Raw genomic sequence first — 70,215 nt, 5'->3', positions numbered from 1 at the left:
AGCACACAGAAACAGCACATTCTAGAATGGAGAGAAAGCACTGCCACCCAGCAGCACCAGAGCACCCCAACTCCAGGCCAGAGACGCTACACCCTACCAGCTTCGAGAAAACTTCAAGTAGAAATCCGGCAAGAGTGAAAATTCTTTTTTTTCCTCCTGTTCAATCTAGAAGCTGTGTTTTCTTGCTCTTCAGTACAACGCGGTGAATTCAGGTGGTTGTGAAATCAGCCAGCCTCTACTCAGACACTACCTCTGGTCTCATGCACACCCAAAGGGCCTTTTTCATTTTCTAATAGCCAGCGTTGATTCAGACTGTGCGCTGGACACTCAACAAAGACTTGTGGGTGGGGTGTGATTGTGGTAAAACACACATAAAATTTACTATTTTAGCCATCTGTAAGCATACAGGGCAGTGGCAGTAAGTACATTTTCCTGTAGTTGTGCAATCATCACCAGCATCTCCAGAACTCTTTTCATCTTCCCAAATTCAGCTTCCGTTAAACAACAGATCCCAAATTCCCCCTCCACCCAGCCCAGGCAACTGCCATTCTACTTTCTGTCTCTGTGTATCTGACCAGTCGAGGTGCTTCACATTAAGTAGAGTCACAGAGTACTTGTCCTTCTGTGCCTGGTATATTTCTCTTAGGATAAGTCTTCAAGCTTCATCCATGTCGAGCAATGTCAGAACCTCCTTCCTTTTCGAGACTGAATAGTATTCCATTGTGTGAACTGACCACATTCTGCTTATCCTTTCACCCACTGATGGACGCTTAGCTGCTTCCACCTTCTGGCTGCTGTGAACATAAGTGTACAAATGTGTCTTCAAGTCTCTGCTCCCAACTCTTTTGGGTGGATACCCAGAAATCAGTTTGCCAGACCACGTGATGATGCTAGATTTCATTTTTTGAGGAACGAACCATACTGTTTTTCGCAGAGGCTGCACATTGTCCATTCTACTAGTAGTGCACGAGGGCTCCAACTTCTCCGCATCCTCATCAACACTTGTTATTTTCTGGGTCTTTTATAATTGCCATTCTACGGGGTGCGCAGCAGCATCGCACTGCGGTCAGAGAGATTTTAATTGCAACAGACAGCACGGCAGGCATCTGTGGAAGAGGGCTGCTGCTCCCCCAGTAACAGCTCAGACTTTAGAGCTCAATTTGTTTAAAAAAGACTGGGGAATAGGGCAGGGGTTGGGGGGAGGGCTGTAGTTATAAAATGCACTCCCTGAAATAAAAGTCCTTGTGGATCAGAAAGACTACTAGATTATTGAGTCCCATGAGAGTCTAACACTACAGAATGATACTCCCGTAGACCATAAACAAACAAATGAATGAATGAATGAATGAATGAATGGAATTTATTTTTGGCTTTGTTGGTCAAAGATCACCTTCAAAACATATATACTCTGGGAATGCAAGCTGGTGCAGCCACTCTGGAAAACAGTACAGAGGTTCCTCAAAAAACTAAAAATAGAACCACCCGACGCAATTGCACTACTAGGCATTTATCCACGGGATACAGGTGTGCTGTTTCGAAGGGACACATGCACCCCCATGTTTATAGCAGCACTATCGACAATAGCCAAAGTATGGAAAGAGCCAAAAATGTCCATCGATGGATGAATGGATAAAGAAGATGTGGTATCTATATACAATGGAGTATTACTCGGCAATCAAAAAGAATGAAATCTTGCCATTTGCAACTACGTGGATGGAACTGGAGGGCATTATTATGCTAAGTGAAATTAGCCAGTCATAGAAAGTCAAAGATCATATGATTTCACTCATATGAGGACTTTAAGAGACAAAAGAGATGAACATAAGGGAAAAGAAACAAAACTAATATAAAAACAGGGAGGGGGACAAAGCATAAGAGACTACAAATATGGAGAGCAAACTGAGGGTTACTAGAGGGGAGGCGGGAGAGGGGATGGGCTAAATGGGTAAGGGGCATTAAGGAATCTACTCCTGAAATCATTGTTGCACTATACGCTAACTAATTTGGATGTAAATTAAAAAAATAAAATAAAAAAACAAAAACAAAGAGCGTATACATTCAATCTAATAGCCAGTGTAACATAATATTATCATTATCATATATTATGTAACAAATTAGCATATATAGCAAATATAGTTCTCACTATATTTCAGGCACTAGGCTAGGTAATTTTCCTACGTTTTCATTTCATTCTCCTAACGACCACCTTTGCGGATGAGGCAGCTGAAGCCTGGGACCTAGGAAACTTACCCAGGATCACACAGCTAGTCATTTGCAAAGCCAGGATTTGAGTCACAGGCAGTCTGTTTAGAGTTTCCGAGTCCGTAAGTCATAAGACTTCAAGATCTTTTTCTACTGTTCCAATTTTCTCTCTTGTAAAATTTAAGTTGAAGCTCTGCTTTGCTCACCAAGTTAGCTCCCACGCACTTCAGAAAACGGGAGCTCCTCTGAGGAGGAAGGACTTCGATCCGCCACACTGCAGTTCTCACGTGACCTTGCTGTGCTTCCCAGTTATTGACAACGCTCTTTCCTCAGTGGAGACTATGGATAGCAGGCACCCAACCGCTTCCCTTTGGATTGTGGCACACGTTAAACGCTGAAGGCTCAGGACTGGACTACCTTACAAACTCACAGGACAGCTGGATAGGGTCTGAAGCTCCAAAAATAAAGCTCTCAATTTTGAAACGTAATAGCAGACATCTGGCAATCAATAGTCAACCGATTCATAACTACACTGCAGGACAGGAAAAAAGGCCTACATGTGGCCTGTGGAACTTCATCCCAGAGACCCCAACAAGAAAACCAAGAAATGCAACAGCAGACACAGCCTAGATGCCACTGCAAAAAAATACACCTAGACCCAATGTCTCAACGGAAGCCAGATCTCCATTTCTCAGGGGCTCCATGGTTCTGCTCCTCAACGTACATCTCTGCCTCTTTCTCCCCAACTCACTTGCCCGCTTGCACGTGCACCAGAAGGGGCTTTTTCCCAGCCATCAAACGAACAAGAGGCTCCAGCCAGCTTCAGAGCCCACCACCAACTGGCCCGGTCTGGTTAGGGCCCCAGGAATGAATTCCAGTTGACCGGACTCCTCTTCCCTGAGCAGGACAATGGAAGTCTACGGTCGCCACCCTATCTCCAATCAGAAAATCTGATGCTCTTAGGTCAAGTATCCTTCTCAAGCCCATTTACCTGTGCCAGGGAGGAGGGGGAGGCGGTGCATATAGTTCTGCGCCTTTAGACACCATCCTAAGGAAGGGGACTTGGTCCAGGACTGAAAGAGCAACTGTGCAGAAGATATGTTGGGGAGGTGATAATTTGGGAGACTTTTTCTTTTTTTTTTCAACGTTTTTATTTATTTTTGGGACAGAGAAAGACAGAGCATGAACGGGGGAGGGGCAGAGAGAGAGGGAGACACAGAATCGGAAACAGGCTCCAGGCTCCGAGCCATCAGCCCAGAGCCTGACGCAGGGCTCGAACTCACGGACCGCGAGATCGTGACCTGGCTGAAGTCGGACGCCCAACCGACTGCGCCACCCAGGCGCCCCCTGGGAGACTTTTTCTAACAATGATTATGACTATATATTTAAATTGGTACGTATCCCCATACTGCTTATCTACCTATACTTCCGATATCTCTAGGCTTAAGAAAAAAATACCTAATTCGTGCCTCCTTCCTCTTAGCCTCAGGCCACTTTGCTGGCTCACGTGTCTGCCCCTGCCCCACCCCAGTAAACTGTAAGCTCCTTGAAGACAATGATTATATGTGATCCATATAATTGACTAATAATAGTTACATATCAATAAGGCTGGAAAAAATAACAGCAGTTGACAACGTGTACTATCAATATGCCATATACGGGTGCGAATCACTTTACACCCATTAGCTCATCTAATCCCTAGGCTGTTATCACCACATAGATTAAGGACACACAACTCAAGTTATTTAGCAACCATAGTTACTCATAGTTAGTGAGTCCTAGCATCTGCATTCAAACCTGACAGGTCTACTGCACAGCCCATCCTTCTAAACCCAATGCTATGTCCAAGGCAGGTCATTCAGCAGTGTGAAGATCGGGGATGGATGGATAGACGGATGAATGCATGCATGGATGGATAGATGGATGGATGAATAAGCAGGAGGGTGGGTGGATGAAAATGTTAGGAAAACAAAAACAGCGACCCACAAAGGGAATACTTTGGTGGCCAGTGGGCTTAGCAGCATTAAGGCATGTTCCCGAGTGAGGTTAAGGCCATGGGTTTGCTGTATTCCTAGTCTTGCTAAAACCTAAAATCCCCAAAATCCCCACCACTGGTCCTAAAAGCGTAAGAGGTCATATGAGAAGGAAAGGATGAAGGATAGACATAAACATGTGAGTGTCTATTCTCTTTTATGAGCTTTCACAAATCCAAGCTTGTCTGGATCAGCATGAACCCACCTTCACAAATGGTAGGGAGTCAGAAGGGTCATCTTCATATAAAAAAGGACATCTCATTATGTCCCAGAGACCATGGAAGCAAGGCAAAAAGGTTTTAGCACTTTTGTCCACCACTAAACACTTGCCCTTAACAACTTTAAAAGCAAGAGGCTTTGAAAGAATGAGAGCCCTTTCGAAAAAAAGATTTCACACTTGCTTCTAATTCTCTTACTTCTTGTGTTAGTCAGGGTTCAGGCGGAGAGCAGAGACCCCACGAGAAAATGGAACGGGACTTTCTTGTAGGAATCTGACTGCATACATACAGTTAGGAGAGGAGCTGGGAGAGGGGTATGGAGATCCAAATGGGTGCTGGAAGATCAGCAGTCACCTGTCAATCAGAGAGGGCAGGCATGTGCAGCTACAAAAGGACCATGAAGGGGAGCTGGACAAAGGCCTCTGTGTAGCTGCTGTCCTGTGGGTCTGCAGCCACACAACTGGCGGTGGGTCTTAGGCTCTAGCTGGGCATCAGGGCTTCGGGGCTTCGGGTCAAGAAGAAACGCTGGATGCAGACGAGAAGACGGCAAGGATAAGCAGGGCAGCCATCACACACTTCTGCAGCCATCCATCTCTGCACCTGGCAGCCAACAAACCTTGAAGAATAATGGCCATGTTTCTGGTCTGTGTACTTTCCTCTTTGGGCCAACTTTAACCCGGAACCATACAGGCAAGGGGATGCTGGGAAACGTAGTTCTCAGCTGAAGCAAGGCAACCCAGCCTAGTCCACCAGACTCCTTTAATTAAATATAGAATACTTAACGTTATTATTCATATCTTTGGGGAGACTGTACATTTTAATCGTAATTACGTGATAAATATTTCATGGTATATATCTTTGTCATATAATTAGGAATAGAAAATGTAATCTCAAAAAGATTCTAAATAATTCAACTGGCTGAGGATGTGATTAAAGCCATGATTGAAATATGGTCAGAGGTAACTCAAGGTCTTCAAGCACGATCTCCCAAGAAACATGTCACAACTAGGTGTTTTACAAAGGGCACTGAAATGGAAATGACGCAAAAGGAAAAAATCCGGGTGCTTGTAAGTGTGGGGTAAAAACCTAAAGAACATATCCAGCTCATGTTATAATCTGGCAAGAAATAATCTAGTCAGTTTTATGAAATCAATATCCATTCTTCTCTGGCCATTGTTGAGGCAGGGGCATTCATTTTACTCATTCATTTTGAAGATTATCTTCTTTTTTTTTCAAACCCCTTGAGGTTAGGGGCTGTGCTGTTACTTCTAAAGGCCCTCACAGCACCTAGTACCAGGACGACTGGCATTTAGAAGACATGTCTTGACGAATTTCAATCTAATTCGGTATTTACTGCGTCCTACTTCATGCAAAGCACTAGGTTTGGTGATGGGGAGCTGTGAACCAGTGGGGTTCCTGACCTCTAGGGGCTCATTAGCCAGTACAAGAGACAAGAGACTACTCGTGCACAAAATATACTCTGAAACAGAAATAAACTGGACTTTGAAAAGTACAATGAAACATGCTTTGGGGAATACGGGAAGAGGTGAGATCAATGTGATGTGAGAAATCTGGGAAGGCTTCTTACAGGAGGTGGCAGGAGCAAGGCCTTGAAGATTAAAACTTCAAAAAAAGGTTATACATGTGTATGAGAGACAGACTGGCAGAGAGACGAGAGGGAGAGGAGGTAAGGAGGGAGGAGGGAGACTGAAGAACCTGTTTGGGGGTAATTTGGGGCCTGACTTATCAGTGGATCACCTAAAACATTCTCCATGTGTCTCCCTTAACCTACAGCCAAATGAGTGCCCATGGCTTCCCCCACTAGATCCCAAACATAGTAATAAACACTTCTATCAAGTGTTACACCCTGGGTTTAAAGAACTCATGCCCTATGGAGGAAACTAGAAACTCTTAGATGGGTCAAGCAAACTCTTGTACCATTCAACGACACCCACCCTTTCGGGCAGTCATTCATGCAGCATACATGTATTTACTGAGCACCTACTCTAGTCCAGGCACTATAGAAAAAATAAAAATCAAGACACAGTCCTCGTCCCAAAAGAACTCACTACCTAGCAATCTGGAACATATGGGTCAATAAATATATAGAAAATGAATGAGTGAATGAACAAATGAATGAAAGGGAAATAATACACGTCATCATCAACCATTTAGATACAGAGAAACAAAATGGTGTAGTGGGTTAAGTGCTCAGGCTCCAGAGTGAGGCCAGGTATGAATCCTGGTCCTACAGACAGTAGCTATATGACCCGGAGGATGTTAATTTCTTGTTGACTTGGGGGGTTATTAATATCACCCTCAGGGCGCTTGGGTGGCTAAGTCGGTTGAGCGTCCTACTTCAGCTCAGGTCATGATGTCTCGATTCATGAGTTCAAGCCCCATGTCAGGCTCTGTGCTGTCAGTGCAGAGCCCACTTTGGATCCTCTGTGCCCCTCTCTCTCAAAAATAAACATTTAAAAATATATATTTGTTTTTCAACTTTTTTTTTGGGGGGGGACAGAGAGAGACAGAGCATGAACGGGGGAGGGGCAGAGAGAGAGGGAGACACAGAATCGGACGCAGGCTCCAGGCTCCAAGCCATCAGCCCAGAGCCCAACGCGGGGCTCGAACTCACGGACCGCGAGATCGTGACCTGGCTGAAGTCGGACGCTTAACCGACTGCGCCACCCAGGCGCCCCATAAAAATATATATTTGTTAAAAAAAATAGTAATAACAACATCATCCTCATTGATTTGAGAGGTAACACTATGCAAGGAAAAAAATGATCCAGTGTCATTTAGGAAAGATGGATAAAATCATTTAAGGGCTCTGAGCAGGTAGAGGTAAATCATTTCGGTTTTTAACTTTCAAGCTACTCAAACATTTAAGAAACATTACAAGTCCGTATTTGTAGAAGCTGAGAACGCCTGCCTTCCAAAGGCAAAGGGACAGCGTGTTAGGCCATGCCAGCATGGAGAGGAGCCTGAGAGAGCAAGAGAAAAAGCTACAGCCTCAGGTGCCCCCGGCACCCCAGGGCACCCAGCTGAGTGGGCCAGAAGCATGTTCTGTTCTATGTGAGCCATGCAGAGAAGCAGGGATGAGAGTACCTCCTAAGCGACTGCCTGGAAGAATCCTTCCACGATGCATGTTGTTTTTTGTGTTTTTGTGCACTGAAGATAAAATGTGCTATTTCACGGTTCCCTCAAATAGCCCAGTTATTTCATGGCATCACATATGCCAGACTGGATCCAACACTTGGTCTCATGGGCATACACTGGGCTGACTGTCCATTGCCACCCACCAGCGCCTGGACCAAATGGCACAGTGGGGTCTTGAGCACCTATTTCAGAAATCCACCAATGGCCTTACTTTCCTAAGCCAACTTTTACACAACTGCCGCTTTTTGTTTTTAATCTTATTTTGGGAGAGAGCACGAACGAGCAGGGGAGGGGCAGAGAGAGGGGGAGAGAAATCCCAAGCAGGCCACGCTGTCAGCGCAGACCGTGACATGGGGCTCAATCTCATGAACCGTGAGATCGTGACCTGAGCTGAAATCAAGAGTCACATAACCGACTGAGCCACCCAGGTGCCCCACAAATGCGTTTTATGATCTGCCCGTGGATTGAAGGGAAGGGAAAAAGAGAAGAGAGGAACAGAGGGAGAAAAAAAGAAAAGTGAAGGACTGTGACCCCTGAATTACAGATCTGCAAGATTAGCCCTAAGCAGTAGCCGAGACCTTGAATCCTGTGCTATGAATCATTCAGCCTGGCACAGGCTTCTGATCTCTGAGGATGAGGAGGCTCTTGTGAAAGACCCCTGTTATTCTTTGCAGCAAGCACTTGGCAGTAATGGATAGTTCCATGAGAAAAATGGCCACGACTTCATGTTTTCTGTAAGGCCCTCAACAATCAGTAAGAGGCCAGGCCTTCAGAAGCTTTTCAGATCTCTGTTCTCCAGATGTCCAAGGCTTTGGGTACCCCTCGCTCAGCAAGTTCTGACAGAGGTTGAAGGCGGCTTGTTTCAAACTGATTTCTTCAGTTTCTAGTTCCTGACCTTTGTATTTCTGGAGGGCTAAGAAAAACAAAGAGGAATCCCCTTCTGCCAAAAGTAATGACAATCCCACCCACAAATATTATAGGCATAGGCTCTGGTACATGGTCGCCCCTTCCAACGCGTCCACTTCTCTCTCTTCCCAGGTTCGTCTCCCAAGTTGCCAAAACAGAACCTTTTACAGGCATTTTTGTCTCTTTAACTCCAAATCTACAATTAGGTGCTCAAGGCAACAAGAATTAAAAATAACTTTCCCTAATTTTATTTTTTCTTCTCCGCTAAGAAGCTCTAGTCAAGGAAAAACCCTTAAAAAGATGAAGTCAACCAAGAAATTTGCTGAGAGAGATCTAAACACTGTCCAAAAGGAAATAGAAATCATCTTCCCTTCTGGTTTTTACCTTTTCTAAAATAGTCACTTGGTGGCCAAATTAAAATTTTGCTTACAGAGCCCAATTTAAATTTCAGGTTAGTCCTACTGTTTCCCAATGAATCCCAAGAAGTTAGTCTCTGCAAGTTTCCCAAGGTTAGTCCCCACTCACCAGCTGAGAGGTCTGGGGTAAATCAAACTGTTTCACTATTTTCACCCAAAAAGTGTTTCTTTAGAAATATTAAACATGCCCAGCCTCAGTAACAGAGATGGCTACCAAGTGTTTCCAGGCAGTAGCCCTGTTTGATGCACGGATCAAATTATTACTACTATTACCAATAATGTGTTAATCGCCATGAAGAATCCACCTTTCAAGAGTTCAGTATATTTCCTCTGATCTCATTTGCTTTTTCTCCTGTTGACTTACCACAAATTCTCTGTGAGTCCAACTGAGTGATATTTCTCTTCCTCTTCAACAGCTTCAGATCTGAGTCAAAAGTAAACCTCCGGGGGTGCCTGGGTGGCCCAGTTGGTTAAGCGTCCCACTAGTGATCTCGGCTCAGGTCATTTCACGGTTTGTGAGTTCGAGTCCCACATCCAGCTCTGCATTGAGAGCACAGAGCCTGCTTGGGATTCTCTCTTCCTCTCTGCCCCTCCCTCGCTCGCATGCACACGTGTGTGTATTCTAAGTAAATAGACATTTTTTTTAAAAATAAAAGTAAGAGCACCTGGGTGGCTCAGTTGGGCAGCCAACTTCAACTTCGGCTCAGGTCACGATCTCACGATTCAGGAGTTTGAGCCCCACATCTGGCTGGTTGCTGTCAACGCCAAGCCTGCTTCAGATCCTCTGCCCCCCCTCTCTCTTTACCCCTCCCCCATGTGCGCTCTCTCTCCCTCTCCCTCTCTCTCAAAATTAAATAAACCTTTAGCAGCGCCTGAGTGGTTCAGTCGGTCAAGCCTCCAACTTTGGCTCAGGACATGATCTTGCAGTTTGTGAGTTCAAACCCTGTTTTGGGCTCTGTGCTAACATCTCAGAGCCTGGAGCCACTTCAGATTCTGCATCTCCCTCTCTCTCTGCCCCTTCCCCGCTCGCTCTCTCTCAAAAATAAACAAAAAAGGGCGCCTGGGTGGCGCAGTCGGTTAAGCGTCCGACTTCAACCAGGTCACGATCTCACGGTCCGTGAGTTCGAGCCCCGCGTCGGGCTCTGGGCTGATGGCTCAGAGCCTGGAGCCTGTTTCCGATTCTGTGTCTCCCTCTCTCTCTGCCCCTCGCCCGTTCATGCTCTGTCTCTCTCTGTCCCAAAAATAAATAAACGTTGAAAAAAAAAAAAATTAAAAAAAAAAAATAATAAAATAAAATAAAATAAACAAAAAAAACATTCAAAACAATTTTTAATAAAATTTTTTTTAAATAATAAACCTTTAAAAAAATGAAATAAAAATAAAGCAAATCCTGGATAATGATGGACAGCACAAGCACAGGATGTTTTGAAATAGTACATATTACTGCAAAGATGAAGTCCAGCATTGACCAGTACGCGTGCTTGTGACAAGCAGAAAGCCGAGCCGCCAAGGAAGGACCGAGCTCTCAACGAACAGTACCCATTCTAGGCTTCCGCTAGGAGCTGAGGTCAACGTTCACCTGCCAGACTAGAGCAACAAAGGGCAACGTGCTGAGAGCCTACATGTTAACACACTTGTCCTCCACGTGTAGGACCAGCTACGTCAGTCACATCCGGGAGGCTGTGCTTCTCCATGATATCACCAGCAATCTGGGTGAACTAAGAGTGAACCCGGCCACAGAGCTGCTTCCACATCCGAAGCCTGAAGGTGCACACTGCCATTATTCTGACCAAGGGTATTTCTGTAAATGGAGAATGCTAATAACTGACTGCCATGTTAAGCTGTGAAATAATGAAAGAATTGAGTGATTTTTGTCAGGTGATTCAATAAGAATGTTAGGCCTTACCGGCTGAGGGGATATGGCTAATAAAACACCAAAGACAAATCGTCTGGGCTCTTTAAGAATACATGGCTGGTACTAAGAAAATCTTCGAGAGCCAAGTATTTTGAGAATTATAAAGTGATGTTATAACAAGGTCAGGAGTCTAGGTACATAGGTTTTAAATTACTGCAATAGCCTGTAACAGAGTCCTATAAACGGGATGAAAGGTACTTCATTACAACATTGGAAAAGCAAAGTTCGGTGCTTCTGAGACCAGTAGGTATAATTTGTACGGCGTCTTCGGGTGTGTTGGCTAGGATGGTCAGAGGTCAAAGAATACTTCTTGGGAAATCAGCTAATGAAATAAACCACTGGAAATGAGCCTTCACGTACTCTGGTCCAACGCCCTGCTACATTAAAGCGAAGGAAGGCAAAACATCTCTCTTGCCACGTCTCTATTCAAGTCAGGGGATTCAGAAAGTCATTCCCCCAGCGGTGTATTCAAGGAAAGCAAACAACAAAATAAAACCAATTGCTTTTCATTGAAAATAAGTTCTGAAAGCCAGCTGCCAAACCCTGAGTTACACTAAACGGCCAAGCTAACTTGTGTTGTATTCTCTCAATGACCACTCTCTGCCCAGTCAGTCACAGCACAGTCTAGTCTTTACCTGCAGATTTCTTTCCATCGGGATACAAAATTCTTCCCAGCTAAGAAGCCAACGCCCCACAACCCCACAAGTTCTGTGGGTATCCTTCGAAAACGAAAGCATTGTTGCAACGCGCCTCTTCTCAGGGGAAAAGTGCCCTTGTGCTACCAGTCCGACGGGCGTTTGGGGACAGCGGGCTAAGCAGCTTTCGTCCCTCCTTGCGCTAGTTCCAAAGCAATATGGCCAGTCAGGTGCCATTGCTTTAAGGAAAGTGCTAGAAATAGGCCTAACAGCTTAAATAAGTTCTTTCCCAGGTGAGAGATGGTGGCTGATCTCACTCATAGGAGAAAGTGGGCACTTAGCTCAGGCACGCCACTGTATAACCTGGCTCAGCTGTTTCCCTACGAATGATCCTGTCTTTGTCCCTTTCCTTCTACATAGTAACCACTTGATGTAGAATAGGGTTGGGCCCATTCCGGGATAGAAACAGTATACCATCTCTGCACCTTTTATTTATTTTTTTTTTTTAATTTTTTTTCAACATTTTTTATTTATTTTTGGGACAGAGAGAGACAGAGCATGAACGGGGGAGGGGCAGAGAGAGAGGGAGACACAGAATCGGAAACAGGCTCCAGGCTCCGAGCCATCAGCCCAGAGCCTGACGCGGGGCTCAAACTCACGGACCGCGAGATCGTGACCTGGCTGAAGTCGGCCGCTTAACCGACTGCGCCACCCAGGCGCCCCTCTGCACCTTTTAAAAACAGGAGCATTGGGGCGCCTGGGTGGCGCAGTCGGTTAAGCATCCGACTTCAGCCAGGTCACGATCTCGCGGTCCGTGAGTTCGAGCCCCGCGTCAGGCTCTGGGCTGGTGGCTCGGAGCCTGGAGCCTGTTTCCGATTCTGTGTCTCCCCCTCTCTCTGCCCCTCCCCCGTTCATGCTCTGTCTCTCTCTGTCCCAAAAATAAATAAAAACGTTGAAAAAAAAAATTTAAAAAAAATAAAAACAGGAGCATTACCACAGGAGCATGAAGGCATAAGTGAGTACACTTCGGAAAAATGGAAAATGGGAATGCAGTGAGAGAGAGCTACACATGAGGCCTCAAGTGTGTGCAAAGCTTTATTTTAAAGATAAGCAATTAAGCAAATATGGCAATATTAACATGGCAAAATCTGGATGGTTCTGAGTATTTCTGAAGGCTTGAAAAAGCTTGTCAATGTTTTTAAAAAGATACATATACTGACAAACTTAAGAACTAGGAATCTTGCTCAACGTCACTCATCATCAGGGAAATACAAATCAAGGCCACACTGAGATACCACCTCACGCCGGTCAGAATGACTAAAATGAACAACTCAGGAGACTACAGATGCTGGAGAGGATGTGGAGAAACAGGAACCCTCTTGCACTGTTGGTGGGAATGCAAACTGGTGCATCCGCTCTGGAAAACAGTGTGGGGGGTCTTCAAAAAATTAAAAATAGAATCACCCTATGACCCAGCAATAGCACTGCTAGGAATTTACCCAAGGGATACAGGAGTGCTGATGCATAGGGGCACGTGTACCCCAATGTTTACAGCAGCACTTTCAACAATCGCCAAATTATGGAAAGAGCCTAAATGTCCATCAACTGACGAATGGGTAAAGAAGATGTGGTTTATATATACAATGGAATACTCCTTGGCAGTGGGAAAGAATGAAATCTGGCCATTTGCAGCAACGTGGATGGAACTGGAAAGTATTATGCTAAGTAAAATAAGTCATCAGAGAAAGACAGATATCATATGTTTTCACTCATATGTGGATCTTGAGAAACTTAACAGAAGACCATGGGGGGGGGGGAGGGAAGGGGAGAAAATAGTTACAAACAGAGAGGGAGGGAGGCAAACCATAAGAGACTCTTAAATACAGAGAACTGAGGGTTGATGGGGGGGGTGGGGGAGAGGGGAAACTGAGGGATGGGTATTGAGGGGGGCACTTGTTGGGATGAGCACTGGGTGCTGTATGTAACCGATGAACCACGGGAATCTACCCCCAAAACCAAGAGCACGCTGTACACACTGTATGTTACCCAATTTGACAATAAACTATATTTTTAAAAATAATAAAAAATAAAAAACTAAAAGCAAAACCAATATAAAATCCTTACTATGCACGCACACACACACACACACACACACACACAAACACAAACTAGGAATCTTATAGATAACCTGAGAACTACATTAGTATATTAAAATGAAAAAACAAAAACTTAAAAGTCAATTATTAAGACGTGAGAGCCATGAATTGAGTATTTTTTATCCAAGGAGAGCAAGGATTTACTATTCATGGACACTGTCAGGCAAACTTTCTGCTATATACTCACTTGTAACTCCATGAATTAGGTGTTTTCTCCATTTTCTGGCTCAGAGATTACCTGACCACAGGGGCACCTGGGTGGCTCAGTCCGCTGAGGGTCCGACTTTGGCTCAGGTCATGATCTCACAGTTCGTGAGCCCAGCCCAGAGCCTGGAGCCTGCTTCAGATTCTGTGTGTCTCTCTCTGCCCCTCCCCACCTCATGCTCGCTCTCTCTCAAAAATGAACAAACAAACAAAAAAAAAGGAAAAGAAAGGAAGAAATTGACCTGACCACTGTTACTCAAGGGGTCACGCAGAAAAGTGAGGATTCAGTCAGGTTCGAAGGCTGGACTCAAGCTGTCTCATCACACTTCCCAAAAAAAAACAAGCAGGCACAATTCTGGAGGAATAACAGGCCAAACAGGTGAGGGGGCTCTAAGACTACAGGAGCTCGCAACACTCTTTCCTCTTTAAAGTACTAACCAGAAAGTTCTTGAACAGGGGCTCTCTGTCCACACTGCTCTTCCTGGTGCCCAGGCTGTTACAGTGTCTGCGTTATTAATGAGTTCAGGTTTAAGAGCAATCACCAAACCTAACTGCCCTCTTCACTAACAGGATAGATGTGAGGACCAAAGGTCAGCCAAGTGCTTGAAAGCAAAACTTGGTCACACTATGGTGTCACAGCACTTGCCAGCCAGAATTGCCTGCGTGCTCATCACTGCCCGCCACAATCCCTGCCCCAGACTGGAAACCCAGCAAGAGCAGGTACTTTATCCTACTTCCCACCGGAGCCTCGACACATAGCAGTGCCTGGCATACAGCAGGCATTAAATATTTGTCCGATATTCCTACTAGGTGGCAATTAAAAATAAGGCAAGAAACAAAATATGAGAAAATTTCCCCCATTTAAGTGTATAAAGCAGGGTTCTTCTATATGACCCAAGTTTTATCAAATGATATATACCAAAGCCCCCCCCCCACCCCTCCCCCACCGTATCGCTCAGGAGCATCTTAGATGTAGGTAAAGTAGGCACCTGCAGCCTCTCTGGAAAAGCCGAAAGAGTGAGGCCATGTGAGAAGCAGCTCATTTACCAACTGTCACCAGCCATTTGGAACACCTGCCCAATATGACACTTGGGGGTGCAGATTTGAAATCTGTGTCTTGAGTTCACCAGGGCCAGACTCCTCTCGGCCACCACCGTAAGATCGCTCGCACCCAGGCTTCAAATGCTCTAGGGGCTGACCAGCCACCGACGACTTCATAGCACGCCTAGGACGCCTCCTCAAAGTAAATGTCACAAAGACGCATGGCACGTACCGTAAATCAAACCATCTCAAAGAAAATCTCCAAACACGTTCACCCAGGCATTTTCATTTGATGTGGTTAACAAAAACGCTTATTTACAGGAAGATGTGCACAGAAAATTCTGAAGGATGGATATTCTGAGTAACCAAACTGTCATCTCCTATTGTAGGACCAAGTGATAGTACAATTCGTTTTTTGCATGCAGTTATCCAAATTTGTCTACCATAAACGTTAATTCTGTACCAGTTGTCAAGTGCTTATTGAATTAACAAAGCTAAAGATCACACGTCCAGCGCACTGGACACTGAAGGGCTATTCCAAAATTACACTGAAAATTATTCTGAAAAAAGAGATCACCCCGATCATTCAACAACACCGAAGTGGTGCAGTGCTCATGTGCCAGAGCATACAAAACCGTGTGCTCCCCACTTCTGATGGAACGTAACAGGTGAGGTAAGGTGCAGACATACAAAACAGGTACAATGCCAGGCAGCATATGCTAAAGGTATAGAGACAGGAGGTGCTTCCCGCAAGCTTCGAGGAATATACTCTCGCGAGCTGCAGTGACGAGGGTTTCATGGAAAAAGGGATCTCGAACAGGACCTTACAGAAGGATTCAAATGAAAACTCAAAGAGCAATTCAGAAAAGGGAAAAGTCTGAGCAACACTGTGAAATCTGGCAGTCAGCACGTGTATCTGAGTAACAGTAAAGCAAACAGCCCAGCACTGAGTACAAAATCCTGTTCTTTTTTCTGGGGAACGGTAAAATGTACAGTGTTGGGGGGACGGGGAAGGGGGTGTGGGAACAAGGGACGAGGGGAAAGAATAGAGGCTCAGGGGCAAAGAAATTTGGGAAAACTAGGTTTAACAAAGTTAACAGGCACGTCTTCGTTGCTGGAGTTCTCCAAGCTCTTAACAAGAGCTTCCGCCCCTGGAGAAGAAATCTAGTCGTATTTGACCACACAATCCTTTTTCACTGAAGAGATTAATGGACAGCAAAACGCCTTGGGAAACACATTTAACAGATAACAAACGCAAAACAATAAAGGGCTTGAATGCCAAAGGCCAAGTGTGTAGTCTGGCCTCGGTCCTTCCAACAGGGCCAGGATTTTCCCCAGAACAGAGGAGGAACTGATGTACCCCTAAGTTTCTACACAGAACTCAGAAGCAGGTGTCGCTGCCACCACATCTCCATCCACTTGTCAGAGTCCCCAGCGGTCAGCCCCCTTCTTCTGCGAGCACCGGGACAGTCAGCAGTGGCTTCCTGGTGATCTGCGGGCCTCGGACACACACCTTCCCATAAAGTGACGCAGGGACGTCTATGAGCAACGGGGAGCACTTGACAAACCCAAGCACAGCATGAGAAAAAAAGCAAGTGTGTTTAAAGTCTTGAGTGGTATAGAGCAGCTTTTTCAAATTAGAGGTGGCAAGGCATTTGTTACACACACAGTTCAAGGGGCCGTAACCAGCATTTCTTTAGAAAAAGAAAAAAGACAAGCAGATGCGTCCCAGGCACAAAGGGCAAGTTTATGAAACGTGTGTCTGTTACACATACTGTATCGACCTCTGTGTTCCGGACTGCGGTTCAAATAGATTTCCTCCTGGGATCACAGCTAAAAGGTCTGAAAGTCACTGCTCCACAAGACGGGAGAACTTAGGACAGAGACCGAAGGCTGCTGCATGCCCCCAGATGGGCGGAAGACCCTTTTAAGACAGTGGGAGAGCAGCAGCACAAAGAATCATCGGAACTGGGGCACCTGGGTGGCTCAGTCGGTTGAGCGCCCGACACCTGACTGCGTGCGGCTCAGGCCACAATCTCCCGGTTCGTGGGATCGAGCCCCAGGTCAAGCTCTGTGCAGAGCCTGCTGGGGATTCTCTCGCTCCTTCTCTCTCTGCCCCTCCCCAGCTTGTGCACACACACTCTCCTTTCTCAAAATAAACAAATACACTTAAAAAAAAAAAAAAAGAAGAGAAACGTAAAAACCATGACGAGACCGTGGAGAAGGGAAATCACTGAAAACACTAAGGAATTACACTGGTCATTTGGGGGGGGGAAGCAGCTGTCATCATAAGCAGGCAAACCACGAAGTGGCTAACGGTCCACAGGGGAGGCAAGGAGACACATTCAGGCTGAGACGAGTTTCAGGAGAGAGGAGAGGACATCCACACAGAAGTACCAAAAAAAGCTCTCCCACACCACCTACTTGAAACAGGTCCCAAACGTTGCTTTAATTTCAGTCACCTCTGACAATACCGTATTAATTCTCTTTCAGTTAAACAATGGTTTAAATTTCTGCTCTGTCCGCGACCAAGTGGTTATGACTCTAAAAAGCACATAATCACACTAAAGAACCAATACTGTCAGTTAGTCTCTGGCTGTTACATTATTGACCATCCCAAGGGCTTCACTTTGATTTAGCATCTGATGGAGAAGTACAGCCGGGTCTGTCATCTGGCTCTGCGTGCGCGCGTACGGGGACCGCGCCAGCCCAGGGATGTATGGGCCACATGTGCCCTCCCGCACCAGCACCAGGAGAGCGCCAGGCCAAAGGGCGCCCGTCAGCCGTGCACGGTCCGTGCCCCCCCCCTGTGATGCAGCCCAGTCGGCTCAGGGGCCCCGCCGATCCAGAAGAGGGCACCAGGGAAATGGCACAACTCCAACAGATCACTTTAGCCAGGACTGAATCCCCAACGTACACCAGAATAGGCATAATTAAACGAGGCAGTGTGGACTTAAAGGTACAATGTCATCCCCACCAGGCCCTTGATGGAGGGAGTTTTGCTTTACAGAAGCCTTTTTATGAAGTAAATTACATTAATTACCAACGTTTAAAAACATCCAACATTTAAGGGTTCTGAATCTCTGATTTATTAGGCAGCACGGAAATAACAGGTTTAGATTATTTTACAAAAAAGAGCTCAAGCTGCTCATAAACAACCACGGGGCTTGCTGGGGTGGGGACAATTCTTCAGACCACCGCACAAGGACACAAAGACTCCTCACCCTACACAAAGTCAGCATGAAAGGGCACACAGACAAGTTGTTTTAAGACAGAAAACTGGGAAATCCACATACTAAATAAGGTGTCCACAATGACTATAACGCATCCCTTAGGGGATAAGTATGCATTTGTAGGAAGCAAAACAAAGCTTTCCACAGAGAAACCACTTTCACGAGATGATTACGTGGACCTGCAATGAAGAAAATACATTTCAAAAGATGGGTTCAGACTTGCACTAAGTTTCCACTGAAACACTTAAAAATAAGACGTTTCTCTGTTATCAAAAGAATTTTTTTAAAAACACGTCATGGATCAATTTCAGTAGACGTCCAAGTCCCATTCAAAAACGTACATGTGCAAAGAATACATATGAAACACCAAAAGTTTGACAACAGAAATACTATCTGGAACCAGCTAGAACAGGCCAAGCCAAGTTCGTGTTCTGCTTCAGGGCATTACATTAAAGTGAATCTCATTCTCACTATAATTTTTTTTCTTTTTAACCTTAATCACCAGCGGCTGGGCAACTGAAATGGACATGAGAACTATATAAATGTCAGAGAAATATGTAAACCTCATTAATGTTTCCAAAAATTCATTTAGAGATAGAAACAGGTCCAAATAGATGCCTGTCTAAATGTACTGCAATTACGTTACAATTATTTTTCCAAATACACAGATATGCTCTGTCTTTTCTCAGCTCATTACTGACTCAAACAATTTGCCCTTCTGGGATCAATTGTTTGCTAATAAATAATTGTTTACAGTCACAAAATGAAGTTAGGAGGTTTTCTTATTAGTTTTCCTTCTGCACCCTAATAAGATTGAAAACTAGCTGATTCCCAGGAGTCTAACCTTAACCTCGCTTTGTTGAACAGCCCAGGAAACGATGAACCATCTGCTTCGGAAAATAATGGACGGCCAAGAGGAAATACTGTTTAATTGTAGATTAACCTCCTCATGAGGCAGTCTGAAGCAGCTTTAGAATTAGCAACTACAACCAGCAAAAGAAACAAATGGCTCAAGAGCCTTTTCCTCCACCATTTAAGGTCCAGAAAGAATGCAAAGGGGTTTTTATTACCTGTGTTTATTTACAAACATGTTATTTCCACAGTGGAAACAAAAATTATCAAGGTCAAAACTGACTCTCAAAAGTGCAATCACTGCCCTCCAATTTTGTTTGCCCGAATACCTTTAATGCAGCAAACCATCAACCGTCTCATGCACTTAAGAGTGTTCGGTTTAAAAGAAAAAAAAAAAAAAAAAAAATCAATAAAAACCACTTTTCCATTATTTTCAGGTTCTTATAATATTAAGATTAATATATTTCCCTGGTTTCTTTGTTATTAGTAATAAATCCACCATTAGGCAGTACGAATTGTTTTATTATCATCAACATGGCACTTAAGTAAATGAAATCTTGTCAAGTACATGGTGACCTACAAGTTCAAAAGAAAAAAAGAACAGCATGAGATCAAAATGGCCGGCCAGGACAAGAAACACAAAAGTGAGAGATTAAATGCAAACACAGCCCTTTATCCAACAGGCTTCACATACTAAGTCTTTTCTAAAGTCAAATCTGTAAAAATATGCATCATATGAAATATTTAACACTCTGCCCCTTCTCTGGGACTCAACCAATTTAGCAAGGGTGTTAAACCATTTTAACTCAGAAAAGTAGAAGAATCTTGAAAACATTCAGTCATTCTATATTTACTGAGGCCTGGGTAGAGAGGGACAGAGAACAGGGACAAAGACCCGCGGGGGCAGGTATTTTACGGTTTAACAAGCGCCTAAGTATCAGTTTTCCCTTAGGCCTGGTACAGGTGATTAAGTAAAGAGCTCTGCCCTGTTGGTACCAAAAAAAATGTCAATTGTTCCTCTCTGTCAACAGTTACAACCAAGAGCCAAAGACAGCTATGAAAATTTCAAAACTACGGAAATCTGCTATTCCAGGCAAGGCCATATTATTCTGGGTTTCCAGTAAGACCTGAAGGTCATTCACTTTGTGTAAATATTAAAGGAACAACCTCGGTGGAGAGGAAAGATTTTTGGTGGTTCAAATTCTCAAATATCTTAAACAGATTTGCTAAAATTAATTATTCTTGAATTCCTCAACTTAATTTTGAAGCAGTGTGCTAGTAATAACTCCAGAGATTCAAATAATAGTGCCTATTCAAGAAGAATGAGAGTTTGACATTCTTCTCTACCAAACAACTGGGCACAATTTTATCCATCAGACGTCTATCAACCTACGGATATTGAAAGCTTGGGAGAACAAGATAAAATCAACTCCAACCCTACAGTCAGCTGTAATATCGAGCAGGCATCAACAATGCTATTCGTGAATTTAGAAAAATTAATAAATCCTGGGTTGAATGCAAGAAAAGGCTCAAATACAGGTGAAGCATACTCACTTGGGTTTTGTTTCGGCATCTGTCACTTGGCGAATGAAGATACCATCTTCAGGATGTTCCGTGTCATCCATTTCATACATATACGATGATGCTATTGCGAGCGTGGTCCCATCATTACTGAAGGCAAGCGATGCGATGCTGGTGGGGTACCGATGGAACTGGCACAATCGCTTTTTGTTAAACGGATCCCAAATGTTGACAAATCCATCAGAGCCGCCTAGAAGTCATTTCAAAAGAGGTAAAAGGGTTCTTAAAAAGCAGACACAGGGAAAAAAAAAAACAAAAAAAAAAAAAAAAACCAGGACCTTTAACGGTTAATTTTTAAGATCACATGAGTTACATTTTCCCCACAGAGGATCACATAAAATTTCTGCTCCCTAAATATCAGAAAAAGCAAGCACAATTTTTTTTTAAACCCTGCCTAAGTATAAATGCCTCATGTTCAATTACAGCAAAATCTGTTATCTCAGTGATGCGATGCAGGTTCACCTGCCATCCCGTACCTGTAGCAAATGTATTATGGATGTTGTGAAAGGAAATGGCATTGACTGGGTAAATCTGCTCAATGTTATTCTCCTTTAGTCTGTGACACTTGAAGGCATACTTCTTCTTCTGCACTTCAGGGCTCGGGTCCAAGTACTCAACTGCCACTCGACCTTCGATGGAGCTTAATACATAACCCTGCCAAGAGGGAAGCAAAGAAGGACAAAACTGGTGACTCCACCTTCCCAAAACAAAGCACTGATTCCCAAATTCAACCTGTGCTAAAGACGGTTATTTCAGAAATGAAAGATAAGTACAGCCAGGTTTTAACCAGGTGTAGGTTTTAAGCTGTACTAACAAAGCTATGACCATTCCAGAACTTAGAGAACATGAATACCTGTTCTATAGAAAAAGAACAATAAAGCTATCACATCTAGTAACTTTTTAAAATATAGACAAGAATCCTAAAGGGCTTCAGTATCATTTATTCGTCCTGTCCAGAGGGGGCTCAAATGGGGCTCAAATGTGTTCCATCAGTTGGATATAATTTGCTATGCCCTGGGCCTCTCTACCTCCAACAACTGTAAGAAGGGGGATTCCTCCAGTGGGGGGATCAAAGATCTAAATGAGCTAGAATGCCAGCCTTCCATCTCAGTCATCCTGCCCCTTGCATTGAACTACAGCAAGCTGAGCTCACACATAAACGACACAGATTTTCAACAATGTTCAAAAGTGGGTTACCATTTCAAACCTTTTCTCACCTTTCCTTGAAATGACAGTATGTCAAAGAAACTGAAACATAAGATAAATAAGGAGTCTGTATTTTTTTTTTTTTAATTCTTCAAGGTATGAAAACAAATTATTCCTGAAGAACTACTTAGGGAGAAAAAAAAAAAAAATCAGTGAAATCTGAAACTTCCATGACCCACTAGAGATAGCCTAACAAAGTTTTAGATGTGACCTAAAAATGAGATTGATAAATGCAAGGATATTTTAATCACATGCTTAGATCTAGAAAAGTTTCACATAACTGCCATTCCTTATCTTCAATGGAAATTTACAATTTCCTGAGAAAAAGAACAGGGATCACCATTTAAGGCACTAGCCTTTTGAGATAAAGGGCCAAGAGAATAACCAGCATAACTGCATCCAGATCCTCAACCATGAAAGGACAGCAGAAGATTCCAAAGATAACTGCCGTTTTTAATGACTTTTCCTCTTATAAAATTCTTACAGCAGCTGACCACACCACCAACTCTCCTTCAAACTTTCAGGATCTGAGGGGAGAAGGGGCTCAGTAATAAAGAGAGCAGTCTTGTTTAGCAGTGATGACAAGGGAGGAGAACCTGTATATCAAGAGTAAGTCATTATGTAAAGAGCATGGCCTCTCTAACTTCAGTGGCTTTTTTTTTTTTTTTTTTTTTTTTTAAATCCAAGTGCTGCTGTCAGACCTGCTAAAGAACTCCATTCGTGTTAGGGTTACAAAGAGGCCAAAAAAAAAAAAAAAAAAAAAAGAGAAGAGCCAATTCCATAATCCTGAGTTTCCAGACCTAAGTCTGAATTCATGGGTTTGGTGAATGGAAATGTCTGCAAAACCCTCTTGGATTACCGTATACCTGTCAAGCATCCTGGACCAAGGAATCAGAAGACCTCTGTTCCAACCATGGTAGATGATTTGATTTCTCTGAACGTCAAGATCTTCTCTGAAACTGGGTTAACACACTACTCTGTAACACAAGGCTGCTGAAAACGTAACAGCAAATTCTAAACCACTACTGATTACAAACAAAAGAGAAGCGAAGCTTTAAAATGCAATGACCAGTGAGATCCTCTTATTTTCAAACTGAAGGAAGGTGGGGGGAGGGGGGGGACAGGTGCGCACCTGCTTGTTGGGAAAAGCCCGTATGCAGCGGGTCTGGTACTTGAGGCTGGACTCCCGGCGCTGCTGTACGTAGCCCATGTTCCGCAAGTCCCACACCAACACCCTGCGGCCTGCAGTGCCCACAATCAGCCGGTCTCCAGACACTGAGAGGGTATACACCTTTCAAGAAAGACCAAAACTCACTAAAATCCACCTATTTGCCAGAAAATGATATTTGGTCCCCCAAAAGTCCACTAATCATAAAACCATAAAAAAGTTAGCCGATCAGGTTCTCAAACACCGGAATTAAATTCTAAATATTACAGCTTTACAAACCAAGTAATTTGCACAAAATCTTCAACCCAATATATTCTTAGTACTTAGCGAAGTATTGTATTATGTACATTCTGCAAAAACACTTTGGAAGATTTAATTCTCTTGGTGATAAAACAAATTATTTAACAATTTTTCCAGTCTTCTTGTTTCATTTAGTGACAATATAAAACCGTAAAAACTACTCAAAAAGGAAACAATAAAGCCATAAAACAATTCAAGAAACCTCTCCACAGGCATCTAACTTTTCATAAGATAATCATTTTCAAAGTTATTTTTCTATGACCACCTTTTGAAAAAAGATTTCATGTTTGACTCTAAAAATCTTGATTTTTCTCAGCTGTCACACTGAATAAAATTAGGCCTTTCTAAGAAGAATGAAGAAGCCATCGTCAATTAGCTGCTTAGTTGCTTTTTGTGGCATATGAACTCAAAAGACGAGGACAGTGGTCTGGCATGTGACAAAGCACATTCTTGTGCCCTGATGTCATACTAAACACTCAAGACAAAGTTCATCATTAGTGAAAATTTAAAAAGCATTTTCTCCCCTAAAAGCATCTATCCCCCACCCCCATCATGCCCTTTTTGCAGTATTACAACGACTTTCGCAAAAAATTCCTTTATAACAAGTTACAGAATTTCCTGCAAGCAAGCATTTCAAGTGGTTTATTTTCAAACATGCTATTTGGGGACCAAACAGATAGCAAACTGATGAAAAAGGCGGCACAGTGTATTTTCCTGATCACGTTAAATAATTTTTTTAAATCTAGACTTTAGATATATAATTGTACTCTGGTTATTACTTTCAACTAATAAGCAACTCTAATTAAACCTGATTTAGTATTTTAAAACCTGAAGAAACACTAAAAAAATGAAGAGAACCCAGGCCCTGCAATGTAAGACACCTCTTTAACGTTCAGTGGTTAAAACACAAGGTTAGTAGCCACCAGTGTGTTAACTGCATACCACCAACCAAAAATACCAAGTTAGGTTTAACAATTAACAATCAAATCATCTCCACAATCTGGCCTTCAAATTCAACCAACTAATCTGACTAAGGGAAATTACGAGGAATTAGAAAGATTCCAAACAGTAGATTTAGTTAAGCACATTTAAATAAGAAAGATGTAAAGCTTTACCAGTTTCCTCACAAAACACATTTGCAGAAAACCAGAAATTAACCTAAGACATGTGAAACGCCAAACTTAAACAACACAGAATCCAGAAAGAGATCGATTTATACTAGCACGATCAGATTGGGAATTTTATCTTAAATCTTTACTATACAGGTGACACACAAGCTTCTAATAGGGCTTTCTATCCCCACTGATCGTAAATCAAGTGAAACCACTGTCAGGCCACTGACTAGGTCTATACATTTATCAAAGAAAGTATTAAAAAAAGTGACATAATGAACCTTGCTGAACCAATAAGCAGCTTGATTCAGTGTGGCTGTCCATTATACGATATTCTGTCTGCAATTTATCACAGCTCTTAACATGTTACATACAACCATAAATCAAAACTAGAAACAATGCAATTATTTTATTCTGAACAAAGGTCTTGCCAGGAGTAGATTCGACTGTGATGTGACGAAAATAATGGCTCTTTGGATGCACTACAGTATATAATGATGGCTAGCAGGAACTGAATAGTATATTTACACTAAGGAAATAGATTCAAGTGAAGGATACCTTTAAACTGCTAAAACAATCAATCTTTAAAATCAACTACCACCTGATAAAGGCTGATGAGGATACAGCAAGAATGCTCAATTACTTTCACTGTCCAGATGAAAAGGTTAGAATAATACACAGAGTTTCAGTTTTAAAAAGCTTCCCTCAGTACAGCCTTCAAACTACATCTATCAATAATAAAAATAAATACACAAATGGCAAAAACCAAGGAATGCAGGACACCTTTCTCACCTCAAGTGATAACCCATTTCACCCTCTTAACAGTCCGCTCAAATGAAACCTCGGGTCCTAAGTGAAAATGAGTGACACTCCATCCTACTCCCTGGTTTGGGCATGTCAAACCCAATTTAAGGCAATCCAACGGTCTCTGCTAAATGACTTCTCTGAAAAGGCACGGAGTTGCTTCTCAGTCCTGGGATTTAAAGCATTAATAATACACAGCAGTGGGTTTATTTACTAGTGCCATCTAGCACAAAGAGGACAACAGAAAAAAAAAAAAAAAGTTAACCCACACACCAAAATTCATTTCCTTTTGCTCAAAACATCTGTGTTGTAAAACAGACTCAATTAAGTATTCTATATGCCCAGCATGGGGTTTGAACTCACGACCCTGAGATTAAGAGTCGCCTGCTCTACTCACTGAGCCAGCCAGGCGCTCCTCATCAACTGGTAGTTAACCTTCAAATTCAACACCATCTTCAGCAAACGTGTACCAAGTCAAATCACCCGTGAGACTAAAATTCCTGTTATGAATGGAAAGAGCCTACCTTTTCAGGCTGAGAGAAGGTCCCTGCATTACAAGGAGTTCTGGGATCCCACAATTTAACCGTCTGATCCCAGCTTCCTGTAACCATCACATTCACTTCTGGACAGTATTCAACACATCTGATAGGGGCATCATGGGTTCCAACAAGATTTTCTACAGTGGAGGGGAGAAAGAGAAAAAAAAAAAAAAATCACCCACCTTTACTACCTCTCCTGAACAAAGATTCCTCAAGTGAATAGAAGGAAACATTCATTAAACTGTAATGAATCCGCTTCCACCAACTCGATGAAAACGTCCGCACACAGAAAAATGTCTCCATGACTACAGTCATCCATTCCTCTGTTCACCTTACAATGCATAGTTTGATTCACTGGCATGACACATACCAAAGGCTGACTTGAATTTCACATTGCATTAAATGGGTGGCATAGCTGTTATTTTCCTCACTTGATTCTAGATTCCTTAAAAATCAGAAACCTTGTCAAACTCTACAGTTCTGACTTTACTGCAGGTTCTGGTACGTGGAGATACTCAAATATCTGCTGAATGAATGAATGAATGAGTAGAAAACTCTGGTCTTCTGGAACTGGATAAAACTTGCTGCATTAGATTAATATTTGTAAGAAACTTATTTACGTGGTAACACTATCATCTGAAAGCTAAGGGATAAGGAAGGCAGAGAGTCTCAGGATGAGTCCCCTGGCTTTCAAATGGTGGATCAAGTTTCCACTACACAATTTCCTTCCTTTCAATTTCAACTCTTCACCCAATCTCATTCATTCATTCAACTAACATCTGCTAAATGTCTAGTATGTGCCAAAATCTATACCACATGCTAAGGACACAACAAAGATTATGTGGTCCTGATCCTCAAACAGAAAAACCACCTATTTAAAAACATATCACTGACACACACAAAAAAAATTCCTCATGAAGTTCGGCCTCCTGCAAATAAACAGCTAATTCCCTTAATTATAGTCTCCATATCAAAAATCTTTGTATTTCAGTGTGTTTTTTCTCCGAAGTTTTCCAACAGAGAGGACCCAAACCTGTAAGCTGACTTACTGTGTGGAATAAGCTGCTAACAAACAAAACCAAACATCTGCAGTTCTAAGTTACATGACAAGGGGACTTTCACGAAATATCCTCTTCTGAGTTGTTTGGGGTTTTTTGACTCAATATTGTGCCCATCCTCTTTCCATCCTCCCACTGTCCAGCTCACCCTCATGTAGTCATATCTTTGTACCTCGCCAACTGCTTCAAGTACAACTCTACCTAACAGATGCATATACAAAAAAGACATTTTTTTAATGCTCCAAGAGCTCTGTGCATTTAAGTTCCATTGCACTTCTGCTCTGCTCCGAAGTTACCATAAAAAATTGAGTAAGTCATTTCCTATCTGCACCTTAATTAATTTCTTAATTTATTCAGTTAATTTCTTAAATTAACTATAAGAAAATGTGTCATTTTATTACTCATTCACTAAATGCAACTCAGGCATATTCTAGGCTAAATAATCACACAAGTGGAATGAACGTAGAAGCTGGAAATGACTGGCTATTTTTACATCTAGTTTTTAAAAACTTATTTTCCTTCAGTCTGAACCAAAATAGCTTCAGAACAAAGAACACTCAAACATCACCACTTTCCTGGAAAATCCCAATGTACAGGAGACTACTGTGGAATCCAGTCCACTTCTGAGGACAGGTTAAAGTCATATCCTTAAGGGCAACTTCATGTAAAGACTTAGAATGGAGATCCTAATGGAACTCAATTTACTGAGAAAGTAAATGCATGGTATTTTGTGATCAGTAACTTACGGTTATCATTTTTTAAAAAGTCCTAAATTTAAGCCACTTTTACTTGTACCTAAACAACTTGGGAACTAAGCATTCAGAAGCCACTTTTCCTAAATAAACATTTACACTTTAGTACCCGAGCTGAGAAAACAATAAACTGGTAGAAATGTGGCCATATTACCTTGATCCGTGTTCAAATCATGCATTTTCAATTGATGGTCTAACCCCCCGCTCCAAGCATGCGTTGGATCCTACAAAATAAAAGTTTCAAGACGTTTAAAAGTTATAGACATTTACACAGTGTTTCAAAATTCCGGTTCCTACAGCCATCTGTTCACTTTATGTTCAGGATGTGAGCTCTCTCTCTCTCACATACACACACACACACAAAACCCCAAGCGCACAAAAGAAAGCAAAAACTACATCAGCAAACTAAGGAGAACTGTTTCAGCACATTGGCTGAGATGAAAACAGGCATTTCATTTCTATCTCCTAGTGGGGGAAAAAAAAAAAAACCTTCCTTTTTATAAGGCAACCAAATTTTACCGTCTGGTGGCAAATTTCAAATACAAGTGTCATGTATCCAAAAAGTTTGCAGGGTTACTCCACTGGAAAGGAGACCGAGTTTCCGACTTCTACATAACCCCAACGCCAAAAGTTAAAGTAAAAAACGGTATTTGGCTCAAGACGGGTGTTCAGGAAAACGTTAAGAGCTACCCGAATGCCTACGGACAAAAGCTTCTACCCAGTGCTGTTAGAAGGACGCTATGAACACAGGATCCCCGAAAACAAAGAGGGCAGGTGCGCGAACTGAGAACACGTACGTAGAAGGCACAGTCCAGGACGGCGCCGGTGTGCTGGTACTTGAGCCGCATGGAGTTGGCCGGCACATCGTAGAGGCGCACCGACGTGTCCCAGGAGGAGACCAGCAGGAACTGGGACGTGTTGGGGCTGAACTTCACCGAGGAGATGCCGTCCTCGGGTGGCTGGTTCAGTTTGAACTCGTTAGAACCGGTCATCTACGGAACAAGCGACCAGTCAGTCCCCAAAGGTCCAGGACGGGGTGCTGGGCTGGCCGAGCACTGGGGGGAGGGGGGCGGGGGGGGTCACGGTGAAGGGGTGCCTTCCCGGCAAGGGGCTGTCTCACCGGGTAGGGAACTAGCGAACGTAGGCTACCGGGCGTCGGCGTCTGCGCCTGCGCGGAGCGTGCGCGCCCACCGCGGTCGGGATTCACCCGCTCCTCCCCCGCCGCCCCCGCTCAGCGCCCCAACCCGCCCGACCCCTACCGGCGCACCCCTAACTCCAGCCCCCAGCATAGCCCGCCGCGGGCTCCCGCAAACCGGCCCCTCCGCCGGGCCTAGCGCCCCAGACGCTCCGAAAATAAAGAGCGATGGAAGCGAAACGAGCTCCCTGCGGACGGCTCTGGCAGCTCCGGACCTGGGGAGTCCCCGACGGGTCCGTCCCTGCGCCCAGTGGCCTCGCCCCGCTACCTTGGGCTCCCTTCAGAAGCAACTTGGCCGCCGCTCGCGGACGCGCCACCTCCTCGCTTCCCTCCGAGCACTCGCGGGCTGGGCGAAAGAGGCGGAGAGGAAGCTCCAGCGCATGGCTGCAATTGGCTAATTTCAAACGCCAACGTCTCATTCGAGGCCGCCAATTGGTCCGCTCCGAGGCCCGGCGTCGGTCAACCCAGTCATCTTGTTCCGGCTCAAAGGCAAACCACGGTTTTTCCGATCACGTGGTCTCCCTTTATCACAAGGCTGAGCCCCCGGCCCGTGAGGAAGGAGTGGAAACTACAATTCCCAAAGAGCATCGCGCCAAGGCTGAGCTCACGCTCTCTCCCGCCCTTGTGCGTCACGCTGGGAAATGTAGTTTCCCTGGGGCCGACGCCCTGCCGGTTTTCTGGATAGTAAGTGGGATAGATGCTCTTTCCAGTTTGACCCTTAGCCCCCCCCCCCCCCCCGACTCGGTCTCTCAGACAAAAAAAAAAAATCCCATTTTGGTCAATACATCTATAGAAATAAATTATTTTCCCTTTCACTGGACATGCATATAGCCATGAAGTTAACCAAGAATTGGAGTGGAGAAGGAAATATTTGCCCTAAGCATTTGCATTATTTTGCCCTGATTTGTTCTCATTTTCCTGGAGTTTCCACCTGTGAACGAGGGTCTCACATTTCCCATTGTCTTAAGATCTATCGATATCACAGAAATTCACCCTTATTTATACTAGGCTTTATCCCTCCATTCCATCTTTTTTGCAAACAATTATTGAGCAGGCCTGGTGAGGGACTCTGGGAAGATGCATCAGTCACACAGTTCTTGTTCTTGGGGGACTCTGTCCAGAAGGGTGGACAGACTGGAAAACAAACAATTACTCTGCAGTGCATTAAAGTTCAAAAGCCTCTTTTAGACATATGTTTCAGCAGAGTCCAAAAACGACAGCTACAATGACAGCTTCTCCCCATCCACCTCCACCCCAAAAACTCCCTAGAGTTTCTGTTTCTAGACTCCTCCAGAAATAGGAGAATCAAGAAGGTTGCTTCTGTAACTGACATAATATCCATGAAAGAAAAGTAATTCTTAATTTATACCTAGAATGCTGTGACTCGATTACTCTTGAATACAAAAACTCACTGGCAATATTTACTTTAATCCATACTGCAACCGCTTTTTCACTGCCTTTTATGACACACACAAAAAAACTTACTTTCTTGTGTGATTTTCTATGAAGTGGAAGGAAATTGTTGGAGTTAAAGTGTTTAACTTTTAAGGTACACTAATAGAGAAAAAAATGTTGTTGGCCTTTACACATTCACATACCCTATTCAGGTGCACTTCTTTTTATGATTCTCAGCACAATAAACACACTCACAGTAACCACCCTTCTGCCCACTGTGCTGATATTACTCCTAAAAGAACAGATTCTTGCCCTCCCTCCTCACCAGTCCTCATACTTGGTTCTCTTTCTGTTCTCTCTCAACAAGTTAATGGTGAGGTTAAGAATTTTAAAATGCAGTGCCTTGCCCCCATTCTAACTTTGGCTAAATAATTTTATCTCCAAATAATTCTATTTGGTTCCCTCTTCCAGTTGTTTATTTAATTCTATTAGAGTTTCGAGATTCTGAACATGAATTATCTGCTAATAAAATCTAAGTGTATTTCATTATACAGTGTGTGTATGATTCAGGTCCCTCTGGGCAGGCAGTTGCAGCTGAACTCTATTTGAGTTTTAAGAACCGTCAATCTTTTAAATCCAGTTTACAGCCTGAAAGGAGGCTGATGATTTTGCTGATTATTCAAATGAATTGATAGTCTCGAGATAGGAGATCTGGCCACAATGGAGTCTTGAACATTTTAAATCCAAATTCAAGTCGTGTGTGTGTGTGTGTGTGTGTGTGTGTGTGTGTGTGTGTGTATTAACAATCAGTTACCTGTAAGAGAGAGGAATTCCTAGAAACTAATTACACTGTTGGATCACCTTGGACTGCTAATTTCTGGATTAGTAAAAAGATTGAAATAGCCACTATACGACAAACTTGAAAAGTGTCATCCTTGATATTTTAAGGGCAAAATCACTGCCATTAAGAGCCTAGAGTGGCTAGAGAAAGCCACTTCCTGTAACAGTAGTAAGCATAAGGAGGATTTAGTGAGCCAATGCTGTTAAAACCATCATTGCTTGACGAACACATAATCTATCGAAATGCAGACAATGATGATATGGATGGAATATTCCTATACAAGTAGTTCCTGGAGAAAATGGGTTATTTCTCCATGGAATATTCAAATAACAACTTTAAAGGAAAAGAAGAATTTAAAGGGGGTCATCTGGAAAGAAAAACTTCATGGAAATAAAATATGTGGACCAAATAAATTAGAAGAAAACGGATCCAGTGTGTCTTTTGTTTTCCCTCTCTGACTATACAACAGTCAGCAGAGTTCTCAGCAAGTTCTAGGGCTCAGTAAATATTTACTGTATTTAACTAAGCTGAAATGAAATAAGCGGACTAGAACAAACTTAGAATAGGCGGATGTATTCTTGGATAACATCCTTCTGACGTCATCTTGAAAGAGATTGTAATTTTCATGAGAGCTTAGGTGAGAGGAAAACAATGACCTCAAAATGTGGACAAGAGACCCAGCACTTCAGGCAGAATACTGCGGGTCACATAGACGGTTAATAGGTATCCTATATTTTCATAAAACGCTGATGAATTTCGATGCCTCTCGGCTCAGAGACCAGTCTATCACGCAAATGTTTTCCTTCCAGAGGGTGAGGTCCTACTTCCGCGTTGCGCACTTCCAGCACCCTTGCACCGACTAAGAGGACCTCAGGACCAGAGGCTGGAGGGCCGGGGAGTTCTCCCCACGTGACACCGAGCCACCCTCCTCCTCTAAGGTCCAGCCATCTTTTCCGACGTTTTACAAGGAGCAGGCGGCTGCGGTCAAACATTGCAAAACTCTGCTATTTACATGCCGCTCGCGCTGCTATTCTCTGGGCGCCTCGCCCTCCCATCCCGTGGCGCAAAAGCCTGTGGGCGTGCAGGCGGCGCGCCGCGATCCCTTTCAGCGCGACCGGCCAAGTGCTTGCCCTTGGCCCCGCCGTTCAGCCACGCACAATGAAAACTATAAACAACAACAATTTTTGAAAGTGCGGGGAAGCGCCTCTGCCTCCCGCGCTTTCTTTGCCGAGTCTCCAGCCTCAGATCCCTGCTCAGCCGAATCGTCTCTTTTCGGCGCCCGGTTCCCGCGCCGCGAGGGACGCTCAAGTGTGCCACCGGCTTCGGAACTGTGAGCGGCTGCAAGCCTGTCGCGCCAGGCTAAGGGACGAGCAAAGCGGGCTCTTTACCTGGTTCAGGCAGCGCCACCCCACCTGACCTTCGCCCTCGGAAGGAGCCTCGCGGCACGGGTTGCACGACGTCGCAGGGCGCCCTGTTGCGGACCAGCCCAAGGCGCTCCTAGTGCTGGGTAGATACCGAGTCCCGGGAGGCAGCGCTTCAGCAGTGAGGCTCCCGGCCTTTGTCCCTCTCCGCGCGGGCTCCGGAGCTGGATTCCCGTCCAGGTGCACCGTGGCCTGAGCCAGGACTCTGGGCATCAAGGGAGTGGAAGGGGGTGCAGCTCCAGCCCACGTGCCGCCTCGGCGGCGCCAAGGTCGCCACCTTTAACCCCTGACCCCGGTCCCACCCTCCACGTGGGGAGAGCCGGCCTCTGCTGTCGCACGCTTCCACCAAAAACGAAGAAAAGCCGCGCGTCAGCACGCTGGGCAATCAATCTCACCAAAGTTGGCAACGATGCTTAAAATGTTTTATTTTTTTTTTCCTCTTTAAAAATATTTACAGATCTGAAATCTCCCCCTTTCGCCCCTACCCATCCTCGGGACGAGGGAAACGAAAAGGGGCGTTGAGCTCATTGTCCAAAGCCCCCCGCTGGCTTGGCCGGCTGCGTGTGCATGTACCTACATACAGGTGTCTATATGGGGTGAGGAGTGTACCTGGCTTGGTTGGCGTTTTTCTGATATTTCTTTTCTACCGGTCACTGTCGATCTGGCCGAAACCCCCTTTCCCACCACCACCCGAGGACATCCCCTCCGACTTGGTTTTCAAAGAGTACTGGTTTTGGGGGGCGGGGGGGAGGGAGGCGAGAGCAGGCGATGTGGCTGGAGAAAAGGCCGATAAATACCCGAAACGCTCGAAACGAAAAGTAGGGCAGAGGCCATAAATAAGAGATAACGAATACACATGGTGTATTTCTTAATATTTCCGGCCGCAGCCCGCCCCGCGCCGGGGCCCCGGGGAGCGCGGCGCGGGGCTGGCGGCCGCTCAGTAGTCGAGCTTGTTGTAGAGGTTGTAGAGAGGTAAGGCCGAGAGGTTGCCGCCGGGGTAGTAGAGCGGCGCCGGGAAGGCGAGCGAGCGCGGCACCGGCACCCGCAGCAGCGAGCTGTCCCGGAACACCAGCGGCATCCCCACCAGAGTCTGCGCCGACGCGTGCGCCATGTTGGCCGCCTCCAGCTCGGCCGAGAGCTGCCGCTTCCACTTGTTGCGGCGGTTCTGGAACCAAGTCTTGACCTGGGTCTCGGTGAGCTGCAGGCTGGAGGCGAGGCAGGCGCGCTCCGAGCTGCTCAGGTAGCGCTTCATGTCGAAGGTGGACTCGAGCTGGTACACCTGGCTGCGCGAGAAGACCGTGCGCGTCTTCTTCTTGGCGGCGCCCGCCTGCCGCTCGGCGCCGCCGTCCCGCGGCCGCTCGGGCCCTGGCGACGGCGAGCCCGCGGGCAGGAGCCTCTCTTTCTCTTCCTTAAAGTCCGGGTGCGAAGGAGAGAGGAAAGGCGTGCGCTCCGAGCTCGCCGGCCCCGCGCCTCCGCTGCCCTTGGGGGTACCTGGGGAGTGAGAACAGACAGGAGGGCATGGAGTTGGGGAGCCTCAGAAAGCCCCAGCTCTGGCCAGGACCCGGGGTGGGAGGGCGGGGGTGGTGATGGGGGCGGGGGGGAGTGCGGCCGGCGGCTGCAGCCTTGGTCCCAACCCCTTTCTCTTCTCCCTCTCGCCGGAACCCGAAGCCCAGCACCCTGGCCTTGGAAAGCAGCGGGAGAGGGATCCAGCCGCTTCGAGTCTGGGGTCTCGGTGCCCCCAGCTTCATGAAAGGACGTGTGGCAATAGGGGGAGGAGGTCTGGACGGTGGGGGGGGGGGGGGAGGGGGACATTAGCATCATTTTAAAAGGTGATTTTGCCTTGTAATAACTGAGCTGGCAGAGTTCCCCGAGCTTTATAGTATGGCATCATTTCACAGGCCGTTTGTTCGGAAATCACGCTAAGGACTAACGCGGGGCTCCCCTCCGTCAGATGTTGTAAAGAGGAACCGTCTCTGAAAGGCACCATTGTCAATCATCTTGGAGTGGTAATCAGGCCCAGGGTGGGGGGCGGGGAGGGAGGGAGAGGAGAAAAAAGACGCTGGAAGAGATTGCGGTAGAGACAGACGGACCGCTGGCACCCGACTTCCAGACCTCTTGCTCGGAGAGTATCCGACCGATGTACGAGGGGGATATTGAGGGCAGAGCCGTGTGTGCGGCCGGCCCTGTACCCAGCCCGCTGTGCTACACTCTCCCTCCAACCCAACCTTCTCCAAGACCGCGCCGCGCGAGGTCTGTGTTCCCAGTCACCTCCCGGGCCCCCTCCGGGAGGAGGAGACAACAACGCGCGCGTCCCCTCCCCTCCTCCCTCGACCCTGGGCGGCCGGGGCTCTGGCCAGAGGGGGCCTGGACCCCGGCACAGCTTCCCGCCCCTAGAGCTTGCTCGCGGCCGACGCGGCGGCGTGAGATCCTTACCCAGGCAAGGAAAGGGGATGGGGGGGTGATGCTTGGAGCCCGGCTCCTTGGGGCCGTGCGGGTCTGGGCAGAAGCAGGCAGGTGCCTTCCAGCCGTCGTCCGGCTCCTCCTCCTCCGAGGACACGGACAGGCTGCGCTTCCTGGCCGGCCAGCCGGCGGGCTCCCGTGGCACCTCGGAGGGGCCCCCGCCCAGGATGGACTGAATGGTGAAGCTGGAGACGCCGCCGGCCGCCGGACACCCCTTGCCTGCATCTTCCTTGCTGCCCATCCTGGGTTCATAAGAAATCGGAGGAAACCAAGAACTCCCTTTAGAGACGATCTGGGTGGAAGGTGGTGCAGGCAGGCAGGCGGGGGGAGGGGCGGGGAGGGGAGCCAGGGGGAGGGGGCGGCGAAGCTGGTGAGGCGTCCCCTTTGCGCGGGGGACACGCGGGCACAGGATGGCTGCGCGGGGATCCTTGCCCGCCCGACTCTGGGTGCGCCCGCCCAGCCCCGGCGCGAATGCCCCTTCCTTGCCCGCCAGCTCGCGGGGTCTCCGCCGGCGCGGAGGTGGCGCGGCCTCATTTGCATAGAGGTTACCCCGACGCGGCCAATCGCAGCGCCGCCGAGCGGCCCCGGAAATTTTCAAAAAGCCCAGGCCAGGCACGCAGCGACTGTGCGCCCCGGAGCGCGCCGAGAACCCGGCGGGCATCAGCTGTGTGCATCCAGGGACAGCCGGGCGGAGAGCAGCATAGATTCCAGCCCCAGGTTCCTGGCCGCTGTGGCGACTCTGACCGCTCGGACTCCGGCCCTCTTGAGGGGCAGGGGCAGCGCGGGGCTCCGAGCTGGAGCGGCCCGACGCCTCCCTCAGGCGACGGTCCTCGCACCGCCGGAGGAGCTGGTACAGGCTGCTCCAAGATCCTCCCTACCCTCCCACCCCTCCGGCCCCGGACCGGCAGGCAGAGCCGGCGCCCCGCAGAGCATGCGCTTCCGAACTGATGCCCTCCCTGGGACCCTAACTGGCAGGCCCGGGGCAGACAACTGCTGACCATCCCAGCCTACAGGTCCCACCCCTGTCGCAGGCCCAACAGGGCTGCAAGATCCTTGGGGGTGTGAAAGAGAGACCTAGATCTTGTGGCGACACATCCTGGTTCACGTCCCAGCCCCACCATGTACGGACTGCGAACCAGGACGAGTCAGAGCCTCACTGCCCTCCCTGGCGGAATGAACTTCTCATCAGCATCTCCCCCTTTCTCCTGTTTTGAGGATGTCCTTAGATAGGGATGGAAAGCTGCAGAAAGCCCAGGAGACCTAGGAGCTCATAGTAGGGACTCAGTAAACTTTTGCTGAATAGCCCACAGCCCACTCTCTATTTCACAAGTTTCTGGGTTTGTTTGTTTGTTTGTTTGTTTGTTTGGCAAATATTGCAGGTCACAGAATTGCTGCAGAGATAGAGGCGCTTTGATGCTGGGAAAAGGAGAAAGAGGTGAGAACGGGTCATGATTTTAGAATTCAGCAAACTCCATTCAAATCTCATCTGGGTGACCTTGAACATGACACTAAAACCTTCTGAGCCTGGATTTCCTCCTTTCCTAAACTTGGGGGAAGAAATGCCTACCTGGACGAAGTTATAGTTAGGTCTGCATGGCCAACTCCGAGGCGGCGAGGGGTAAGTGCTCAATAAACCGTGGTTCCTTCCCTCCTCCTGGCGACCTCTGAGCCCTGGTTCTTGCCCCTTTAATTCCCTATCAGCTGTTATTGGACCTCGAAGCAGCCAGGCGCAGGCAAAACATTACAGGGGCACAGTTGTCTACACAAGCTGAGAGGAAAGGAAGGTGAAGTAAGGCCCCGAGGCACTCAGGCAACACCAGCTCGGTTTGCGACCCCAGGACCGCTCCACCAAGAGCTCTTGGGAGCCCCCTGCCCCTAAGATATTCCCCCAAATGCCACCAAGGTGATAGGAGACTCTGGAATCAGTCCCCACAAATGTCCAGACGCTGCACCATGACGGTGCAGTTCCCTCCTCGCCCGCGCCGCGCGGGGTTATTGAGTAAAGCGCTTATAATATCATTAGCCTCGGTGAGTTACCGACTGCAGCCCTACCCGTGGCAGAACCTCTCGCTACTTAACTCCTCGAAGGGCTCGTTAATGGGCTAATTGATTAGGAGTCGGCGGAGCAGCCGATCAGGGGCAGACGAGGGGGTGGAGGCTAGGGGCTGTGCGCCACGGCCCGGGAGGCCGGCGAGGGGCAGGTGCCGGCCTCCGTCACCGCATTAACCTCTTCAGGGCTCGGCGGCGGGGTCGAGACACATTACAAATGGTCAGCTTTAATCATGGTGTCAGCTCATTAACCCGGAAGGACCCGGCGCTGAAATACAATTTGTGCGTCCTCTGCGCGGCCGCGGCACAAGCTCCAGGGCCACGTCGCGGCCTGTCCCGCGCGCTCCCGCATGGCTGAGGGACAGAGGGGAGGTTCCTGGAAAGATACAGCCGACTCTCAGCCGCCTGCGGCCTTTCTGCCTCCTCAAACACCCTGAGTGGGCGTTATCTCCTGGCCTTAGCCAAGGCTACCCTAAGGGAAATTGGCCAGCCCGGGGAGTAGAACCCACGACTCTCTGGTGAAGAAAGCAGAGTTGGGGGGGGGGGGGGGCGGGTGTTGACTGGACCCTTCCAAATTAGTAAATACCTGGTGCCAGCAACCTGGAACATGCCGGGAGCCTCCCATCATTCTTCACGTTAATCCTCATAGCCAACCTGTGGTGCAGATCTTTAACCCCATTGTACAGGCGGTGAAACTGAGGCTCCCGGGGGGAAAAAGTGACCAGCCCAGGCAGAGTAACCAAGATTGAAGCTCAAGGTTGTTCCACTGCCAATACCAGGCCCTTGGGAGGGGGCGAGGGGTGGAGCAGACGCCGGTATGGAGTCCGTGAGGACCTCAGCTATCTTCCGAGCACGGGGTCAAGGGCCCACGGGGTTGGCCTCTGCCTGGGCGGGGACCCTAAGAGGTGGCGGCAGGGCTCTGGGGTAGGCTTCAGAGATGCAACTCCAAGACCGGAAGCAGCGAGGGACTGAGCTCAGGTGGGGAGGGGTGTGAGCTGACCCATGCAGCCTGGTTTGAGGACTCAAAACTAGGAAACCACGCAGCCCCACGACCCCACAACTTTGCCCCCACCTCCACCCCCACCCCAGGCTAATTTGGGAGGTCAAAAGGAGCCATCTGGCCTCGTACTCTGCTTGCACCCTACTTTCTCTCGCATTGACCGTCTGGTCTACACAGAGGTGCGCTACAACTGAGTCCTGCGTAGCTTCTATCACCTGCACACCCCGCACTTCTTCACGCGCACGCACTGAGCTGTATGCACGCGCTTGCATAAACGGTTACGCGTTCACACGCATTGAGGCAGCAAACGTTCTCTGAGCTCTGACTAGTGCGCGCGCACACACGCGCGCGCGCACACTCACACTCTCCACTTAGCCAAGGAAGTGATGGTGGCAGCAGGACGGAGGCCGGGAGGCCGTGGCGGAGACCAGCGGACTCCCAGCTCTGCTACCCGAAGGACTCTCCTCTGGGCTCTCCTCTGCTATTCTGAACGGGTCACCTGCGTTGTCTTCCGCCCCCCCACCCCGTGCACTGACCGCAGTCACACCGTAGGGGCCGGAAGGCCAAGACTAGATCTTCCCACCATCCCTTTGGGGCATCCGGGGGTCCCCAAGACATCACCCAGAGCTCAAAGACCCAGACGCCCCCTCCTGGGCCCAGCACAGCTGTAAAACACACTCCCAGGAACCCTTAGCTCCAGGAACCAGCACCCACAGACACCCATTCTCTCTGCCCTCGAGTGTAGCAATCATTCAACTCCGCACCACCTCCCACCCCACCCCTCGGAGTCTCGGGGATAGCTCCGCCCCTCCCTGCTCCATTCAGATTAACCGCGGAAACTCTGGGCTCTGGCCCCTCCTCATTTTGGGGATCGCTCCCTCCCTAGGAATTAGATACAACCGGGTTCCAAGGAATGATAAACTTTCTGAGATTGAAAGGACGCTTAAAGTTTAGGTCTCGAGATTATGCCACTGCTCAATATTAAAGCGGCCCAGAGCAAACTTGCCGAGCCTAATAAAAATTGATCCTCTCTGCTCTGCAGCAGTTGGGAAATAGGCTGGCTGAGCCGAGTAATAGTGGAAGAAGGCTCCCTCCGAAATGACAGATGAAGTCATAAACAAGTTTGATCTTGGAATCAAGCTTCGATAAATATTAAACACAGTCTGCCCCCCCACCTTTACGGGACTGGATTATGATATATGGCGCGTCCAAACTTTAAAATAAGGAAATACCAGAGAAAATGATCTCAATAAATTTTCTAAGTATAAACGTTGATTATGTTTCGATTTTCATTCAAGGACCTCTGCTGTTCGTTCTTTGGTGCAAATGACATCTCGCAATAGGCTTTTGGGGAAAAGGGCTCCCTATTTGAAAAAGAGAGCCCCAGAGGTGTACAATTTATGTAATCTGCGGCTGGAAAATGAATTGTGTAATTTATTGGAAAACAGAAAGTCATGAAGATTGGATCAGCATAGCCGAGCCCCGACACCGCCCCCCCCCCACATCCATCAAGTTCCAATTAACAGCCTAACCAGAGAGCTTTAATGGGTTTCCAATCTAGTGGCCTGATAGACTCATCAATTCCTCTGGGAGAAATTAAGAAAATCGACCGCCCCTTGGCGACGCAGTGTCATTCCTTTCTGCAACTATATGTCAAATTAAAAACACAATTAAAATTTAAACTGTTTCAATCAAAGGGTGCCCTGCAACCTATGTTTCACTTAATAGAACTTTGATGAAAATCTGATGCGTGCACTCCATCACCACGGGGGGCGAGGGCGGCGAAGGAGCTCAGGAGAGAAGGGCATTCTTTCTATTTCTTTAAGACATTTGCGCTCGGGTGAGGCACACCAGGTGACTCCACCTGACCGCTCCTAAGTGATGGGCACAACACGCTCTCCGGGGCGCTCGCTCGGTCGCTCTACACCTCAACCCCAGCTCTTTTTCCTCTTCTTCCACCGCAGCCAGAAGGAATCCTTCTGGAACCCCGGTGACCCAGATTTGGGGCAGTTTCTCCCGGCAGATTCGTCTGGAGCAGCAGCCAAGGAAGGGTTTGGGCAAGTACAACCCGTGTGCACCTCCTGGGAACTCTCCAACGAGGCACGCAGCCTCCAGCTATCCCTTGCCTCAGGTCTCCGAAACTGCCCAACGCTTGCATGAAGGTCTACCGGATCGTTGAGGCACGACAAGGGTGGGAAGAAATCCCAGGCGGTTAAATGGACCCCGGGGAGAGCTAGGACTGCGCTGCCGTCTGAGACCAGATTCTCCAGAAGCTGCCGCTCCCCACCCGAGCAGCCTTTTAGGGTACTTCCACAGGAGGGGCTCACACTCCGGGACAAGCGCACCCAAATCCCAACTCGAGATCCGGGTCCGAGAACCAGGCAGGGCTCCAAAGTACAGCCGGCCTAGCTATCTTTTGCGACCTTTTCCTCTCTTTCGTCACCCATCCAACCCCCAGCTGTTTATAGATCAAAGGGTCAACATCCGCCCGGCACACCTCGACCGGGGCACTTGCACCCTGGCGCGCACACTTCCAGAGGCGTACGCCGGGAAGCACGCATCGCTCGCACCCAGGAGCCTGGGAGAGCGGGCGGGCAGGGCGAGGTGGTGGGCAGACAGTGGGGGGCGGGAAGCCTGGAGGAGGAGCCTGGCGGATTGCCTCCTCGGGGCCACGTGTCCGCGCCCTGGCAGGAGTAGTCCCCCGAGCTTGAGCTTGCCCAGCTGCGCTCCGGATCCCAAGAGGGGATTTCTATGGAGCTCAGGGTTCTTGCACCCTGACTCCATCTTGGCGACCCACTGGAGGCATCTTTTCCTAGCTGCTTTGCAGAGTCTGGTTTCAGATAGCTAAGGGGAGAGGCCCTCTGGATGGGTCACTGGGCCGCGGGGCGTGGAAAACCGAGAGAGGTGGGGCAAAATGGAGTCTCGGAGGCGGGCAGTTAAGTCTGCACCCCGCAGCGCCCCTCGAGGGAAGTTGAGGTACCCCGCGCACACGCAAGGGCGCGTCGCGCCGGCTTGGGAAGCCCAACGACGCGAGGCCTCGCCAAAGCTCCCAAAGGCCAAAGGCTGCGCAGCCCTCGGACCCCGCTCCCATCGCCCAGGCCCTAGCTGGCCCAGCGTGCGCCCGCCCGCAGAAGAGAAAGCACATCTCACCGACCTTGCCTTCTCTTCCTTTCTTCGGGCTCTACCCTCCAGACGCGCGCTCTGGGAGCGAGGAGAGGACAGCGCTCTGGGGTTCTCGCGGCGGGGCCTCCGGCTCTGGCGTGCCGGGAGCCTGCCAGGAGGACGTCCCGGCTCAGAATGAGCGCCCAGTGGCGGGTGGGGGGGCAGTTTATATCTGTCCCGCTATTGTTTGATGTACACACACCCGCTCTATTTACTACCAAATAAAAGAAATACATCTGTGTTGCCAACAGAAACAGCTCGCGCGCTGGCTGTGCCGTCTCCCAGGGCCCGGAGGCGATCGAGGGCGCTCAGAGTGGCAGAGCCCCACATTGTGGGGACCTCGGCTCCGAGTTCGGTCCCAGCCCATAGGAGTATGGGAGTCCGTGGTGGGTGTTGGCAGCCTCCGCTAGTTTGTCCCAGATGGGAGAGGAGGAATGCACGAGGCATTCCTGCTGGAAGGATTTCAGGCTTGCCTTACTTAGCAAGGGATTCTACCCAGCTTGCCTTACTTAGCCTGAGGCCGTAGAGAAAACCAGCTGCCCAGGGTCCCCTCAAACAAGGTGTGCCTGACTTTGTGTGTTAGCGATAGCTGTGATGATGAACACATATGTGGGTGGGCGTACCGCAAGCACCTGGGTATGGTGTTCATTAGGGTCTATCTAATGTGTTCATGTGTGGGGCGAGTGTTTATATCACACGGGAGTGTCCCCTATGTGTGGTTTGCTGGTGTGTCTATTTGGGTGATGCAGAAAGACAGTGTCTTTTGCACTGATTTGAGGACTGACAGGGAGTGCAGGTAGGGAAGGGTCTGAAGTTAGGGTAGGTGGAGAGAAGGCTAGGTTCTGCAATGGGGGGGGGGGGGAGGGATCGAATGGATAAAATCCAGAGTGTTGGTTCAGTGTCCTAGGGTAGGGGACAGGGGCTGCCCTGGCATCCTGCAATGGAATGTCCTGGAGGAATTGGGTAGATGCACGGTGGCTCCTTCAGACACCCCCCCCCACCCCCCCCACCCCCGCTGAGGAGTTCCAGCAACTCCCGGCAATCCCTGCGGAGGCAGGGGTGGGGAGGGGCATTCTTTGTAGGGGAAGATGACCCCAACAAGCTCTTGGGGTGTGACAGTCCCACCAAGAGCTTTCTTGGACTCTGGGGACACTAAGGCCTCAGAAAGCCCTGCAGTAGAGCCGAGGATGCTTCCTGTGTAGAGTGATGCATGGTGCCCCCACACTCTGGCACAATTCTTTCTCTTGCATTGTGAGAAATACCACCACTCCGACTTGACAGGAGGGAGGTGGAAGTTTCCCGCTTGGGCCAGCTTCAGGCTCACACAGCGGCCAGTCCCTGGAGGTGGCCAGATGACCCTTCTCCCTTAGGGCAGGCACGGTGGCTGAGGGGGGGGGGGTAGGGGGCGGGAACACGTGGGTGCAGGGCAGCAGAGCTCCCCCGATAGGAAGGAGAGAGAGAGACGGGGAGAGCAGGACAAAGGATAAACGCTGCATGTGGGGAACCAGTTATTTCTCGACTTTGTAAAGACTGGGTCAGTCAAGAACCGTTTTCTAGAATCCAAACACAAATAAAGAAGTATATTCTTGGCATTCGATAGCATCGTGTTCTGGCTGTAAAAATCTAAGGATGTGTTTGCTATTGCAACATTATTTTTAATGAGCTGTTATTGGCCTGTCCCACAGTTAGTATTGCCAACAGTAAAAGGCATCACTGTGTTTTCAGGTAACACAAGGAACAACATATTTTGACCCTGAATTTCTGTTTATTTTTCATTTACGACACATGCCCTCGTTTTTATTCCAAACCACAGGGAAATAAAGGGAGATCTATCTTCACTGAGGTTCAGGCTAAAATTGTGCCATAAATACGCATGCCAGTTTATTTGGGGGCAGTTTCCCATCAATAGAGAACGACACCCAACATTTCAGCCACAGCAGACTCAACTGTGTGGATTGGGTTTGAAGAACCCAGCAAAGCGCTGGGAGAGGGAATGCGAGCGCGTGCAGGCGCTCCCCAGCGGACGCGCCGGGCGGTGTGCTCTTCGGCATCTTGACCGTCTACAGGTTCTTCATCTCCCCCTTCTGGCTCCCCAGCTTCAGACTTGCCCTGCCTGGAGTCGGGCGTACGGACCCCACGCTCTAAGGCAGGCAGCCGCGCGGTCGGCGAGGAGCGCGCAGGCACCTGCTTCCGCCCGCAGACACGCGCTGCGCTGGGGCTCCCCGCGCGCCGCGCCTCCGCTGGCCGCCCACCGAGCGCGTGGGAACCGCCAGCGCTGCGCTTTCTGGCATGGGCCGGGGTGGGGGCAGAAGACCAGAGAGGCCGCCGCTGAGGTGTCGGGCGCCCGTGGACAGAAAAGGGTCTGGCCGGGAGGAGACAAGGTCCTTTCAGTGGCCGCGGCCACAGTTGGGTGGTCTCTGTTCCCCGACCGTGACCGCGCGCATACCCGAGCCGCCCCGAGAGCCGCAGCTCCTCAAGGCTGGCGGAGGCCTCCCTGTCCGGGAGCTGGCAGCCGCCTTCTCTAGGGCCCTCCCGCGATCCGGCCTCTCCCAGCTGGACTTCGCGACCCGCCTCCGGCCACAGCTAAATTCTAAGTCCACTCCCTTCTTTCCTCCCCCCGGCCCCCGCCCCTGGCTGCAACCGAGCCCACCGCGTTGCAGGCCCGCTGACGAATGCCTAGGAATGTCCTGCCCAGAATCTCGGGGCTTCTGAAGGGACCGTGGCCTGGGAACGGAACACGAGGCTGTAGCACAGCGTTCAGAAATTTATCAGCCATCTCGGAGCTGGCGGCGGCCGCTTCGCCCAATTTCTCAAACTAGATAAGCCTAGGTCCTCGCCCCGCGTTACCCTCTGAGCGCAGGGCTCTGCAGGCTTCGAAAAACACTGGGGAGAGCGCAGCCCTGGTCGGGAACAAAGCCGCCTCTGTCTCTGCCGCCTCCTGGATTACGGGGATGTGCGTCCAGCTCGGACTCCGCGAGCGCAGAGGCAGCCAGAGAGCGAGGCAGAAAAGGCTTCCAGAGACACCTGCCCTGCGGAAAATCGTCCGAAGTTTACACACTCTAGCGACACGAAACGCTTCGCTTTTCTTTTCTTTTTAATTAATTCGATTTCACGACAACAGTAAATGTAACAATATTTTGTGGGCTTTTTTTTCTCTTTTTCTTAAAAAGGGACTGAACCCGGGCAGTGGCGAGGGAGATGGGGGGCAGGGCGGGGAGAACACCAAGCTATCGCAGAACAACAGGTGTAGCCGACAAAAAGAAAACAGATTGGGGGGCAGAGCCAGGAGCCCTGTGGAATTGAGGGTGAACTTTACAAGAAATCTGTACATATATCAAATAAGTTAAAATTCTCCTAAGTTGATTGTCCTTCACTTAAAGCGCTCCAGTATGCGTATCTCACTCCTTTGAGCATTGCTACCTATCTCTGTTTCTTTCCTCCCCTCCCTTTCCCCTTCTTAATTTTCTCCTAAACCAATGACCAAGATTACACAGTGAAAACGTCTGCTTCTCTCCCTGGAGAAAGAGGCAGGGCTCTCAGGAAATTTTGTACAATATTGCACAGCTCGAAAGTACAACAGTTACAGCAGAACAAAAAGGTAGGGGGAGAGGCTAAAAGACAGATTTTTTTTTTTTTAAATATTGGATGGACTTTCTCGAAACAGGGCACAAAGCAATACTAGTAATAATAATAATTTACCAACAAATGAAATCCCCAAAATAAATGCTACTAATAAATAAGACCACTCACACCGGGCCAGATGTGGAGCTGTTTCAACAATCAGAAGTCTGCTTGAGGCCTGTCTTATCTTTTCCCTTTAAACATTTAGAGAATCGTTCAGTCACGAAGCGGGACAGATAAAGAGGTCACCTGTGACACACCTCTGCCGGAAAAGTGGCCTGAGTCGGGGTTCCTCCCAGAGGCTGCTCAGATTCTGAAAATTAGCGAGGCTAACTGGAGGTGGAGAGGAAGAACCACACCCAGAAATCCAGGAATAAAAGTACCACAAGTTGAATTCTCTTTCTCTCTCTCTCTCTCTTTCTCTCTGTCTGGACTTCTGAAAATAGTTCTATTAAAAAAAAAAAAAAAGAATAAGCTAAGGGGGTTACGTTTCTGGGGCTTATTTCTCTAAAAATAAAACCAAAAAACCACAGCGCAATGCAAATTTGGGGAGAAGTGCTGCGCCTTTTACATCTTTCAGCCAGCCGAAACCTTCGACCCGGGAATTTTGTCTTTTTCCTGCTCTTTCTTAATATAACCAAAACCAAAAGTAAGAGGAGAAGCGCCTCAAATCCATTAGGGGTGAATTGCACGAAAATGCATTGCAAATACTTACAAAACGCTACCGATTGGGGGAGGGGAGGCCGGGGCCGCGCGCCCGAGCCCCGGTTCCCGAAGGCCGCTGGACGTCTCGGCGCCCTCGGCCCGGCCCAGTCTCCTCCGGGATCTGGGAAGGCGGCCGGGCGCTCCCTCCCCCTCCCCTGTCGGGCCTCAGACTGGCCTTAGCAGCGGCACGGACGAGACCACCGGGTGCGAGTAGTATACGGGATGCGGGAAGGTGAGCAGCGGCTGGCTGACGGGCACCGGGGCCCCCGCGGCCGCGGCCGCCGCGCCGTCGGCCGCCGAGTTCTCGTGGTAGAGGATGGGCACCCGCACGATGCGCTGCGCCGCCGCGTGGCTCAGGTTGGCCGCCTCCAGCTCGGCCGCCAGCTGCCGCTTCCACTTGTTGCGGCGGTTCTGGAACCAGATCTTGACCTGCGTCTCGGTGAGGTGCAGCGACGCGGCCAGGCCGGCGCGCTCCGAGCTGCTCAGGTAGCGCTTCATGTCGAAGGTGGACTCGAGCTGGAAGACCTGGCTGCGCGAGAAGACCGTGCGCGTCTTCTTTTTGCGGCACGCGGGCTTCTTCTCGGGGCTCTCGGCGCCCTTCTTCCAGTCCTCCGCGCCCGGCGTCGCTGCCGCCGCCCCCACGCTCGCCCCGGCCGCTCCCGGAGCGGCCTCGCCTTCCTTCTTGCCTTCCTCCGAGTCGCTCTCCTCCAAAATGATCTCGTCCGGGCTCTTGGAGTCTAGCTCCTTGTGGTCGGGGTCGGCCTTGAGCAGTGGCTCCGGGGAGTCGCGATCGGTTCCCGAGGCGGGGGAGGAGTCTCGCAGGAGGGCCTTCTCCGAAGCTGGGGAGAGACAGACAGACGGACGCGCACACACGCACACCGAAACAGCCTTCAGAGAGGCCTGGCGCCTGGGGGCCGCAGGCTCAATCCGCGGTAGCCTCTGGGCCCCAGGCCTCGAGGCCTCTCCGTTCCCATGGGCCTCCTTCCCGGCTGGGCCAGGGCAGGGGCTCCGCGCCCTGGGATCCCCTTCCTCCCGGGGGCCGGCGACAGACCCGGACAGACCCGGTGGCGGCGCAGCCACTTCCTTTCTTTCCCTCAGCTCCCCCGCCGGGGGCCCAGGGAGAGATTCTCCTCTGGCTTGGGCCCCACCGGCTCACTCCCTCCATCCAGGCCCTGTCCCCAGTCGCAGCCGGCTGAAGCCTCCGCGTTCATACCCCAGGCCACTTGTCCCGGGAAGCGCCGCGCCCCCGGCTCCAATTCCACCTCTTTTCTCACCAAGTGGGATCGGATTCCCTGGCAGCGCAACAGAGCGCGCGGGCGGTAGGTGCAAGCCCGGGGCCGGAGGAAGTTGGCCAAACAGCGGGTTGGAGGGTGCAGGGGTCCCAGGGTTGCGGTGGGAGGCAGCGCGGGGCGGGGATGGTACTGGCGCGCAGGGAGGACAACGGAAGTTCAAAGAGAGGTCGGTACCTTCAGGTCTCGAGAGGTGGCCGCCGGCGGGGGTCAGGGTGTAGGGGTACCACCAGGCCGGGGAGCGCTCCAGGTAGTGCGCGGGCAGGGCAAACCTCTGCGCCGGGATCTCAAAGCGGGGGAAAGCCAGGTCGCCCACCTGCGAGAGCGCGAAGCCCGCGGCGCCCTCCAGAGCCCCCTTGGCCGCAGCGGCGGCGGCGGCGGCCGCGGCGGCGGCGGCGGAGGCCGGCGCGAAGAGCGTCCGTGGGGGCGGCTGCGGCTTAGGGGGTGGCCGGTGGTGGTCTCCGTTGAGCAGGTTCTTGATGGAGAACGGGGACTCCTTGGGCGCGGGAGGTGGGGGCGGCGGCGGCGGGGGCTGCGCGCTAGCCGTGCCAGGGGCGTCCGGCCCGGGCTCCGGCATGGTCCCCTCTCCTCCGGGTCCCGGGGAGGGAGGGATTGGGACGGGCGGGCGGCCGGGCGAGCAGGCGGGCGGCCGGAAATCAGACCATAAACGGAACTCAACTACGGGGCGCAAAGTCGGGGGCCGCCCCAGGCGCAAATCCAGCGGCGGGAGGGCGGGGTGAGGACCCGGCCGGGGCGGGCTCGCATGTGGGAGGGGTGCTGAGGGGCGGGGAGCGGCCCAGCCGCGGCACAGAGGGAGCGAGGCGGCTCGGCGGCGGCTGCCGCTCCCGGGGAGGAGGCGGCGGGAGCAGTCCCCGGCTCGGGGCTGCGTCAATCCGGCGCCGGATGCTAATGATGAAATCAAAATGTCATCCAAGTTAAATGCGGGGAGTATACGGCGATTGGGCGCGTACAATGGCAAATGGGATTAGGCAGGCGAAGGCGCAGCCGAGCCCGGGCCCCGCAGCCGCCTCCACCACCGCCCCCTCCTCGCCTTCGCTCGGATTTTGGCGCTTTGGCTTCGGGCTATAAGAGCCTGCCTGTTATTGGCTTTATATAGTCCAATTAGGCAGCAAATGAGGACAAGCCTATTAGCACAAAAGGATATTGGCTCCCGCTAAAGAGGCACTCGGAGCGCTCGGGCGAGCGCAGGAGGCGAGCGAGGGACGCAGAGCCGGCGGCGCCCCCCCGGCCCGGAGCGCACTGACAGCCAAGGCGCCGGGAGCCCGAGCCTTCCTCTGCCCCCTGCAGTTCGGGGACCCGCTTCCAGCCGCCAGGCCTGCGGGAGGGGGAAGGGGCGGGCCCGGCCCGCCCGGGTCACCTCGGGGTTATCCGCGCTCGCAGCTGCGGATCCCCCCTCCCCCAGGGGCTTGACAGGGTCCCGCCGCCCCCACGCAGCTGGAGAGCCGCGCAGCCCCGACCTGGGAGGCCGGACACGACCTCCCGCCCTCGGCAAAGTCAGCACTTTCCTACCCTTTGGGGTCCGGCGGCCTCAGCATTGCTCCCCAAAGCCTGCTAAGGGCGCGGCCCCGAAGAGGGGGATGTGGGTTCCCGTCTAATCGTTAGGGAAGGAATCAGGATGTAAGTCCTCGGACTGCATCAGCGGGCTCAGGAATCAGCGTGGCCTTGGCCTCTGGCCCTGGGAAACCGAAGAGTGAGCCTTTCCTCTGGAGCAGGAGTGGGTGTGAGTGTCTGTGCACCTGCGGGTGCGCGCAAAACGGGCCGACACCCGCGCGTCTCTTGGTGGGGCTACTGGGGCAGCAGCGTCGCGGCACCGACGGCTACGCTCCGAAGGGCGCTCCTCTTCTCTGGCCCGGGGCCCAGAAGACAGCACTTTCTCCCGGGAAGTCTCCCCCGCCGGCGCTTAACAGCGGCAATGCGAACCGAAGGCACAGCGGCGCACCTTGCTCAGCCCTGGCCGTGGCAGCGGCACCGCAGCGTGTCCCCCAGGACCGCCGAGTCCCTAGAGAACCCTGCTGGGCCTCTGAGGGACAGCTGGGGGAGGATCACTCTACTCCATCGGTTTAAAAAGCAACTCCCCAGGTTGCACAAGAAGCCCGTAAGGCAGGCATTTAAGACTCTAGATTTAAGCATCAAATAAAGTAGAATTGCTTGTGGGGTCCCTTCCCGAGAGACAGCTCTCTGGTCAGAGAAAGGCGGCGAAGTGGCCATCCCTCCCCTCCAACCATCGTGAGCTTTCATGCACCCAAGGTGTTTTCATGGCCCCTTCGCTTCCCCATTGCCTTATTGGCAGATGCATTGGCCAGATGCAACCGCTTTGGTTCCGCTGTTGAGAACTGGGTTTGTATTATTATTTTCTGATCCGGGGCTTCAGACCCCGCACCGCCCCCCAAATCTCGATGGGCGCATTTAATGCTTCTTCTTTCAGCAAACATTCATCTACCGTAGTGAACCCAATTTTTGCTTTGGGAACCTGGAAGCATTGTAAATGGTACTTCCGTAAACAATCATTATTCTCATTATTATTACTCCCTTGAGTTGGTACAGAGCGTTAATGGAATGCAAAACGCCATACCGTCCAAAATCTGAGTTTGAAAGCAATCACCGCCCTGATTGCCCGCCAAGCAGGGTGGGTCTCACACTTGGGTTTTACAGATGGAACAGGGCTCCCGGAGAGACTGGGTCAAGGTCACCCAACTGGTGCCGGACACCCAGAAGTCCCTTTTTCCCCAGCTGCAGAGAAAGCTCGTTGCGCGCAGCGCCTACGCAGGTTGGGTGGGCTGGGCTGGGATCGGCCCGCCAAGCGGCGGAGCCTGTGACAGAGAGGCCCCTGTGTGTCCTCGCGAGTGTCGTGGGAGCTCTCCTATCCGAAGCGAACGCGTGCAAAGTTGGCTAAAGTTCTGACTCGCGGAAGCCGCCTTTAAACTGAGACGAACAGAAAAGTTGCTCATCCCCCGCGGAAAAAAAAGAAGCGACCGGCAGACATCGCTGAGAAGTTCTGGCGGGGGGGAGTGGGCTCTTGGCTGATGGCAACTTGAAGACTAGACCCAGATGGGAAGCGGTCCAGGCTGGCAGGAGAAGAGTCTGGACAGCCGCCCCCGCACTCAGTGAGGCCGCTACCGGAGCCTCACTCCCTCTAGTCCTCCCAAGTTCTCCCGGTGTCTCCCTCCCAGGGGGCGCGCAGGTGCGCGGGTGTGCGTGTGTGTGTGTGTGTGTGTGTGTGTGTGTGTTCACCGGAAAGAGGAGTTTCTTGGGTATCAGCACCTTCGGCCCATACTCTGAATTTCAGAGATGCTGGGCTTGAACAGCCTGTTGCAGAGAGTAAATCTTTCTCTCCTTTCCGCTTCCAGAAAGCTCTTGGATGTGGGGCCGCTGGCGCGGACACAGCCCTTCACTCGCTCCCTGGCGAGGGGTGTGGCCTCTGCTTACTCGCGCGCAGGACTCCATTCAATGGCAGGCGAACAGCGCCCTCTATGGGACATCCTCTAGGCCAAATGGCAGGCTCGGCGGGAGAAACCTCAGCCCCTGCGAAAAGGAAAAGCGTTTAAAAGCCATCGCTTGTCTAACCCTTCCGGGCCAAGGCTAGAGAACAAAAGCATCCCCCCCCCACCCCCGCCGGATTCCTGAAAAAGCAGAGAGTGTAATCGCCTGATCTTTACCCGGCCACCATAAGAAGTGGTCTCACCTTCATCCCACCCTCCTTCCCTCCTTTCCTGCCCCTGTTTCGGGGCCCATTTTCTGTTCCTGCTAGTAACTGATCGCTGAGGTGCCCATCCTGACTGCAGGCTAGATGTGACCCCCTGGGAGGGCCAGTGGTGTTCGGTAAGCGCTTGTGTTCGTATCTGAATGCCTGAGTGAATGAATGAATTCATAGTTCCCATTTCAGAGGATTTGTCCAGTTGATTATAGTTCTTCCGGTAGCCTGATCATATCCAATAGCATTTTTCAAAAAGTTTAGTGAGAACCTGAGGTCCTTTGATGACACGTTTTACAACATCTAAAGAGCCCCAGCAATAGGACTATTAGAGGGGTCTTTCCCGGACTGATCAAAGGTGGGTGAACGTTTAGAACAGGGTCTCTGCAGCCCAGTGGGACAAGGGCAGAAGGGGCCTGGGGAATGCTAGTGATTAGCACCCAACTTTCACAAAAAAGAATGAGGCCTGGCAAAGGAGTGTTTAGAATGGTGTTCTCACCTGCCTCCCCCCACTCCCACCACACATACAAAGCACAGCTATATATATGCACACTTAGAAGTCAGTAAGTACTGAGCTCCCAAGGGGAACATTTCCATATTCTTCGAAACTTCACCTGCTTTCCTCCACGGGTCCTCCTTGGAACAGTTTCCTAGGATAGCCCACCTGCTTACCCATGGAGTGGGGTGGGACCGCTCAGGCCTTTCGCCAAGGCGGCCAAGCTCACAGGCACGGAGTCTCCCCACAGAACGGGCACGGATCCTGCTGACCGCATGAGCACTTAGCTCTTCTGACCAGCAGGTCCTTGATTTGTAGGCAGAATGGATAATAGCTTGGAGTTATGATCCTGGGGAAACTGTGCCCCAGCCAGCATGTGCATTGGCCCTCTTTCCTGGAAAGTTCCCTTATCTGTTCCAACACTGCCAGGAATGCTACCAAAGACCCCTCCCTTTGGCTCCTGATTGTGACTCTGAGACGCATCCTGAGTCAAAATAGAATTTCCTTATAGTGGCCGAAGGTCTAGCCCTTTCCTGAGAGTTAAGGGTGATAATTACTGGAGGTAATGTCTGCTAGCAGTTTTTGGGTGCCCCCTACATGCCAGGCACTGTAATCTGGTGAGGAAGATGCTGTTATTATCCCTGTTTGACAGACGAGGAAACTGAGGCACGGGGGGTGTGACAAAGGCAAGGTAGTCTCAGAGCATTGTTACAAGGACCGTGCAGGCATTCAGGAAGTGCTACGTAAGCTGTGTCTCTTACCGTTCTTATTCTTTATTCAGTTTTTCGGATGAGCCTGGAACGGGCCAGAAATCCATTCTTACAGGGTTTCTCCAAGAAAGCTAGCCGTCTTACAAGGGAAAGATGCCCCAGGAATTGTTGCCTTGCCCCAAGGAGGTCTTACTCACTATCAAGGAGCAAGCTAGCTCTCCCATCCCTGACGCCTGTTCTCTTCCTGGTTCCCTCTTTGTCTTCTCAAAAAAGCCTTTCTTCCCAAAAAGAATCTCTCACCTGTTCTCACTGGGGGAAAACAAATGCTTTTTTTTTTTTTTTTTTTTTTTTTTGCATTTTACTCTCCCATATCTTACCATTTGTAAGTGTCTGGATACCCTCTGGGCTCTGGCTAATAATTTACTATGACTTTTTTTTAAGTTTTTTAAAAATTTATTTATATTGAGAGAGAGGGAGAGAGAGAGAGAATCCCAAGCAGGCTCCACACCATTGGCACAGAGCCCCATTCGGGGCTCAAACTCACCAACCGTGAGATCGCGACCTCGAGTCGGACGCTTAACCAACTGAGCCACCCAGGTGCCCCAATTTGCTCTGACCTCTGATGAGACTCTGAACTTCTCTGTGTCCCAGCCTCTCCATATGAAATACAATGGGGTGCACCAAAACCACTCTGTTAGGCAAGCAAGGCACCCGTCAAGTCTTGGAAGAAGATACTCTTTGTAGGGGCACCTGGGTGGCTCAGTCGCTTAAGCTTGTGACTCCGGCTCAGGTCATGATCTCACAGTTGGTGAGTTTGAGCCCTGCGTCGGGCTCTGTGCTGACGGCTCAGAGCCTGGAGCCTGCTTCAAAATCTGTGTCTCCCTCTCTCTCTGCCCCTTCCTTGCTCGCACTCTGTCTCTCTCTCTCCAAAATAAATAAACATTAATTTTTTTTTTTTTAAACTAGCTACTCATTGTAGAAAAGGCTTCACAAGCTGTTAGACTTCACCCCTGGGTATTCACTCTAGGGTCCAGCCCTTTGAGAACTGTTGTGCTCTCCACCCCTCTGCTCAGGGGGGGCTTCTATCCCTGAAGTGCATTAAGCCCTACTGTGGACCCAGACACTCTTCTTTGCTTTCTCATACACTGCTGAGACAGGCTGGGATTTCCAAAGCAAGGCTTTCTAGATATCAAGAATATCACCATAATGTATCCAATAAACCTTGAGCACCTAATATGTGCCAGACTCTGTTCTGGGCACTTGAGATGCCTCAGGGAAGGCTGAGTATTACTCAGCAATCTTTATTACTGCCTCTCAGAAAACAAAACAAAAATTCGAAGTCTTGGGAAAGTGGACACCTTGCTTTCCTCTTCCTCGTGCAACACAAAGTTCCCCGCCCTCCCTGGGAGGCTTACATTCTGGCGGAGGGAGCAAGTAAATGATAAGGTACGTTAGGGGGTGATAAATATAGTAGGTAAAACTTAAAGGGGGACAGAGCACTGAGGTTGGAGGGGTGCTATAGCATCAAATCAAGTGGTCAAGTGAGGCTGCATGAGAAGAAGGTGAGGTTTAAGCAAAGACTCTGAGCAGGTGCATTAGGCTGAGTGTTCCAGGCAGAAGGAAGTGCTTAAGGGCTCAAGGCAGAAGGGTGTCTGGTGTGTCGAAGGAGCTATAAGGAGGTGCGACCAAAGGGAATGTAGCAGGAGAGATGGGAAAGGTGGGAGTGCAGCACACGGGACTCTGGAGACCTCGATAGGAATTTGTCTTTATTCTGAGCAAAATGGAGGATCACGGCAGAGTTGTAAGTTTTACAAAATCAGCTTTTTTTGAGGGTAGTGTACTGCACAAAAGAAATGCACACAGTCTGCTCCCCGGTGTTTATAGCAGCACTATCAACAATAGCCAAAGTATGGCAAGAGCCCAAATGTCCATGGATGGATGAATGGATAAAGAAGATGTGGTATATATATACAATGGAGTATTACTCGGCGATCAAAAAGATTTCAATCTTGCCATTTGCAACTACGTGGATGGAACCGGAGGGTATTGTGCTAAGTGAAATTAGTCAGTCAGAGAAACACAAAAATCATAGGACTTCACTCATATGAGGACTTTAAGAGTCAAAACAGATGACCATGAGGGAAGGGAAACAAAAATAATATAAAAACAGGGAGGGGGACAAAACAGAAGAGACTCTTAAATATGGAGAACAAACAGAGGGTTACTGGAGGGGGTGTGGGAGGCGGGATGGGCTAAAGGGGTCAGGGGCACTGAGGAATCTACTCCTGAAATCATTGTTGCTCTATATGCTAACTAACTTGGATATAAATTTCAAAAAGAAATTAAAAAAAAAAAAGAAGTGTGCACATTCTGAGAGTATGGTTAGATGGGCTTTGACAAACTAATTCAGTCTGGTGGCATGCTATGGTCAGTGGAGGCTTCCTGGAGGAGGTGTTCAGCTAGAGTCTTGATGAGGACGTTATCAGGTAGAGCAGAGAGAAGGACAAAGAGACAGAGGAAACAGCCGAGATGTGGCCGTAGAGGTTGGAAAAGGGCTTCGCATGGTGGGGAGGATGCACAGGAGGCTAGAGGAACAAGCTGAAACCTGGCCAGAGAAGCTGTTTCCCTTGCGTGGGCCCTTGACTTCCTGCATCAAAATCAACAAGACTCCGCCAAACCCACCGAATCACATGGTGGTGGTGGTGGTGGTGGTGGTGAGTCACGGGCTCAGGAATCTGCTGTTTCTGTCACCTGGGATCGGCAGACTTCTAGCCGTGTACTCGTCTGCTACGGCTGCTGGAACAGAGCACAACAGAGTTGGGGCTTAAAATAATGGAAATCTCTTCTTTCACAGTTCTGGAGGCTATACATCTGAAGTCAGGGGGTTGGCAGGACCATGCTGTGAGGTTCTAGAGAAGAATCTGTTCTAGGGAAGGATGCCTCTCTCCTGGTGTCTGGTGGAATCTCGAAGTCCTGGTCATTCCTTGGCCTGTAGCTTTATCACTCCCCTTTCTGCCTCTGTCCTTACATGGCCGTTCTTCCCTCTATGTGTGTCCCCGGATCTTTACGGGGCTTTCTTATTAGCACCCCAGTCATTGGATCGAGGCCTCCTCTAACCCAACATAATCTGGTTTAACTTGACTCATATCTTACATCTGCAAAGACCTTAGTTCCAAATGAGGTCACATTCACAAGTACGTGGAATTAGGACTCCAACATATCTTTTTGGGGGCCACAGTTCAGCTCACAGCGCCCAGTGATCCCTCCTCCCCTTGAGTATGGGCTGGGCCTAGTAACTTGATTCTAACCAATAGAATAGAACAAAGGGGATGGATGTCACTTCCATGGTTAGGTTACAGAAGACTGGAACATCTGTCTTATTCACTGATTAACTCTCTCACCTTCTCAGCTTGCTTTTAGGAACTAAGGGCAGCCTCTTGAAGGTGTAGGCAATGGGGAGCGATGGAAGGATTCCTCAATCAGAAGCAAGAGGGTGTGCTTGGGTTTCAGTTCTGGAAAGGTTCTGGTTGGCAGAAGGCTGCCTTCGTGCTGTGTCCTCACATGGAAGAGAGAGGTCTCATGTCCATTATGAGGGCTTCATTCTAAGGGGCCCAAAGGCCCCCATCTCCAAATATAATCACACTGGGGACTGGGGCTTCAACATATGACTTTGGGGGAAGGGGAGAAGGACACTATTCAGTCCACAGTAATAAGGAAGCAAGGATCCAGGTAGGGTCAGAATTGAGGTACCACAGAGCTCCTGGTGCACCCAGAGATCTCCAGATCACCCTGGCCAGGCTTCACATGTGCTGCACTTTAAGAAGCACATTTTGGGGCACCTGGGTGGCTCAGTCGGTTGAATATCCGACTCTTGATTTCACCTCAGGTCATGATCCCAAGGTCATGGGCCTGCAAACCCTGCATCAGGCTCTGAGCTGAGCATGGAGTCTGCTTAAGATTCTCTCTCTCTCTCTCTCTCTCTCTCTCTCATCTCTCCCTCTGCCCCTCTCCCCACTCGTGCTCTCTCTGTAAAAATAAAAAAATAGAAAAACATAGAAAAGCACTTTCTCACCCAACCTTCCACATCTTCCTCATGACTCTGTGGCCAGGGGTCTTTATTACTGCCTCTCAGAAAACAAAACAAAAATTCGAAGTCTCAGGAAAAAGTGGACAACTTGCTTTCCCCTTCCTCGTGCAATTTGCTGAGCCTTTACCCTCCCTGATCCCCTGGTGCAAATCCGTTCATTAGAAGTCAACACTGGGCCCTCAGCTGCTAAGAGTTACACCAGGTTGAACCAAAGGTCTTCACGCAGGGCTCAGACATTTCCCCCTGAGGTCACAAAAGAAAGTTCTCTCTTCTTGTTTTGGTTATAACGGGCCTGACAGGAACTGGGAATCCATTTGGGAAGTGGAGTGCTTTAGAATGTAGAGCCAGGCAGGCCTTGCCTCTGATCCCAACCTGGCTGCTTCCGGGCTGCGTGGATTTTGGCAAGCCGTGTGCTGCCCCGACACGTTGGTCTCCTCATCTGGATGACGGCCACGACAGTGCCCACTTCTTGGCCAGCTGTGAGGCTGACACGAGGTCGTGAGCAAGGAGTGCTCCGCGTGGCACCTGGCTCGGTAGATGGTGGCCGACGAAATTTTGGGAGTGTGGACGGAGGGCAGGAGGGAGGTGACAGGGGGTACGAGTCCATGCAGGCTGCTAGAACAAACATACCGTAGACTGGGGGGAGCTTAGCAAATATTTCTCTCTCACGGCTCTGGAGGCCGGAAGTTTGAGATCACCGTGTCAGCATGGCCGGGGTCTAGCGAGACCTGGGTTACAGATGGCTGCCTCCCTGTTGTATCCTCACGTGGCAGAAAGGGAAATCTTCTCTCTCATGTGGTGCCTCTTCTGAGGGCAGTCGTTCCAGTCATGAGGGCTCCTCCCTAATGACCTGGTCACCTCCCCGAGGCCCCGCCTCCAGAGGCCATCACCTTGGGGGTCAGGGCTTTGACAGATGGATTTGGGCGGGAAGGGACACAACTAGGAAGTCCTATTTGGGGGGACTAAGTCCTATTTGGGGGGAAGTCCTATTTGGGGGGTCAGTTTAAAAACATTAAAAATTTTTTTTTAATTTTAATTTTATTTTTTACTTATTTTTATTTATTTTTAATTTTTTTTTAACATTTATTTATTTTTGAAACAGAGAGAGACAGAACATGAATGGGGGAGGGTCAGAGAGAGAGGGAGACACAGAATCTGAAACAGGCTCTAGGCTCCAAGATGTCAGCACAGAGCCCGACACGGGGCTCGAACTCACAGACCGCGAGATCATGACCTGAGCCGAAGTCGGACGCCTAACCGACTGAGCCACCCAGGCACCCCCCCAAAAAAATTTTTTTTAAAAAAGAACTTCTTGTGGTGAAGGGGAGAAGAGGAAGGTGGTATGGAAATCAGGTCTTTAAAGGAGGCGGGATTTCAACAAGCAGGGGTGAGAGGGGATAGAGGGCGTTCCAGGGAGAGAGGAGAGCACGTGCAGAGACCCAGAGACCTGCAGATAGAGGATAGGGTGGACCCATCCGCAGGGCATGTGAGCAGGGCAGCCGTGGGAGTGAGGGTTAGCTGTAAAGGCAGATTGGGTCCGAGTTACGAGAATCCTAACACTCAGCCAGGGGAGCTGGGATACTCTTGCGGCAGTGAGGAGCCAGAGAAGGTGTTGCAGCAAGAGCATGGCAGGATTAGAGCTGTGGTTCATACAGATAAACCTTTCATCAGAGTGAGGCTGGGTGGGAACAGAGTCTGGTGGCTGGGAGACCAGGCAGGAGTTGCGCCTACAGTTCAGGAGAGAGATTACGAGGGTCCAAACAGGGAGATGGCCATGAGGATGGAAGGAAGGGCTCGATTTGAAGTTTTTCAAAAAGGCAGGGCCACAGAACCCAATAACTACTTACGAGTCAAAGTCGGGGACAGGAAAGAGCTGAACGCGCTCAAGATTGCCGTGTCCGGCAGGACAGTCATAAATTACTGAATTTCCACGATTCTTTTTAAAAAAAAATTTTTTTTTAACGTTTATTTATTTTGGGGACAGAGAGAGACAGCATGAACGGGGGAGGGTCAGAGAGAGAGGGAGACACAGAATCGGAAACAGGCTCCAGGCTCTGAGCCATCAGCCCAGAGCCTGACACGGGCTCGAACTCACGGACCGCGAGATCGTGACCTGAGCTGAAGTCGGACACTTAACCGACTGAGCCACCCAGGCGCCCCTCAATTTCCACGATTCTTAGACACTATCAATCTCAAAGTACACCAGCAGTTTAGTAACAAGATATTTAGGTAAAAGAAAAAGCATGAAATCACTACAATAAATATACACAGTAATTGTCGTCCATTATCTCAATTTCAGAAATATTAAATATAAAAGCGTATCTACTTTAGAGTCAAGGAAATCTCATCATTTGGGGAACATAGAAGAAAACCTGGTTCGAGGAGGGGGCATATGAAATTGATGTTCAAAATAGCCTGTCTACAGGAGGGTTGCTCCCCCTACTCTGAGGATTTATCAAGCTGGGGCCCCGGATTTACTTTGGCCTCATGATGATGCGTGTACTTGCCTGTCCCTTGACTTCAGGCGTGGCCATCTGACTTGCTTCAGGCATGTTGCAAGCAGGGGGTTGAAATGTACTTGTACAGTGAGTCTTGCCCTCTTATGCCATAGAGTTGAAGAGAATTTCCCCGGGGGGCCGCTGCCTTTCTTTTAGGCTGGACCCCAGATTAAACAGACCAGAGCCGAGGCTCTGGTGAGGCACCAAGCCCGATCGCACACTCAGCTTGAAGTAAAGTTTCTCAGCCAAACGGAGGCTCCATCAGCCAGCTCACATAATGAAGAGCGGTTGATTGGGGCGCCTGGGTGGCTCAGTCGGGAAGCATCTGTCTTCCGCTCAGGTCATGATCTCACGGTTCGCGAGTTCGAGCCCCGTGTCGGGCTCGTGCTGACAGCTCAGAGCCTGGAGCCTGCTTCGGATTCTGTGTCTCCCTCTTTCTGCCCCTCCCCCCTCTCAAAAATCCCCATTAAAGTAAATAAAATAATTTTTAAACAGATTACTATTTCTTGAGTACTTTTTCCGTGCCAGGTGCCAGCCTGTGCTCTGGGGAGTCAGGGATGAATAGGACAAAAGAGAGATCTGATCTCCCAGGGTTCACACTCTGGTGGGGGAGAGAGACTAGTAAATGAAGTAAATAAGACTTGAGACTGAAAAAAATAAGCAGGATAACGATATGAATTTTCTTGACGGCCGACCGTAAAAATACTACCATAGAGCAATTTCTTATTTGATAATGCTGGCGTATAGCCTCCCACATAATTTGACTTTAACTGCAGATTTAATTTCCAGATTGTCAAACCTAGAGATTAAGCCCAGAGATCAGGGTTCAACCCTTTCGCGGGAGTGACATTTTTCTCCGTCACCCTCTCATCAAAATGTCCTGGGTATTCATTCCAGGGCAGGCGCTGGCTGGGCACATGTTGGATGAATGTTATCGCGTTCAATTCTCTCCCACCTGCAAGATTACGCCTGAGGAAACAGAAGCTGGCCAACGCGCCCAGGACCCCAAAGCTGGGAGGGGTGGGACTGAGACACGAATTCCAAGCCCCTCATTTTATCCACAGAGCCCTGCTGCCTTCCCCTGTCCCCACGGCCTTCTACTCTCACTCCTGGCATGCGATGGATGTCAGGTTATTGAGACACCTCCTGGCCCAGAGATTGCCCCTTCCCTTCCCTCCCCTCCCCTCCCTGCATTCCCAGCAGCCAAGTTTGTGACACACGGCCACGCCCACTGACTGGAAGTATTTGGACACGTTTTTCTCGCCACATGCACGACCAAGTGAAGGAAGTAGGTCTGGAGAAAGAGAAGCAAGCATCTGCCCGGCAGAGACGAGCTGGCTCTATCCCTGATGACTTTCTTGTCGCTGGTTGCACCCACTTCCTGAGGCCTGGCTGCATTTCCATCTTTAGGCTCCGTGTATCCTTACACTAAATGTCCCTTTTCTGCTTAGGCTAGTTTGAGAACTTATTCTCACCTGTCAATTTGGAAAGAATTTGACTGATTCTTACTAAAGTGTGCATGACTAAACAACAACAACAACAACAACTCCCTCTGATATATGTAGCACGTGTTTATAGACGAGGAGTCAGTTGTGATGCTAAATGCTTCATGTACCTTATCTGACTTTAAGCCCATGCTCTTAAATTTATGCCACACTGTGTCCCTGGCAGGCAGAGAGTAAGTGTGGAGCTGTAAGCGTGGGAAGTCAGACCTGAGAGGTCAGCCTGGGTTTGGACGGTCGGGGAGAGTCTCATCAGGTGCAACCAGCAAAGGCTCCTTGGCTGACCCAGCCGAGAGGCCTCAGGTGGTGCAGACACCTCACGAGGGTTTTCTCTCAGCAAATCTTGGTTGTGACGTCAGGACATAGCCACCACTCTGTTATGTTGCACTGGTGTTTGTTTGTTTTTTAATTTTTAATTTTTTTTTTAAAGGAGGCTCCACACCCAACGTGGGGCTCGAACTCATGACCCCAAGATCAAGAGTCACGTGTTCCGCCAACTGAGCCAGCCAGGCGCCCCAGTTGCGGTGTGTTTTGTGTGTGTGTGTGTATGGGGGGGGGTGTCTTCGAGCTATGCAGGAGCCTCTTGAGGCAGGAGAAGCTTCGGGATTTGGCGGGGGGGTGGGGGGAGGCATGCTTCTGTGCTCCCCGGTGAGACTGGGAGGTCTGCACAGAGGTAGTAGTGACACGGCCATGCCTGTGACCTGGACAAGCTCCCCTCTCTTCCTGGGGACTGTGGCGAGACGAAGCGCTGGGGTGAGCATCCAGGGCCCCTGCACAGCACCCACTGCGTCCATCGTCCTGTCTGGACCAGGCCCTGCTGGGTGGGCTGGGCTGTGCATGAGGACAGGGCGAAGGGAGGGTGCCCTGGAGCCGGACCGCCTGGGTTTGAGTCCTGTCCCTGCCACTTACCAGCTGGGGGAATACAAAGTGCTTAACTGCTCTGCGCCCCAATTACCCATCTGTAAAATACGGATAATATGAGTATCTTCGTCCTAGAGCCGCTGAGAGGATCAGACGAGAGAACGTGTGGAAAGTGCTTCACGGAAGGTTCCTGGCACAGACTCCCTAAATGCCAGCCTGATATCAGGTGGGATCAGTGTTACTAGTTTCTCTGCTTCACAGGTGATGGCTCTGAGGCCCAGAGAGGCAAGAGGCCTGCTAAGGTCACCCGGCTATATAGCGATTGCCCTAGATTGGGGTCCCCCAAAGTGGATCCTGAGGTAGGGGTTTGCTTGATTCTGGCAGTTGCCAAGGGGGACTGGGTAGGGATGGGGAGAGCTAGGCAGGAAAGACAAGGGGGCTGAATCAGGTGCGACTTCAGGCCAGGTTCTGCAGCAGATGGGCTCACTGTGATCTCATGGGGGAGCCCTGATGAGTCAGGTATGCCCCCGAGTGCCTGTGTCAGAGTCAGACATGCTGCACCTGTCATGTTCCTGCTTCCCCGGAAGGCCACCCGGGGGGGGGGGGGACACAAAGTCCCAGGTGTTCACCCGCAGCAGCCTTATCGTTGGGCAAAGTGGTTCCAGTAGCCCCAAGGCAGGCCCCCCTAGTCCCAGGTGCTTGCAGAGAGAAGCAGGGGCAGCTAAGGCCGTCTGGGGACCCAGCCGGGGCACCGGCACCGACCTCTTCCATGGTGGAATTAGGACCCCAGTCTCTCGCTTCCCGATCTAGGTTTCCTCTGCACCAGGCCCTTCCATCCCTCAAACAACCTAATCCAGCAAGACCCGCGCTCCAAGACAGAGGCGATCCTTCCGCGTTTGCCCTTTGGGGGCTATCCGCTGGCTTGCCCCCATTTTCGCAGCAGTATTGAAGCAGTGGGGAACCACCCCCACTCTGAGGACAAAAGAAGGCCATCTCCTCGGTCCCGTGCCTCGTCTCGGCAAATTTGTGGCAACCATTTCAGTTTAAACATATGACAATTAAATCGTTAAGAGTTCCGATGCCGAATTAATTACCCAGTAGAAAAGGGATCAATTGTGTAAATATATCATTTATGTAATGAGTCCTGGCTGTGATTTAGATGTCCAGGTTGTTTTTTTTTTCTTCCCACTTCTGTCCTGAAAACAAGTCTAGCCTCCGGGCCAGGGCCAAACAAACAGCCTCTATCAGGTCCCAATCCAGAGCATTAAGTGGCCCAAATAGACAGGTGGGGGCAGGTGATACAGGGGGCCGAGAATGCGGGAAAATTGGAGCTATTTGCCAAAATGAGCCAAGTTCCTCCTATTATTCTTCATGTCTCTGCAGAAAATTACTCTTCAGAAACAGGGAGTGGAAGTTAAACACCCCCTTCAACGGCACTTCTGGTGCGTCTCGTTTCACACCCCCTCCATTCCCTCCGCCAGTCCCCACCTCCCGTCCAATTGTGGCAACCTTTGCTGAGAACAGGGGCCACCGCTGGGGGCTCCAAGAGGTGGCAGGGCACCCCCCCCTACCCCCCTGCCCAAACATTGAACATCCTTGGGATCATCAGAGCTGACCTTCTCTGCCTGCCCAGCCCAGGGGCCAGGGAGCAAATTCCCTCCTACGCTGCTTCCAGACAAGGCATTAGGCGGGCTCCTCCGGGTGAAGCAATCCCGCTTCAAATATTTTTAATCCGTTGAACGCTCTTTACTGAGCCCTCACTTTGTGTTATTGTGTCCCTCCCTCTACTCCCCCCAGGTGGGGAGGATCCTCCCCCCAAACCCCATGCTCTCCCCTGCGCACAGCCCCACACCAGTCCCCAGGATGTCTGAGAGCCAAACCGCCCAGGGGCCATCAGTCTTCAGGGTCTGCATGGAGCCCAGCACCTAGGGGACCGGCACGCAGTTGCAAAATGTCAGCCAGCCTCAGGGGGCTTGGAGTGGAGAGAGGGCCTCCTCAGCCAAGTGCCCATCACCCCCTGCATCTCCCACGGAGCCTCCCTTCTCTGAGATCCAAGCCCATGCGTTCTGGGCTTTTTCTGGTTGTTTCCCTCCCTCTGCCTGGGGGCCTACCCTGCCCTGCAGTCACGAATCAGTGCAGCGGAAATGAGCTCGCTTGAGTTCCAACCCCAGCTCTGATCCAGGGAGGTGGGGGTAGAGGGGACCCCAGACAGGACTTGCAAGGCTTTTGCCTCCCTGAGACTCAGTTTCCTGATCTGAATGACAAGACCACAACTCTGTGATTATAAGATCCCCACCAGCTCAGCTCCTTCTGGGTAGGATGTTTTGAAGGAAGATACCCATCCTGGGGGTGGGCAACGGGGTAGGAAGCCCAGGCTTGATTTCAGAGGGGGAAACACAGAGCGTAAATGGTCCAGGAAGCCTTGGCCTTGGGGAAAACGAGCTTGGAGGGGGCAATTATACATCAAATGCCATGTATTTGTCACGATTTCATTGCTTAATTGATGTTTTATTGCTCCCACTGACACGTGTGATCGAAATGAAATTGCATCTACAGGAGGGGAAGTGAAATTTATTTCTGCTTGTATCTTAATGGGGGGAATAAAGCGTCAATTAAACAATGAAGATGACATATATTTGATGTATGATCTGAAGAAGGAATATTACTCACTAAAATGTTATTTTACAATTTACAGTAATGGAGCACCTGGCAATAAGGAGAAGCACAGTTCACACATTTTTCCATTATTTAAAAATAGCAAAAAAAAAAACACATCATTATTAAATAATACAAGAAAATTTCACTTTTAATAGCATAGTATAAGAATTGTACCAGCAGGTGCCCTGCTGAGTTACCCAGCTAATGAGTAATAGGTCTGGGGCAGAGGAATGGGACAGGCAATCTTGACATAGGAGATGGTGGGGTGCCTGGGTGGCTCAGTCCATTGCGCATCCGCCTTCAGCTCAGGTCATGATCTCTCGAAGTTCATGAGTTTGAGCCCCACGTCGGGCTCTGTGCTGACAGCTCGCGGAGCCTGGAGCCTGCTTCCGATTCTGTGTCTCCCCCTCTCTGTCTCTTGCTCGCTCACGCGCTCTCTCTTTCTCTCTCTCAAAAATAAGTAAACATAATTTTTTTTTTTTTTTTAAATAAAGGAAAGAAAAGAAAAGGAAATGAGATGGACATAAGCTCGGGAAGCCACAGTCATAACGGGAGCTGCCTACTGAGTTCCTGTGTGCCAGGCCCTGTGCTGAACCTGACCTTGATCCTAAAGTTCACAGTAACCCTGCTTTACAGACAAGGAAGCTGAAGCTCAGACACCTTAACTGAGGTCAGAAGGCAAATATGCAGCAAATTCAGGATTTGAACCAGGTCAGTCTGACTCCAAGGGTCGCCTCTGGTCTTAATGCCAGCAGATACTTAGCAGACTCCTGAGGAGAACATTCCTGGAATGTGGAGACAAAGGTGAGAGGAAGGAATTTAGGTGAGACCAAAGGCCATTGGAGGGAGTAGAGAGGGAGGAAATGGAAACCACAGGGGAGCACATGGAAAGTTCTGAAAAAAAGGAGAACCCGCGTGGACATATATCTGAGTTATGTGCCTTTCGTAAAAGATCACCTTTAGTTCAGAACTTAAGTTTGTGAAGAAGAAACCATGGCCCGTTAAGGCTGTACCTACTTCAGGAAAGAAAGAGATTCTGTAAACTGAGTGTCTGTATAGCAAGCCCAGGAATTTTGCATTTATTTTGATTATCAAATTGGAAGTTGAGTCCTTCTGAAAAGATATATGAGGTCAATATGCAACCACAACATGCCTATGACTATAGAGAAACAATCAGAAAACTTTCTGGCCTTAATAGGATAAAGAATTAATATCCTCAATGTTTAAAAAGCATTTACGCATTGTTACAAAAGTATTTACCAGATACAGAACTCTAGGCCAAGAATGTAATCGGTGAGTCACAGACACAACAGATATACTCTCTATCAGTCAAATAAATGCAAATGAAAACATCGGTGAAATACCTTTTTTTTTTTTTTTCAACGTTTATTTATTTTTGGGACAGAGAGAGACAGAGCATGAACGGGGGAGGGGCAGAGAGAGAGGGAGACACAGAATCGGAAACAGGCTCCAGGCTCTGAGCCATCAGCCCAGAGCCCGACGCGGGGCTCGAACTCATGGACCGCGAGATCGTGACCTGGCTGAAGTCGGACGCTTAACCGACTGCACCACCCAGGCACCCCGGTGAAATACCTTTTTATTGGTAAGTTAGCAAAACTAAGGGAAAGATCATGCTTGATGCTGATAAGGATGAAGAGAAATACTTTTGTGTCTCTATTGGGAATTGGCATCAGTGTGAGTTTTCCAGAAAAAAAAAAAAAAAAGAGTTGGTGTGGATTTCTATTTGTTTTGACATCTAAGGACAAAATGATTGTCAAAGAAATTCAAATAAGTTTATTTGAACAAATAATAGCACATAGGGAATTCATTTAGTGGCAAAGCCGACAGTAAAGAATATATTAAACTGGCCGGGCCCTGACAAGACCAGCCAGCTCACTCAAATAGGGGGTGCAGGTTCCATCTCAATATCAGCAGGGAGTTACATGCGTGCAGAATATTTATTTTTATTTTGGTAGGCATGGTGGTTCCTGGTAAACGTGCAACTGTATTTGGGATTTGGCTCATTTTAAAGTATTCTTTATTTTAAGTTTTTTTTTTTTAATCTATTTTGAGAGAGAGACTCAGGTGGAGGGGCAGAGAGAGGTAGAGAGAGAGAATCCCAAGCACTGTCAGCACAGAGCCCAATGTGGGGCTTGAACCCACGCACCGTGAGATCGTGACCTGAGCCCAAACCGAGAGTCAGACCCTTAACCGACTGAGCCACCCAGGCGCCTGAGATTTGGCTCATTTTTAAACCTTATGGTGACCTTATGGTCTCTTTTTTGGTAAATTAACGTGGATGAAGTTGGTGCTTTTTGGTTTTGGTTGTGTTCCGTTTGGGGCGGAGGGAAGAGCAAGAATTTGGTTTTATTTCCATTTTATTTAACTTGAAAGAACAATGAGAAAAGAGGCAAAGAATGCCATGGCATCTGCCCCCTTCTTCCCCACCCGGTGAACTGGACTGGAGCCCTGAAGGGGAGAGAGGCTGGGAACAGAAAGCGAAGGAGTCTTTTCCACGCAGACTTTGAGAGTCCGGGCTCCGGTATGGAGTCAGAGGCCAGTCTTGTACTTGCTTACAGAGGGGACATCCAGCACCGCCAGGTACAGGCTCCCGGCAGGGCCCAGGGGAAGTGGCAGAGAGAAATTCTTTGGAAGGATGCGGGACAATTCGAGAAGAGAGGGGACGGCTGGAGACCTGGCTCAGAAAAAAGCAGGAGCCAAAGGAGTCTAGACAGCTGTGAGCACACAGTGTGGCCACAAGCACTTTCTGGTGGGAGCTCTGCTGTTGTAGAGGCGGACTGCATGGGTCTCCCCCGCGCAGCCACCAGTCTCTGCTGGGAACAACCACCAACAGTCCCCACTCCCTCCCAAGATGAGAAGTCCCAGCAGGAGCATCTGACTGGTCAAGCCCAGGTCACATGACGGGAAGTTTCTCTGCAGCTTCCAGAGCGGAAGTGAGTCTCTTCCTTCACCTCCAAGAGCCAGGCAGTGGCGGGATTCCCTGTACGGGTTCCCACGATGGGCGCCCGAAACACAGCAAATTTCTACTGCACAAGTTCAAGGTGGTGTGGAGAGAATTAAGTAAGAAAATGAATATAAGGCTGGGGTGCCTGGGTTTCTCAGTTGGTTAAGTGTCTGACTTCAGCTCAGGTCATGGTCTCTCTGTGCTGACAGCTCAGAGCCTGGAGCCCGCTTCAGATTCTGTGTCTCCCTCTCTCTCTCTCTGCCCCTCCCCTGCTCACAGTCTGCCTCTCTCTGTCTCTCAATAGTAAATAAATGTTAAAATAAGAAAAAAGAAAATGAATATAAAGCACTTAGCACACAGCACCTGGAACACAATATGAGCTCATGAGCTCGTTAATGTCTGTTGTTATCATTATTTTATATTTATTATTATTTTAATAATTATTGCATGTGAGGCCTAGACTTGGAATTGGATGATCCCATCAGGAACGCTGACTCTTGAAGGTGTCAGACCTTCAAAGGACTCTGCAAAGGCAGTAGGTGAGGGTGCTATTTGATGAAATTCTAAAGTGACAGCTTTTGCGTAGAACGCGTTCCATTCAGAAAAGGAATAATCAATAATATCTCATTAATAACCAATATCAGTAACCGTGTGCTCTGAGCTCCACATAACGGGTATGTGGATGTCCTTGGATCCTCAGATCATTTGGGAAGAAAAGCTATTTGGGGCAGAGGCTGTTGGGTGCCTCCTGGGTGCCTCCTCCAGCATTCCCTCCCCTCCTCCTGGTAACAGACCCCAGGTTTTAGGAGGGCACTTGGCCGCCTGGAGTGAAGGACTTCCTTGCAGCAGGGAGGACCATGCTAGTGGATTTTAGGCAACCAGGTCTAAGCAGAAGTGTGTGAACGTCTCTGGGACATCTGCTTAAGGTTTCTTTCTTTTCTTTTAATGTTTTTATTTATTTTTGAGACAGAGACAGACAGAGCGTGAGAAGGGGAGGGGCAGAGAGAGAGGGAGACACAGAATTCGAAGCAGGCTCCAGGCTCTGAGCTGTCAGCACAGAGCCTGACGCGGGGCTCGAACTCACAGACCGTGAGATCATGACCTGAGCTGAAGGCTAACGCTTAACCAACTGAGCCACTGACTGAGCCACCCCTGCTTAAGGTTTCTATTTGGTGCAGCCCAAATTAACCCTCCCCAGCACAGCCTTAGCATCTGTGTTCAGACACGCAGAAGCGGGGCTCTGAGGGGTGAGGCAATATGTTCCTATGTCACGCGGTGGGTCCAGAGAATTGTGGGGCCGAGGAGGTCCGGTCCTCTCACCTCGGGGGCATGATCTCTTCAATATGCCATACCATATCGCCTTGTTAAAAACATTACTGAGGGGCTCCTGGGTGGCTCAGTCAGTTGAACTTCCGACTCCGGCTCAGGTCATGATCTCACGGTTCTTGAGTTCGAGCCCGGCATCAGGCTCTTTGCTGACAGCTCGGAGCCTGGAGCCTGCTTCCGATTCTGTGTCTCCCTCTCTCTCTGCCCCTCCCCTGCTCACATTCTTTCTCTCTCTCTCCCCAAAATAAATAAACATAAATAAATACATACATACATAAAAACATTATTGAGGGCTGCCTGAGTGGCTCAGTCAGTTAAACGTCCAACTCTCGATTTCAGCTCAGGTCATGATCTCGAGGTTCATGAGATCAAGCCCCGTGTCAAGCTCCACACGGGCAGCTGTTTGGGATTCTCTCTCTCTCCCTCACTCTCAGCTTCTTCCCCACTCATGCTCTCTCTCTCTCAAAATAAATACAAAAACTTAAAGCGTGGGGGTGCCTGGGTGGCGCAGTTGGTTAAGCGTCCGACTTCAGCCAGGTCACGATCTCGCGGTCCGTGAGTTCGAGCCCCGCGTCGGGCTCTGGGCTGATGGCCCGGAGCCCGGAGCCTGCTTCCGATTCTGTGTCTCCCTCTCTCTCTGCCCCTCCCCAGTTCATGCTCTGTGTCTCTCTGTCCCAAAAATAAATAAACGTTGAAAAAAAAAATTAATAAAAAAAAAACTTAAAGCGTGACTGAAGTATAATTTGCATGCCATAAAAATGTAGCAATCGAAAGCGCACGGTTCAGTAAGTTTTGTCAAATGCACACACCCGTGGCCCTACCACCCCATCCAGAGAGAGAGCATTTCCATTTCCCCAGAAAGTTCCTAGCCATTTCTTTGCAATCACCCTCCCTTTCGGAGCCTCAGGCAACCACTGACCTGCTTCGTGTCAATATAGATTATTTTTGTCCATTCTAGGATTTCATATACATAAATGGACTCACGTGATATCTACTCTCTTGTGTCTGGCTTCTTTGGCTCAGCTGAATGTTCTGGGGCTGGATCCCGATTGTTGCTGGCACAAGCAGTTCATCCCTGTTTCTTGCTGACTAATATACTAGTGTATGAAAGTACCACTCTCTGTTTACTTATTCACCTATTGAAGCACATTTGTGTTGTTCCTAATTAGCGATGCTATATGCACATTTTTATGCAAGTCTTTGTGGACATATGCGTTCGTTTTTCTTACGTGAATGCTTAGGAGTGGACTTGCTTGGTCACACGGTAGGGCTATGTTTAATACATTAAGTTTACATGACACTGCCGAACAGTTTTCAAAAGTATTCCACGGTATTTTGCCTTTTTAAAAACTGAGCCTGGGTGGCTCCTTCGTGTAATGTCTAACTTCAGCTCAGGTCACGATCTCACGGTTTGTGCGTTCGAGCCCGCGTTGAGCTCCGGGCTGACAGCTCAGAGCCCGGAGCCTGCTTTGGATTCTGTGCCTCCCTCTCTTTCTGCCCCTCCCCTGCTCACCTCTGTCCCCCCCCCCCCCACCCCCATCTCTCTCTTTCAAAAATAAATAAACATTAAGAAAAAAAAAGAGAATCTCATTTATTGAGGTGAGGTTCAATGTAGGCCCCTCTAAGTGACCCGCTGGGGGACACACAGTCCTTCAGATCCTGAAGATCAGTTTGAATTTGCTACAGGCTGAATGTTTGTGTCCCTCCAAATCCATGTCAAAGCTCTAACCACCAGTGTGACGGTATGAAGACATGGGGCCTTTGGGAGGGGATTAGGTTTGGATGAGGTCATGAAGGTGGAACCCCCATGATGGGATTAGCACCTTGTACAGAGAGGACAAGACCAGAGCCGGATCTCTGCCATGTGAGAACACAGCTGAGCCAGGAAGAGGGCTCTCACCAGAACCAGACCATGCTGGCAACTTGACCTGGGACTTCCAGTCTCCAGAACTCTAAGAAATAAGTTTCTGTTGTCTGAGCTACCCAATGAATGGTATTCTGTTACAGCAGCCCAGGCTGACTAAGCCAAAAATCTGTGTGCAGCCCCTCAACGTGACCTTGAACAAGTTACTTAACCTCAGTGAGAATTGCCTTCTGTAGCTATAACCTGGCCAATAACAATAATAATAGCCACCCCCATCTGGTTGTTGTCAGGATTCAGTGAGATACTATTTGCGGGAACGCTTGGTGCATCATGGTCGCTCCTTATCTTGACGTTAGCTTTATGGTGAGTGGATTTTACTGGAGAATAAGGCATCTTTTGTACTCTGTGGTTGGAGAGCAATCTATCATCACGTTTTATAAGTTGTAGAAATAAGTCCTTTCAAATGGATTTGCTTCAACAGTTCATATTGGAATTGTTGACACTTCTCGGAGTCATCAGAGTCTGGATGGCTGTGTGTAACTCAGCAGGTGGGAAGGCTGTTGACAACATTAATTGTTTCATAAATAGTGTCAGGATGGGATTTTTTCCCTCCTTTGGCTTAAGCCAAGTTACTGAAAAACCGATACTGTGCCATATGTTTATACTCTTCTTGGCACATAAACCGGATACTTTACGGACAGGGATGGGTCATAAAAGGCAAGTATTCACTCAAGTCACATGTTTGATTCTCCATCAAAGAAAAACAGCCATAACTATTCCAATTCCCCTGAAATTTTGTTAGGATTAGTAGTAAATTTCAGACCCCAGAGACAGCACCTCCAGCAGAAAAGGCTACAGTACTAAGGACCCTCCCAACCCCTTCGAGGTAGGTGACATGTCAAGTAAAG

The 70,215-nt window shown here is 49.3% G+C and overlaps 3 protein-coding genes across 5 annotated transcripts; all 3 read right to left on the bottom strand.

The window, feature by feature from the left end:
• Positions 1-17,950: 17,950 nt before the first annotated feature.
• Positions 17,951-29,075, bottom strand: BUB3 (BUB3 mitotic checkpoint protein). Of its 3 annotated transcripts, none has more exons than XM_025917936.2 (8): positions 28,954-29,075; positions 28,288-28,482; positions 27,645-27,714; positions 25,666-25,817; positions 22,890-23,048; positions 21,028-21,205; positions 20,525-20,741; positions 17,951-19,546 (listed from the first exon to the last, which is right to left on the bottom strand). In XM_025917936.2, the coding sequence occupies exons 2-8, from the start codon at positions 28,480-28,482 to the stop codon at positions 19,531-19,533; spliced, it is 987 nt and encodes a 328-aa protein (XP_025773721.1). In that variant the 5' UTR covers positions 28,954-29,075; the 3' UTR covers positions 17,951-19,530. The 3 variants fall into 3 exon arrangements, with proteins under 3 accessions (XP_025773721.1, XP_086537225.1, XP_086537224.1); XM_086681099.1 differs by having other exon boundaries at positions 17,951-18,297; positions 28,901-29,021; XM_086681098.1 differs by having other exon boundaries at positions 28,901-29,020.
• Positions 29,076-32,747: 3,672 nt separating this feature from the next.
• On the bottom strand, positions 32,748-41,136 carry HMX2 (H6 family homeobox 2). The gene is made up of 3 exons (XM_086681097.1): positions 41,006-41,136; positions 34,776-35,044; positions 32,748-33,833 (listed from the first exon to the last, which is right to left on the bottom strand). The coding sequence occupies exons 2-3, from the start codon at positions 35,041-35,043 to the stop codon at positions 33,280-33,282; spliced, it is 822 nt and encodes a 273-aa protein (XP_086537223.1). The 5' UTR covers position 35,044; positions 41,006-41,136; the 3' UTR covers positions 32,748-33,279.
• Positions 41,137-44,089: 2,953 nt separating this feature from the next.
• On the bottom strand, positions 44,090-47,205 carry HMX3 (H6 family homeobox 3). Its single transcript, XM_086681316.1, has 2 exons — positions 46,806-47,205; positions 44,090-46,178 (listed from the first exon to the last, which is right to left on the bottom strand). The coding sequence occupies exons 1-2, from the start codon at positions 47,203-47,205 to the stop codon at positions 45,505-45,507; spliced, it is 1,074 nt and encodes a 357-aa protein (XP_086537442.1). The 3' UTR covers positions 44,090-45,504.
• Positions 47,206-70,215: the final 23,010 nt, after the last annotated feature.

This window comes from Puma concolor, chromosome D2 (genome assembly GCF_028749965.1).
Source record: "Puma concolor isolate L17-30 chromosome D2, mPumCon1.1.hap2, whole genome shotgun sequence".
Classification (NCBI taxonomy): Eukaryota; Metazoa; Chordata; class Mammalia; order Carnivora; family Felidae; genus Puma; species Puma concolor.
Note: the sequence above shows the minus strand (reverse complement) of the source record. Positions and strands in the feature narration are given on the sequence as shown.

Coding starts and splice junctions, on each gene's coding strand:
- BUB3 (XM_025917936.2), bottom strand. CDS start 28,482: ATGACCGGTTCTAACGAGTTCAAACTGAACCAGCCACCCGAGGACGGC. Junction 23,049..25,665: donor CCTTCTCTCAGCCTGAAAAG/GTAGGCTCTTTC, acceptor CTTTCTTGAAAG/GTGTATACCCTCTCAGTGTC. Junction 21,206..22,889: donor GGGCTTTTCCCAACAAGCAG/GTGCGCACCTGT, acceptor CCCTCTTGGCAG/GGTTATGTATTAAGCTCCAT.
- HMX2 (XM_086681097.1), bottom strand. CDS start 35,043: ATGGGCAGCAAGGAAGATGCAGGCAAGGGGTGTCCGGCGGCCGGCGGC. Junction 33,834..34,775: donor CATCCCCTTTCCTTGCCTGG/GTAAGGATCTCA, acceptor CTCACTCCCCAG/GTACCCCCAAGGGCAGCGGA.
- HMX3 (XM_086681316.1), bottom strand. CDS start 47,205: ATGCCGGAGCCCGGGCCGGACGCCCCTGGCACGGCTAGCGCGCAGCCC. Junction 46,179..46,805: donor CCACCTCTCGAGACCTGAAG/GTACCGACCTCT, acceptor GTCTCTCCCCAG/CTTCGGAGAAGGCCCTCCTG.